Genomic DNA, 72,089 nt, shown 5'->3' with positions numbered 1-72,089 from the left:
TCCCTAACTCTGAGAAATGTATCACATACTCTTACACTAACTGATTTTGATGAGATTTCCTCTCAAGGAAGTGTATACAGTATTGCAGCACTTGGGGTAGATAAAAAAATCTGCAACTGGTTTTTGATTTATAAAGGGTTGACAGAAGGAGTCAAACATTTTTCTCCCCACAGTTTTTTGCACACATTGCACTGGCATTTTTACTGTACTTTATGGGCATTAAAAAGAATAAAAGAAGTCATCTAGAGGGGACTGCTAAATTAGGCCACTGAAAAAGAAAAAGAAATAAAGACAACAGCATGAGAGAGGAGAACTTACCTTTCTAGTTCATACAGACAACTGGCCACTGCACATTAATCTATGGGTGAATTCTTTGGATATGTACTTTGCCTGCTGCTGAAGTCCAGGTGAACAGCTCAGCACAAGATCTCTATCTCAAACACAGTTCCCAGCAGCCTTCACAAGCTCTAGCGTTTTCCTTATTTCTGTCTTTTGGCTGGTGGACTTTACTCCACCATCTTGTATCCACAAATAAGAATCTTAGAAGACCAAAGTTCATTTCATTGTAAGAAAGTTATCACTGCTGACATTTTGATGTTTAGCGGCTCTATGGAGGGGGAGGGGGGGCAGGATGGAACAGAATGGAAGGGGCGGGTGATGGAAGAGTAGCTCAGGCAGATGAGACTTTTTTAAACCAACCAGAGAGTCTCAGCTATTGAGCAGTATAAAAATGAAATGAACTAAATAAATAAAATGAGTCCTGCTTTAATTGAGTGACCAAAATGGCAAGTGGAATGAATTTGGGAGGGCAAGTTAGAAGCACTGCAGTCAGGGAGCAATCTACATTAGGCATTTTTACTGGCATTGAAACGCCTGACTCACTGATGTGCCAAATGATGGGCACTCCAGCCAGTCCCCCTCTTGCTATTTCTGCCCCAGATTTATTCAGACTAGTTCCATATCAAGACTCATTAGTATGTTACATTTTCCCCCAGCACATATGTCAGTACAGGCTGAATGGTGATGTTGTGGTTGGGCCAGGAGGAGTAATTTCACTGGGCTGGGATCCAGTGGAAGGAGGAAGTGTCCTATCAGGACTTCAGCAAAGCAAGATTGAGTAAACCAAGCTGGCTGTAGTGGCTCAGAGTGCTTTCTACCAGCATCAGCTGGTGAACCAACTATCTGGACAGGAATGCTCTAGTAATCTCTAAATTAGATTACTGCATTGGACTCTACATGGGGTTGCCCTTGAGAACTGTTCAGAAGCTGGACCTGGTGCAGAATGCAGCAGCCAATTAATAACTGGGACCTGGAGGTCCAAATCCATATGGCCAGTTCTGGCCCACTTGCACTGGCTGCCTGTATGCATCCATTCCCAATTCAAGGTGCTGGTTTTAACGAATAAAGCTTTACATGGCTTGGGACCACAGATCTGTTGGAGTGCCTCTCCCAGCCATGATCTACTGGGACAGTACATTCAACCTTTGGTACTTTCCCCGAGGAAAGTGCAACAAGGAGAGTTTTCTCTGTGGTGGCCCCTGTCTATGGAACAACCTCCCCACTGCAACCCAGCTGGTACCAAATTTGTCATCTTTTCCATGCCAGGTTAAGATAATCCTTTATACTTGCTTGAATAACTATGGGCTTGAGGAAATGACCCATCCCAGGTGTTTTGCAGAATCATCCTTTGCTATTGTTTAATTTTATTTTTTCTGATTTTATGTTATTTTTATTGTGTTTTATTGGCTGCTTTTGGATTGCTGTAAACTGCCGAGAGAGCTTCAGCTATGTGGAGGTATAAAAATAAATCTTAATGTTTCATCATCATCATCATCTTGGAGGAGATTCCTCAGGTACATTCCTGCCCCCCATGACTTCCAATATAATTGTTTCTCCTTCTTCCCATCCTTTGAAAAAAAAAGTTTGCTTCATCATTTCAAGCCTTCTCAGTTGTCACTTTTGACCTCTTGCCTCAAGAGAACAGCTAGCAGAAATGTGTGCCTATTCACACAAAAACCGCATTATTCTCATTGGCCTTATGCACAAATAAATCACATTGACATCGATGAAATGAACTTGTGGGAAAGTTAACATGGGAAATGGACTGCAGTTGCTTAACAAGAATTGCTTTTGGGTGGAGGGAACTGGGTTGTGGTTCTACTGGCTTCACACCATGTAGGTGGGAGGACCATGGCAAGTGGCACTTTGCACCCCTTGCCCTATCCAGGTTTGTTTGGTGAAAGGGCAGGAGGAGCTGCCAGTGTTTGCCTTTTTTAAAAAATCGCTGTTTCTTCTCATAGACGATTGACGTAAACAAGCACAAAACCAAATGCATCTTAAAGAGCCATTTCCCACTCTCTGACTTGCCTAGCAAAATGGAGAGCAGTGCTGTCCCCCTCCCTGGTCCCCTCCTCACCCACTGGGGAAAAAAAGCTTGCAATATCTTGTCAGGCCTCTCCAATTGGCTCCTTAGTCCTTGTACCTTAAGGCTCAATCACATGTCTACTCAGAAGTAAATCACATCAGCCTGATTGGCCTCACTCACCTGTAAATCACATTGATGTCAATGGACCTTCCTTGTTAGCAAGGGAGCAGGGGAGAAGGGTGGCACTTGCATTTGGGTGGAGGAATGGGGGTGCTAATCTGGCTGGCTTCACCCTTTGGAAGGACAGCAGCACGAGCATCACTACCTCTCTGTCATCTTGATCATATCTTGTTAATCTTGTGATTGACATTTTTTGTAAGTTCAGTTTATCCCATTTCTGTGCAAGCTTGCAACTTTGTGAGGAAGCACAAACATTTTCATGATGGGCAGTTTTGTGTGCATTTTGTAAACATGCATTTCTGGAGACATGCACCCCCTGAAAGAGTATGTTTGCTTCCATTTTGGAAATGTGTGCATATTTGTTTGCTCATTTTTCAAATGTATGCATGTTGCCAATTGTTCTTTGTTTTGCAGAATGCATTGTAAGTTCAGAAATGTGCAGGTTCCGTCTGCAAATTACACTGTGGTCTATTTCTGGGTCTCGGAGGTGAAACTGGCTAAATAGATGCCTTTTTAAAATGTGATGAATAGAATTTCTCACACATTTCTAACTTGAACAAAAATGTGTTTGTGAGTCATCACTTTGTTGGGTCCCTGGAGAACCACCTTAGAAAAGGACCATCACCATAATGTCCTGCTTTGTGGCCTTCCTAGAAAAGAGTGGTTCCTTTTGCATTGCCAGAAAGAGAAGAAATACCTAATAAAGACATATTTGCATAACATTTACAAGTATTAGTTTATATACAAATGCAAAGTTAGAAAATTATTGTTTTAATTTAAATGGTATTTCTATCTTACCATAGTATGTAAAACAATGACCAGCTGATCTATGTGCTGGTTAAGTCTCCTGTCCATGTGGGTATTTTCAAGGGCCTTTTTTATCTCTCTCTCTCTCTTTTAAACCAGACTTGGAACAGGACAGCTTTTCAAACCCAGGATGCCTTCTGATAAAGTACTGTTCTCTCATAGATTTTCAAACTGTCCTCTGTAAAGTAGGACATGTGGCCAGCCTACCCCACAGCCATCTGGAAAACCAAATGCTACACTAGTTAAGTTAGACACACTTATGGTTTGACCATGTATGGCTCTTCTTATGTTCTTCTTAGAGGGCTGAACATTGACAATTCATTGTGTAAAGTGATGAGTCCTTTTCCAAGCACCACCTTTTCAATGCCTAGCAGGAGCAGCTTCGTAGGTGGAACTAGTATTAGTTTAAAACAATGGAGGCAATTGTATGCCTCTACAACATGAACTTCTTCTTTATTGGTACTTCCTTTTTGGACATAGCTCCTAGTGATGTCTACAAATATCATAATCTTTCTCTATTTTATAACAAAAAATGAAATGTCACACAAAGAGTGAGTTTGGATGACATGCCACAGCACATTATGGGTTGTTTAGCCCGCAGCAAGCTGTGGTGCCCATGACCTCCAAGTTGCCAATGCAATCCTGCTCAGGGTTTGTCATGTTAAAGCAGGCCATGGATTAAGTAATCCTAATTTAACCCAAGCACAACACAACACAACACAACAAGGCTTGAGCAGGGTGTGCTTATTCAGAATGGAGGCGGCACACAGTTTGCATGTCCCACAGCCTTACCATGGGTGAAATAACCCACAGTTTGCTGGTGCATCATGTAAATGGCCCCACACTATATCTCCACTGTGTTCATAGCGAAGTGTGATTAGGATGTAGCACCTGTTCTCACTCTCAACTTTTCGTATAGAAATACATGCCCTATGCCCACTGCTTTAGATGTGAATGGAGCAGCCATAGAAGTAAACTCAAATGGCTTCTTCAACCTGTCTCAATTGGCCTTGAGATACACTGAGTAAAACAACATCACACAATTGTACATGAGCAGCTTTCCATAACCAGCCAGTAGTGCATCCCAAAGCAACCAACACCAGTTCCTTGCAAGACAACTTCCTGTGTGACTCCCTCTTTGTCAGTTTGCATTTATGTTTGCATGTATGTGAATCCTTCTTCTGACTTCACACTTCTTTTTTCACCCTGTCTCTGCTCTTTTCCTTCTAGCTGGAAAAACAGCAGTTAAGTAGGAGGTTTAAGAATCAAATAGAAGAGACAGCTGCAGCTTTTTCCTGAATTCCCAGAGCAGCAATCATTTCGCTATGCCAGAAACTCTTGTGGGGTTGCATATCTTTGATGCCTCATTCTTTTGTCTGATTAAAAACTCAGTAAGATCCTTCAAATCCATCTGGTGGTGGCATGTGGAAGTCCCAGAGGAGGCACTTAAGTGTACGTTTCATGCAATACCTGCTGAGTGGTCTCACATTCTACTGGAACAATCATGTAGTGGTTGTTGACTTTCTGAACTGGTCCTAATGACATCAGGGATCTGCTCTAGAAATTGCTGCCCTGAGCCTCATGAGCAGGTTTAATTCCCTATCAATAGAGATTATTCATCTTGTCTGTTGTGGAAACCACAAACTGTTCACTGGTCTAATATCTTTAACCATTACTATTCTACCTTTAACACCAACCAACAAGGAACCAACATTTGATTTTTAAAAATCTTTCCCACTCACTTTTCCTTTTCATTTTTCATCCTATTTCCTTTTAGGAGGACTGAAGCTTGGGCTACCCATTCAAGAGAATTTTGTAGATTCCTGAGGAAGCAGAGGGAGCTGCACCACTCCAAACTTCAGATGGAGGTTGAACTCTGGAAATGTTTCCCCATGATGAACAACTCAAAGCATGGAAAACATGAATGCATCAGGGAGCAAGACTCCAGGCCTGACCTATCTTTGCTAAGACAGATTTCTACTTGAAAGGATTAAAATTATGATCCCCAGCCATCCACCTTTACCTTATGTTACTGTTGCAGTAGACCAAACTCAAAGTAGAGCAAAAATGAAATGAAATAATCCAAGGGCATGAATTAACTGAGAAGCATGATGTTTCCCTTTGGAATATGCAAGGCATGCATAGAACTCTAGGGGTGGTCACAGGCACACCATTATCACAGACTTTTTCTGCTGAGCCTGACAGTTGCCAGGCTTGGTATGAACTATTTCAGTTGCAGAACCCACAATCTCCTGCTGCAAGGAGCTTGAGGAGCACACAAGAGAACATGGCATTTTACACTTCTGACTCTGTTCTCATATGAATAAAGGGAGCAAATCAGTTGTGATTTACAAGTATACCAGTTGCAACAAAAGCAAGAGAAATAATTTTCTGTTTCAGCACCGGATATACTACTATAGTATCCTATGTAAAATTCTCTAATTTTATAAATTTGACTATTCCTGCATAGTCTATACATAGTCCTGTCTTGAGATATAATAATTACAGATGAAATGTACAGATGAAAACTGAGGGAAATCATTAAATACACAACAGGGCACCAACAGCATGCATGCAGTTAAAGTAGGGTGGGGCAGTCGGAGAAAAATGTTGAACCCTTGCAGGCCATTCTAATCATTGTCCCCCACCAGGGAAGTGGCTGGGAAAGGGCAAAGTTTAGCTGGAAGGTGGGACATGTCTATGGTCCAGCTCATTAATGATTTATGGCACAGGTGTAGTAATTGACTGTCATATGAGCTCCAGAGGGTATGACATAGGTAGCTCATTGCAGAAAATAAATATTTGTCAGTCGTGACTCAGTAGGAGTGGTAATCTGTAGGCTGCCTATGAAACTATCCTTTCTAGCAGCAGTAAAGACAGAGTTCTTGGCTGTCTTTCATTTTTAATGAGAACAAACAAGGATGGGGAGCATAAAATTTATCCGTAAAAGAAAGATGAAGGACAGTGTCTTGGCTGTACTGGACCTCATACCTTTTCACTCCTGTTTTTAACACATTGCAAAACCACTCTGCACATGCCAATAGGAGGCTGTCTGACATCTATGAATGACCTGTTAAAATGCACTTAAGCTCCTTCTGGATGCATGTGTGTTTTAAATATAAGTATGCAATCTAAAATGGTTCACAATGCCCAACCTGCAACAGCTATCACAGGGCCCAGTTGGCTGTGGCATGCTGGGAGTTGTAAGCTTTTTTCCTATTTAAACATGCCCAGGGATTGCACCTTAAATGTTTTGGAAACACAAAGTACAGGGGAATATGAGTAACCAATACTGGATTAGAATTAATCCTTCAACTCACTGTTTGAAATGTCTCAACACAGCTTATTATAGACATCAAAAGATGAAATACAAATGACCAGTTTACATGCAAATAACACAGATAACCCAACCAACTACCCAAATTTAAATCCATGCATATAGTTAATGTGCACATGTTTTAACAGATGGAATCCTAGAATGGGTGCTAATTCCTCTCTACTATTGCAATGCCCATTCTAATAATATTCCTATTATTGAAATGCTAAGACATCATTGTAGATTTGGTACCAGTGCAGGAGAAGCAGAGGCTATCTATATATTATATGTAAATCCATGCAAAGAAGAAACAACCCTATTTTGAGGGCAACAAGAAATGGGAAACTGGTCCTAAACTCTTTTCATACTCTGTTTCCCACCCAAGCTTGCTTTCAGGTGTTCCCCTCACCCTTCCCAGTGCCACTACCTTCTGAGAATTCTGGGTGGATAATTGCAAACGTATATCTGAAACTAGGTGTCCTCCTCCTTAGTTGTGACTCAGCAATTACAGCCTGGAAGTAACTGCCTTCCCCCAGTATCTTTTCAGCCGCAGCTCAGTGGTACTGGTTGGGGAAGCAGAACCAGAAGATTAATCATACTTGAAGATGTAGGATGTTGTTGTGGCTGCTGCAATGTCATACTCCACTTCTGTATATTTATAAGAGAAAGTAGTAGGATTTTAATGAAAGAATGCTTTCAACTTTGCTTCCTAAAGGAAAATAGGGTCTTACCTCATGAAACTTCATTCTCCAGATGACACAAATGAAACTGTAGGAGAAACTCAGTGGTATCAGGTTATGTTGGTCCAAATGTTTATTTATCCAAGACATTTTTTAAATAACGTTTTCATCCTTTTCCTTTTTACTACCCTTTTTCTTTGTGCTCTGCTTTCTTTGCTATTGGTCCCATCCACCACTGAAATACAGTAGTTGAAAGCACCCCTAAAACAGGATTTTGCCCTTGAGTTAAAAGAGGTTCCTCATCTCTGACCTTTAAGATTAGGCAGTGTGTCTCTACATGAATTTTTCAGCTGCGCCAGGCTTATCTGGAGGCATCATTTAGATCCACTGTTGCTTCCACATGACTGGAGTATATGTAACTGCTCTAATTCCTGCAATAGTGGCAACTCTAAAAGTGCATATGCATCACCTCTGTAGGGACATCGGTTCAAATGGCACTTCTACTGCAGCAAGGCTAGCAATAAAGGTCTCTTTAAGACCTTTCCCTGTCAAACAAGCCTCAGAGCAGCCATTGTCCCAACAAAGCACCAGTGAAACCCTCTGGCCCATTTAGTTGATACAAAACTGGAATGCCGCTAGTTGTCTCTGCTCCTACAGGGTTATGGGTGCTTTGTGCCAAGCAGAAAGGAGACAAAGCATGTCACAGCTAGCCTGGTAAGTATATATCTGCTTGGAACTGCTACAAGGGAAGTGCCAGGACAAGATAATTGCTAAAAATACGCTGTTCTAAGAGCAGCTGTTTTATAGGTTGCATGGCTCCCTAACCCAGCCTGATAACATTTTGATAAACAAGCCTCCTACTGAATGGAAAGCAAAAAACCTCTGATGTTCTGGTAAGGAGGATTAGGGAGAGTAAAGAGTTTTATCTTGATCACCAGATTATGAGCAATACTTAATCTCAATCTATCCAATTCAATTAGTTGTCTCTCAAAGATCTCTCATTTTGACAAACTAACAAGTGAGACCTTCAATGAAATGTTGTCAAGTGGAATTTTCCTGTTTGAGGTATTTGAGTCTGCATTCTGTATCCATTAAACCTGTTCATTGCTCACTGGGCTGTTTTCTGGGCACCCAAGCATTTTTCTTATTTTTTTTCTTTTGGTACTTCAACAAAATTTTGACTTTTGGTACCACTTTCTAGTGCATGGACAATGCTATTTTAGCTACATACACTAAAATGAAATTTAGCACAGGAGGGCTGATAATTGCAAAGAGTGTATCCAATTCCATACCATCCCTGCATCCAGTCTTTCCCAAATCTTGAGAGTTGAGGTATAATTATTTTCTCAATTAAAAGTTAAGGCATAATTCCTTTGTACACTCAAATACAGTTCACATCAGAATGGTCTGTCCTTAGAGGAGTCCACCTCTGCAGTGTTTTTTTCTGCATGAGTCACTGCTCTGAACCTGAACACGAAGCACTGATTCATGCAATGACATGGCACAAAGCCTTCTCTAGAAGTGGATAATTCTGCTGCATCTTTGCATTTGTAGCAAATGAATGATCCAATCACACTTGATGCAGAGATGGCAGGATTAGTCAACACCAGTACGGGTTACTTTGAACATGGCAAAGCTGGAGCAGTGAATAATTCAGAAACTCAGTCTGCCATTTGAAGCTCACACGTTTGAATTTTTATTTCTTATGGCCCACTAGCCGCAAGAAATACTGTTTGGGAAATACTGCTCCAATGCTGTCAGTTTTAACTGAGCGCAAAGCCCAGTGTTCCCAGAGTGCCAATTCAGGTGGAAAATAATATACATCAAATAAATGAATGACTACAGTGAGATAGTTTGGGATCTCCTGCTCCCCTGAAGTGCTCCCACAAAATGCCCAAGCAAGGGCTTCCAGGGAGGATTCTTAAGTGCCCTTCATCAGAATGATATCCGCAATGGTAAAGTAGTGCAAAACAAACTGAATGGCACTGGCAGGTGTGCCCTGACAGCGATTCCTGCTGATGTTTGGGCTGCTCAGTTGGTCTTTGCATGATGACAGCAGCAGTAGAGGCTGGAGATACCGAAAACTGCAGGAACCACAGCAGTGGTCTCTAAAGATTGCTCCCAGCACTGGCTGCTTCTGACCAGAAGGCAGGCTGATCACATGAATTAGCCCACTTTGGCTGATTAAGCTTATTTGTTATATTTATATCCCATCTTTCCCTCTGAAAAGCTCCAAGTACTATACATGAAAGTCCTCTCCTCCATTTTGTCCTCACAGCAACTGTGTGAAGCCAAGAGCCATTGACTGGCCCAGAGTCACCAAGGGAGCTTCATGAACCCAAATCTCCCCAGTCCAACAACTATACCACAGTTGTTACCTTGCAAATGAATTTACATCCTCACTTTCTACCAAAGAATGGCACTTAAGGCAGCTAACATTAAAAAGGAAATTAAAACAAAATATTAAGTAATCCAAGCATATAAACAAATTTTAATAAGAAGGTAAGAATTACCTTTAATAAGAAGGTAAATTTTAATAAGGCAAGAATCGGATACGCAGCACCAGGCAATTAAAACAATAATGCTTTACCAGCAGACTTGCTTGTATGTTGAGTGCCTGTCTGAATAAAGATGTTTTGCCTGTCAGTGGAAGGACTAAAAGGAGTCAGTCCCCCTTGGCAGCAAGTTTCAAGACCTTTGCTCTATCTTCTTTTGTTTCTTGTAAATTTGATCCCATCTGCCGCTTCACCCTTCTGCCTTCCAACAACATTGTAGGGCAAATAATGCCATGGCACTAGAGTACTGTACAAATTGTAAGATTACGAAAGACATTTGACAAGGAGCCCCATAGCTTCTTGAACACTAATAAATGTATTCTGAGTCCACTTTATCAGATGCATACTCAGTAGGGAGGCATATGTAGATATGGGCACAGAATGTCTGGGGGAAACAACCCCAGAATAGCACTTATGCAAATATTTGCCAACCCCCACACGTCAGCTGAGTTGGGCCTTGGTAAGTTGAAGTGTACAGTGGGGCCAAAATTAATAGGAGCCATTTATTTATTCTATATATTTTGGATATTTCTAACCCGTTCAATCGCTATGCATCTCTGGATGACGCCATGTGAAACTCTCGCCGTAAGAGTTGAGCTAGCTGCTTTACTGTGAATTGATACTAAGAGTAAGTTCAAGAAAAGCTCATCAGGGAGTTTTTTTCAGTTATTCTTCCTTTTTCCTATAATGCACAGCATTATAGGAATGCATGCTGTGCATTATAAATACGATGTGATGTTCACTCACCAGAAACAGACATGCTGTATTCCAGTTCCAGAAGAACATAACATTAACCACCTATTAACCTGTGATGAATGCTGCAAATAAGGTGTTAACAGATAATTCTACTGATAGTATCCCCATGCCCTACTGAAACCAAGCATATGTGCTTGTTTATTCAATTATTTTATTCTTGCCTCTGCTTCTTATTCTGAGATTTCAGAATATAAGCTCTTTGGAACAGGGATCTGCCCCTTTGTGCTACGTAAAACACCAGGCACATTGGTGTACAATCAGTCGATCAACAATGAATAATTCTGAAGTGGATCCATCTTTCATATTCTTTTACTTTATAAACATACAATGGGCAAATGCTGGCTCGTGTAGAACCTGTCTAAGCCATATGCCACTCTTGGCAACACCAGCTCAGTGTTATTCATCAGAATTTCTGAAAACACTGAACTGACCTGCGCTAATAAAGCTTCATTTGAAAGCTGTGCAGCTCCAGTAAGGAGCTGAGAGCCAGTTTGCCATGTCATGTACTGCTGTAGGAGAGATTGCAAAGCATTTACACATTTCCCACACAGCTGCCTCCCAGGGTCAGGAGCAGCTGCAAGGGGGCTCTCACACCCATTTCCCTTCACCCACCCATAAAGTACAAACACAGACTCAGCCCACCATATTTGCCAGCACAGCCACTAAAGCACATAGAAATCAGCTTCAATGTTTCATTTTTGCAAATCAAATGCTGGTAATCGGGGAATGCTTCATCATTTGGCAGTAAGGGAAGTAAATTGAGACATGTAGAATCTATCTGAACTCAAAATAGTCACTAGCTCAGGGGTCTCAAACTCGCGGCCCGCGGGCCAATTGCCGGGACGGGCGGGGCACGGGGGAGGGGCCCTGCGGCCTGCAAAGTGCCGGCGGCACCCGGGCCGGCCTCCGGGAGCGACGCAGGATGAGCGGCCCACCACCACTGCGGTGGTGGAATACTTGATGCGGCCCAGCCTCACCCAGACTCTACTTCCAGCGCCCCCCAGGTAAGTTGAGTTTGACACCCCTGCACTAGCTAGTAACCATCCTCTATTGCTTTAATCACTTCCTGTGTTTGCATGCAACTTCTAGCCTTGATTATGCTGACCCTTCGTACTAAAAGGCAGTGAGTCTTGGTCATCCTTTTGTAATATTTGTACAAATCAGGGCTGCTTCTGTTATGTGCCAGGAATGAAACATTTTCCTTGCTGCTATGAATGTTTGCTTTTCAATCCATCTCTTATTAAGAACACTTCAGTTGATAGAGTTGTTCAATTAATTCCATAAAGCTAAGACTAATTGCATGGTCTCAGAAAATCCCTTAAAAATGTCCCAGACAGAATTAAGTCCTGGGTATAATTTAACAGTATGAAAAAATCTCATTATCCATTTTGGAATGAGTTGCTTTTCTGTAATTATCATCAGTTTAGGTTCCAGTTGCTGTAGACATGGAATCCCACTGAATCTTTCCATGATCAGACCATTAGATTAACTTAATATTTGGGAGGGAGTGTTGGGGTGATACTTTGAGGCTCAGGCTCAAGCCACTGTATGTGCTTAAGATATCAACACCTCTTCAAGCTTCGCATAGTATCAAGATCTGAATGGGATTCCAGGCAGTAATCTAGGTTGTGAAATAGACTGCTAATAGAATTAATTTTTGGGTCCTCCAATACCATTGAATGTAACAAGAATCAACAGAATCTCTCAGGTGCCATTGCAACATACTAGGAGGTTAGTCTGGGGAAAGTGATTATTTTTCTCAGGGAACTTGTTTTTTGTTCAATGTGTCACACATCCTTCAAATGTGATTAATGTGCTGAAAATATACATACTTGTTATATACCATTCAGCATCTGGCAATCATTAATTAGTGAGATATACTTAAGCAGATGTTTAGGTAAAGTAATACTGAGGTTATTCTGTCTGCTAAATCAAGTATGACCTAATCATTCAGTATGGAATTAGGCAATCACTAACTATTGGTAATCCCTGGAAGTATATTATCACAGTTCTCAAAGGAGTCAATATGGACTTACAAGTCTAATTCAATATGCTGCTTTTGATATAAAGCCTTAAACAGCTGTGATTGATATATAGAATTTCCACATCTGTTATTATGAACTTGAATTGTTTCTTCAAGCACATAAAATTGGCAAGTGTGTAAAATACGTAACAGTTCTGCTGCTGCTGCTTTAGAATACCTTGAACCCGAAGGTGGAGGTGAAAGACAGCTTTACACTAATCATCTCCTTACATCTTCTGATTACTTCTCCTCCCCCTCAGAGCAAGTTAATGGGCAAAGTATAACAGTTTACTATCTAAAAATATTCAACCTTATTATTTCTCCTTGGTTTGCCTAATGAGGGCCAGGCAGCAAAACCTCCCTTCATCTATTTGCTTTTAAAATTAAGTATGGAATAGTCATCAATTGTGGTTGAACAAGTGAAGTTTGAGGACACCAGCATTTGTGTCAGGCAGAACATGTATATATTTACCTTAGGCTTACAGTGACTGTGGTTCCTTACCTGTGTGCCCATAGATTTTTGCAAACATAGAATGTGAATAGCCATGCCTATTGATAAAAGTTGCACTGACATTATAGACTATAGCAGAGTAGAATGGATTATCTCTCTTCCAATGAAAGCTGGCATTCTTGACCTTCATGTTTCCTTCTTAATCTCTAGTCTAGAATATAAAAACATGGTAGAGCTTGCCTTTACCTGCCAACTGTCTTGGCTACTGTGTGGAGAAGACAAAATGGATAAATCCTTTAAGACTGCTGACAGTAGTGGTTAGAACTTTTATTTTTTAAAATATTTATGAATTGCATTAAATGAGTTCTGTATCAGTAATATTGCTATTAATTGGTATAGGGTTCAGGTTCTGATGGCTGAATATTCTGTTTATTCCTCTGATAATGTTATTAGAATATTTTTTCCAACTGAAAACACAAAAGTTGCTAACTAGTCTCTTGCTATTATTCTTACTCTAGTATGTCTCAACCACAGGACTCGCTATTAATCCTTTTATTTTAAGCTATAATAGTAAAAAATTATTAACAAAACATTTGCTAAGATAGTCTGGTGGCAGAGGATAGACAAGAGAACTTGTGGCCTTTTTAAGAAGCCAGAAATCAATATAAGAATCTGACAGTACTGCATCACTGTCATAGGATTTTCTTTAGAAAAAGTCCAACAGTAAGAAAGAAAAATCCAAGTGTTTCACAAAAAATATTTGGAGTATATTTTGGAATTGGTACAAACTGGCTAACAGCCTAAAATTATGCTGAAGCCTAAGGTCTGCCACTCAATAAATTCAAAGAACATGCAGACAACTCTCCTGTCAGTAATTCTCCATTATGTTTATTAAGAAAAACATTATGTATTTATAGTGTAGTAAAGGACATTCACCTAGTTCACATGTAATAACCAATTATGAAATAAAACAATTCATAATTGTGGCTGGGCCAGAGTGAAGGAATCATCTCTCACAAGCTTGTTGCTTTATATTCACTTCCTGAAAAACTCCGGAATGCTCTATTCTTATGATACTGCTGTGATGTACAAATGCAGCATTCCAGATTACTTTGAGTTAAACAGCCCAGAATTTAACCCAATGACAAGCCATGGGTTCAAATTCCCTGTTGTAGCAGGATCACACATCAAGACAAGAATACAGAAACAGGGAAGTGGATGTGAACCAGTATGCTTGCTTACAGACACAAATAATCATGGTTATTTGTGCAACCATGCAAACTGAGCCAATGTGTTATTGTTAAAGACCGCATTCTTTCTTGAAATGAAATACTTTACAGTGATATTAAAGAATCATCAACATATTTCACATAATTTAAATTCTTTAATAGCATTATCTACAAAGGAATTAACTCATCATCAGTACTGCCTTTACATAGATGGAACGGAAATATACCCATGTGTTTAAGGTACAAGGTATTTAAATGGATTAAAAAGTTACATCATACGCAATACACATATCATCTCCAATTTTACATTGGATTAAGATTACAGTAGCATTTTTTTTGTTCTTCTACAGAACATACAAATTATACCATACTACAGAACTGTGCAATTTGTGGTTCCAGGGGAAGATATAACTACCTCCTTTTTCCTGCACCACTTTTCCCTGTTTTACTGCTACCACCACTGGACTTGCTAGAAGATTTTGAAGAGAAGAGTCTTGTCATGAACTCAGACACATCAGGTAGTTCATGGTTAGAATTCAACATATTCATGGATTGCTCCATTTCCTAAACATATACAAACAAGAAGAATGTGTAAAGATCTCAATTTCCAAATCAAAAATAAAGGTAAATCTAGTAGCTTCACTGTTCTCTCAGAAGTTAAATTGCAGCTGCTTTCTACACCCTCACTACAGACTCCACAGCTTAGACTACAGCTTAAAAACAAAATTGTTACATTATAGAGAAATATAAAAAGAAAGTTCTAAAAAAAAAAAAAAAAAAAAAAAAAAAATTAAAAAAAAAAAAAAAAGCAAACAGCATGAATAACCATGTCTAAAGTAGCCTTACAGGGCAAAGGTTTACCATCTAGAAATTGAAACGCTCATTTAGTGTTAACAATTCTAGTTTCAATGCTAAAAGCCCATTCCAGTAAAACATTTCAAAAGCCATTCTTAAAACTCATTTGGAGTACAATGAATTCACATGCTAATGTATGTTTCCCAAGAGTAATTTTTTCTTGCAAAATCACTTGCTTCTAACAATGGCCTCTTATTTAAATAGTATCTGGCAAATGCCATAAAGAGTCTGGTATTTTTTTTAATACAGGAAAGCTTACCTGACTGGATATGCCACAAATTGGTAGATTCTTAGAATTTATTTTCTAGGGTTTCAAGACTGAATAGAAAATGTTACTTCCATGTCAACCTATCCAATACTGCCCACAAAGGATGTTCACTAAGACAGTTTCCCACCAGAGATAGGCCCTGTGGAGTCTGTGGACACCAATGCACTCCTGGATACATTTCTTAGCACCCTTCAAGGTGCCCTACCCCACCACATCAAGAAAAAAATGTTATCACATTCTTACTGGCAACTGGGATTTCTCCTGAACAGGGGATAGACATGCATGTTTAATGTGTTAAGACTCAGTCTTTGGGGTAGGTTGCTTGTCCTTTGCCATGCCTTCTATGGCAGCTGTTTTGTATTGGTGCCAGGGATGGTTTCTCAAACTATCAAATGTGATCACAGTCCAAAAGAGTACATACATTGCCTATCCATACATTAGATAACAGGAACAAGTGGATGCAGCCCCATGCAGTATACCTTAGGTTTCCTCTTTTTGGTTTCTGTTGAATATTTATAGTGCAATTTTATGAAAGCTTACTCAGAATTCTTACAATAGGGACTTTTCCCTGGTAAGTGTATAGAGAAGTATAAACCAAAGCATCAACTATTTCGGGGTACAGACTCATATAAAAAGTGTAACTTGAAAATAAGCTTAAAGCCTGTAAAGCACTACTGAAGACAGTGGTTAATGGAAAGAAAGGGAAATCAATACCAAAAGAACCCACAATAGCAGCAGCCAAAGACAGACAGTAAACACTGCTAAGCAGAGAAGATTTAGTAAACACCTTGAATCTCCATTTTGCTCTAGACTTCCGCTATTCGGCATAACGCATGGTGAAAGGACAATAAATTAGGATAATTTAATAAGTATCATAGTTTAAACTTTGTTACCATGAATGTGTTACAACAGAATGAGACTAGAATGTGAATTCTTGTTTTAATCAGAGTAGGGAAGAGAAGGAGAGGACAATATAAACTGGCAGAAAGTTTGGGAAGACATTTACAAACAGAGGAAGATACTGGCAACCTGCTTTTTTTAATAACCCAGGAGAGTTACAGTGTTTTCAGGGCAAACAAGTGAGTCACACATATACTGCCACCATGATCAACTGCATGTCCTAGGATCAGAGCAGGCCAAGAAAGCAAATGATGTCAGAGAAGGGCATATGGTGATCATTCAACACAATGGCAAACTAAATATTCCTCCTCAGTGGCTCTGCTACCATTCCTCAGCAAAGTTCTCATGCCCAACAGAGACAACATTAATTTCAAGCATCATCAGCAAGGAATCTTTAAGCAGTTGCTACTTTTGCAAACAGGAACAGACTGGATGCTGTCAGCTGATACCCACGGTATAGTAATTTCTGTTTCTCCTAATACCCACTGGAAAAGTGATCTGCCTTCCAAGCATAGTCCTCTGTCACTTCTCAGTCATGGCATGAGGGCACACCTGAGAATTCTCCCACACAGCTGCTCTCTCAATGGGCCTGTAAGGTTCACAGCAGATTATAGTATCTCTTGAATCAGGAGGTTGTTGAATGACTTGTTGAAATGAAAGAGATCATCCAACACATATAAGCTCTCAAGCAAAGTTTTCAGTCCTATCCCACTTAATCTGCACCTTCCTGATCTCACCATACTACTCTCTCCATAGCCTTCACATTTCTGTTCTTTCACCAGAGCATCTTCCACATTATCACTGATGGGATCTATAGTACTAAATAAATGAACAAAATATACTGCACACATAATTTATTCTGTTTAACATTTCTTAGAGTATGAATTTCCTCCAGTAAGTTTTCGACTATAAGGCATTACTGAAGGCTCACTTTCTGAATCATGTTGCATTTCTACCTTAACAGCAAGTGAAACAAAATCTATTTCCCAGGCAATTTCTGGGCTCTCTGTGTGCATGTTGTATTTCCTTTGATCAATTCAAATACAGTTATTTGCACTATTAACTCTTGCAAAGCTTACTCACCCGCCTCATGTCAGGATCACTGGTATTGACCACCTTAGGCAACAGTACAAATATCAGCAATGGAAGGATCATCATCATAACCTTAAACAGCAAAAATTCAAAAGATGGTGTTAATGTATTTTTCTGATTTTCATTGGAAGTGTCAAACAAAAAACCTAATGTGAAAGTTCGTTTCACAATGCTTCAATATTACTAGTTCTATGAACAGCCAAAAATGAAGTCCCTGGCAATAAATCCACATATTATAAATAATTTGCATATACATGAAACCCCAGTGATTAGCACATTATCTGATAACAACTAGAGCCATATACCCTTCTGTAACAACTAATGGTAACTAGGAGAGCTCAAGGTACAGCTATAGATCTGGAAGCATCCTGGTGTTATGAACTATGACAATGAGGGAAAGGCAAACAATCTAGGTTGCAAGCATAGCTTTCAACTAGTCAATGTATCTCCTATGTATCCACTGAAATTATGGGTCATATGAAAGTGAAATAGGCCAATCCCATTCTGTTCTGGGTACCAAATTTTAAGGAGGACATTGATAAACAGAAGCATGTCCAAAGGTCTGCAACCAGCATGGCAAGACCTAAGGGGAATGACTGCAAAAGTTGAATAGCCTACCTAAAGATTAAGGGGAGATAAATATGTGAAGGGCTGTCACACTGCTCCATAGGGTATGAACAGAACTAGTAGCAAGAAAGTGCATGGAAGCAGACATTGGATATCATGAAGGGAAACTTTTTAACGGTAATAATCAGCTGACAGTGAATTGACTGGTTCAGGAGATGGTGGTCTCTCCTTTTCAATAGGAATTTAAGCCTAGACTCCCAAACTTCTTTCCAACTCTACAATTCTATGTGCGACATCATGATTTCACCCAGTGACCCATCCTCAAGCTGCACAGAAATAGATCAAGAATGGGACTCACCTCCTTCCCTGCAGTGTTCTGTAATTATTCTACTATTATCATAGATAACATAACACTACTCAGAATCTGTCTTGTGAATGCATTTGAATTTCAGACCTTCTACATGCAATCTCCAAGCAGGGCTGGAAAACTGCTACTGGAATGTGTTGACAACTCTCGCTTCAATGGAACAATAGTATGACTTTGCATAGTGCAGCTCCTATACTCCTAATGTCTACTAGGTTCTATAACTCTAATTAGCATCAATGTCAAAGGTCTCCCAAACACCTCTTAGAATCAACAGGGTACACACACTGTAGGCCACAAACTCAATCTCAGTGGCACATCTGGGATAAAAGCAGGGCAAGAGCCAGTAAAGATGGTGGCTGCTATGTGTGCCTGACGTAGCACAGCAGCCCCAATACTCAAAAATCTCATCAAGGCTGGAAAGCATGGTAAGACAACTCTGTTTTCTCTCCCAATGCACATAGTTGAGGCAGGATACCTATTACAATAGATATTTACATATTTGTAATTTTACTAGGAAGCCATTATATTACTGTTACATTGCATTTATATTATACTGTTTCTTTTTTCTTCTGTGAGGAAATCCATGTGGTTTATGCATCTCCATTTCATAGTCATTTTATTATTACTGTTTTTGCACTATATTTATACCCCTTGTCTTCCTCTTGCAAGAAACTCAAAGTTGCTTCCAAAGTTCTCACCTTCTCTGTGAGATAAGTTAGGCTGAGAGTCTGTGCCTGGCCCAAAGTCATGAACTGAATACCATGGCTGAGTGAGGACTAGCACCCAGATGCCCAGTACAACATTCTAGCCACTACATTACACTGTATATATCAAAACTGCAATATCTCATAATTTTGCAAACAAACTTAACATACTTGGCAACAGTTCCCATTGAACTCAGTGAGACTTACTTCTGGGTAAGACTGTACTTAAAGCCTAGTTTACATTTCCTCAGAAATATCCTGGCTTTTCCCAGTTGACTGTACTGTAACAAATCTCTGTATGATGTAACCATACACTTCTCCAGAGATGCATCTTATAACATTCATAGATACAAACCTTGCTTAATCATGTCTACTTCATAAATTGTCTCCCTCTAGAAATGATATAATTGAGACACACATCATTTAATGTTTACTTTTAACTCACATAAGCAGGACCTTCAAAATTAAAATTAAATAGGTAATTTGCAGCAAACTAGTTGATCTGTGTATCTTCTAGACATACCATGGGATTCATTAAGAAGTCTGTCCATCCCCAAGATTCTCTCTTTATGAAGTAAGAAGGAGGTCCTGAAGATTTCATCTGAAGAGGGTATGGCAATCGGACTACTTCTGATGTTTTAATGTAATTCACAAATCTGGCTCTGAGGAAAGGAATTTAAAAGCATTTTCTATATCATTTCTCCATTAAACCCCTCCTTTATATTTTCTCTATTGGCACATGTATTTTTAAATTGAAACTGTGTGAATGGTCAAGAGAGAACAATCCTATGGTCCTAGGAAGTGGGGCCCAGGCACCACAGGAGTCTATAGCCCCTCCCCATGAGGCTATAGAAACCATGAAGTGTTCATTTAACAGCTATTCCTTACCTCAAAATGAGTTGATTATGTCAGGCTGTGCATAGAACTTTCATGCATATTTATATATTGAAAAAGCAATTGTAAGGGACATGTAGCAGTTAGAAAGATTTCTTCTAGTGAAAAACTAACAATAAAAGAGTTGCTGAAAAACCAGCCCTGTCCTCTTGCCACCGTTATCTTATATAGTATATTCATTTGGTTCAATACATGATTTAAGAAGCTCACCTCATTTTCCCTTTTGAAGTGATGTCCACTCGCACTGGTTCAAATTTATAAGCTGGAGATATAACTTCAACTACATATGACCCAGAAGGAATATCATGAACAACAAAGCTTCCATCTGTCCTGATAGAATAAAAACTACCATAGATTAACTCTACCACAGATAAGATACAAATATACCATGGAAGTTTTAATATCATAACACAGGGAAAAAACTTGCTGGATCAGAACAAAGGGTAAACTAGTTCAGTACCTTATAATAATTAGTATCTGTCATGCCAAAGAACAGAATTACAATGCCTATTAAGGTAATATTGTAACCTGGTTATATCAGGGCTGGGGATAGTCATCCTTGAGCATCCACACCAAATGCCCAAACATAGCTGCACAGAAAAAGGCACCTGAAGGAATTGCCCTTTACTTTCCATTCGCCACCCTGAATGAGACAATGACTGACAGGTGAAGCCAGTATGCAATTCAGCCAATGGACCCTAGGCCCAATTCTGTTTTCCATACTTGCATTTATATATGGTACACCCTGACTTGAATACTGTGTATGGTTAGGTAACTGTACCTCAAAAGAATATGTTGGAGCTGAGAAAGGTACACAAAAAAGCAACCGAAAATAATCAAGGGATCAAACTTTCCTGAGAAAAAGATTACAATGCTTGGGGCTTTTTAGCTTAGAAAAGGTAAGCAAAGGGGAATGTGACTGAGATATATAAAATTATGGGTGGTGTGGTTTATAAGAGGAAGAAAACCCTCTCATAAACCATGGAGTTGTTTAATGAAACTTCATAGTGAGAGATGCAGAACAAAAAAAAAAAAAAAAAAAAAGAACATATGCTGCCAAAAGATGTACTGTTGGTCACTAATTTGGTGACTTTAAAAGGAAGCTGCACAAATGGCTTGCAGGGTCAGCCATATACAGAAAGACTGAGGGAGCTGGATCTTTTCAGCCTTGAGAGGAGGGGACTCAGAGGGAACCAGCTAGTGACATACAGATACCTGAGGGGGTACCATGCAGAGGTAGGTCATGACCTTTTTTCCCCTGCAGTGGAGGGCAGGATGCATTCATGAGCAAAGCTGATCAAACCAAGATTTAGGCTGGATGCCAGGAAGTACCTCCTGGTGGTTGGGACCCCTAGGATATGGAATGGGTTTCCACCAGTGGTGGCTAAAGCCCCAAATGGTGAGGGTGTTTAAGGATAGGCTAGACATGCACATGGTAGGCATGTCATGAGTGGAGCTGGCTGAAGCTGGGGGTCAGACTATATCAACCAGGAGGTCCCTTCTGACTCACTCTGTTTCTTTAAGGGCAACATTAGAAGTTAGGGTTTTTATGTTCTTAACAATCACCCTTTATCATGATGGACTTAAACCAACATGTTCTATCACAACATACTTATGCACATAATTACACTCAAGCATCTTCTGAATTTGCCAGCAAGGAAAAATATCAGTTGAGCACACTAATGCCAAAGATAATGGGAATGCACATCAAAACACATACCCTATGGAAAGCTCTTAACAGAATCCACATTTGGTTACACAGAGCAATATGTACAAAATTTACACCTGCAGTTTCTAAAAGCAAGGATAGCTGAGCCACTCTATGGAGTATCTATAGAAACCTTGGAGAAAAACAAGAACTACAGAAACAGCTATATTCTGTGGATCTTCAATACTGCTGATTGGTGGGAGCAATATCATTAAAGAGAAACTCTCTAAGAAAAGGTGTTTGGATTCTCTCTCACAGACACAATGGGCAATGTTTGCTGAAATAAATGCTTTAACTGTACTAAGAAACATACTCTAAGATATATTCAGGTTAACCCTCCCCAGCCTCAAACTCTCCAGTTATAATGAACCACAACTTCTGTAATGCCCAGCTAATATGGATTGGTTGTGCTGGCTAGAGATGGTATTATTATTATTATTATTATAACATTTCTATGCCGCCCCTTGCCGAAACCTCGGGGCGGCTTACAACATGATAAAATACATTGAAATACAATAGTACATAATAAATTACCATTAATACAAAAATACAAAAAAATACATTGATTTACAAATATAAGATTAAAATTATCAGTATAAATTAAGTAAATAAAAATATAGGAGAAAGAGAAGGAAGAAGAAGTTGCCCTGGCCAGATCATATGTTTTAACAATTAAAATGATGTTTAAATAAAAAGGTCTTTACCTGGCGCCGAAAAACCAGTAACGACGGTGCCAGGCGGACCTCTTTGGGGAGTGAATTCCATAGGTTGGGCGCCACCGCAGAGAAAGCCCTCCTCCGGGTACTTACTCTCCTAATTTCTTTCATGGAGGGTTCCTGGAGAAGGAACTCTCCCGCAGATCTCAAGGGGCGGTCGGGCATATACGGACGTAAGCGCTCGTTCAGGTAGCCAGGACCCAAGCCGTTTAGGGCTTTATAGGTCATAATCAACACCTTGAATTGGGCCCGGGCTTCAATGGGCAGCCAGTGAAGCTGACGGAGGACTGGAGTCATGTGAGCATAACGCCCAGTCCCCGTCAGCAACCTGGCAGCTTTATTTTGCACCAATTGAAGTGTTCGGACTGTCTTCAGGGGAAGCCCCACGTAAAGCGCGTTACAGAAGTCTAGGCGGGAAGTCACCAGCGCGTGTAGCCCAACACAACTGGAGGACAACAGCTTGTGGAAAGCTGTCGTGCACAGTCTCACTTGGTTTTTCTCAAGTCAAAAAAGCAACTCTGGATGTAGATTTTAAAGCAGTTATCCTTTAGTTCTGAGTCTCTCTAATTTGTCCCGAAAAAATGTTAAATGCTATTCACTGTGCAAAAGCCACTGTGGTGCATTGATTACCAGCACCTTGACCTCTCTGAGCGAGGGGGCAAAAAAAGAAAAAAACTCCTTAAAAAAGTAACAAAGCTAAGTATGAGATCCTCCCCTCACTGAGACGTGGTTGGGAGTCCTGCTGCTGACTTACGACTCCCCCGACGTCAAGGAAAACCGGGAACACCAGGCACCCACCGACCGATACCACACGCTCTCCTGGACTCGGGGTTCAGAGAGCGGCGCAAGAAGGAAGGTGACGGGGCTTCGCAACTGGTACTCACTTGAGGAATCCGACATGCTCCTCTCCGTCCACAAGTACTCGGGCCCCCGCAATCCAGTCTTGAGGCTTCACTCCCGGCACCACCGCGCGACCCTCGATCTTGAACCGTTCGCCACTGCCGAGGGTTTCTGTGCCGCCGCTGGTCACCTCCGAAGCCAACGAGCTGGCGGAGGATGCCAGCAACAGAAGTATCGCCCCGGAGAGGCCGCCGGGCCAGGCCGCCATTACTGCAGCAGCGAGGCACCGGGAAACAGCTGTGGGGAAACAAGCAGCAGAAGACGAAAAGAGCCGCTCGTATCCAGTTGCGCATGCGCCAAGGAACAAGACGCTCACCGCGACACTCCGGCTGCGCCTGCGATCACGTGATAAACAAAGAGGAGAACGTTTCTGATTTTGCGTTCATTCTCTGGACCCCAACTTCCGGTTTCTTGTAACCGCCATTTTTAAAATATTTCGTTCAGAGGAAGTGTTTGGAGAAAGCAGTTGGGATTTTAGGAAAGCTGTGTGGCCAACCTTCAAAAACAAAACAAGACAAAACAAAGGTAGCATGAAAAATAAGTATTTCAGGGTTTTGAGCTACCTGTAAAGCACGAGTGTTTTGAATGTGGTAGGTTCTTGCAGTGCGTAATAGTACAGTGGTATTAGATTCATCTTGATGGTGTAATGGTATTAGATTCACCTTTCCTGCAACCCCGAGTTGTTTTATATTGGAGATGTTTTAATTGGAAAAATGTGGACCTATGTGTCCATTACAGCCAAGTTACTACAGCTGCTGAACTAATTTGATTATTAGCTTCCAAGCCTAACTGTATCCTTTCAATGTTTGTTACTTAGCTCTATTTTTTCTCAATAGCTGAAACTTTCTAAGAGGTGCATAAAACATAGGGAAAAACCATAAAATACAAAAACACAATATTGTTCAATAATTTTAAGGTTTCTTTAAAAAAATATGTAATAAAGCAAAGCAAAACAAATGGCAGAGGTCAACATGATGCAGAGATCTAAAAAGCATTTATTAATATAAGGACTTTAATAAGTTGAAGAATATCCTGCATTTCCAGTGCAGGTTAAACCAGCAATTAGATTGCTGATAAAAACAATAGTTAGATTTTTGTGCAAACATCTATACACTTGCTTTGTTCTTTTTCCTTTTACTCTATCTCTCATTCATTGTTTATTTGGGGAGGTTCTTTAAAAAAAAATTGTTCTTGAGAGAAACAGATGGAGCTGCTTCTCTCCAATTACATTGAGTGCATTCACATGAAACAGCAGTCCTTTCTGCTGTTGGTTGCTTGTCATATAAACAGCCTGTGGTGAGCCCCTGACAGCCTCATAAGTTGTAAGCTCCCTCTTCAACCTTGGTTTTCCTCCTAAGTAGCCCCAGAAATTTCATATGAGTGTTGACCAAATGGTCGATGTTCTGGTGTGTACATGGCCAAAATACACAACGGGGGAAGGTTTTCTTTTGAAGAATTTATTCTTGAGAATATCTGACTGCCAAGGAATTGTTCCAGGTGGGCCAACTGAGGACTGCTTGAGTGCATCTTTTATATATTGATCATTAAAAAGTTACATGTTTCACAGTCAATACTTTCAAATATGTTACAGAAGTAAAAAGTTACAATGGCATGACCTTTCACACTTGCATGCCAAAGAAGATGCTCCAAAGGAAGGGGAGGATGAGGTGCTGTTACATGGAGGAGGAGGGTGGGGTGGGGTGAATTGCCCTTTGTTTGAGCTGCTGTTATCTGTCAAGTGCCAACTAGCTTTTTTTGGACTGCTGCCTGGTTAGTATCAGCTATATTTCAAGGATACACTCTTGCTGATTTCTAGAAAAGAGGGTTTTTCTCAGGCCTGGTTATGTGTCAATGATTGCACATGGTAGGCGGGTCGTGAGTGGAGCTGGATAGAGTTGGGGGTCAAACTAGATGGCTCAAGAGGCACCTTCTAATTTGCTATGTTTCTATGTTGATTTGCACATCAGGAGAAACAAGTCATTCCTCCTCTCTTTGCTGTTGGTGCAAACTGTTTCGGGCTAGATGTGGCTTTCCCACCACTCCAGCCCTTTTTATTTTTCTGGAGATTATGAAAATCAGCTGTCAAGCCAACTCTTGCTGGATAGAACCACCCCTACAACAACCCATGAGTTGTTGGTGTGGTTTGTCACCATGCACGAGCCACCCTGAGGAAATCAGTCTGGGTTCTCATAATAGGAGAACCTACTGTGAGTAGCAACCCCTGATGGCTTATCATGTCATGCAAATCCAGTCATTAGCTTTTACCTGTCTTCCCTTTGCAATCTCTCTGTCTTGCATAGGCTCTGGTGGTGAGATGGGGTGCTTTTTGGAGATTAGTGATTACCTATGTGAGGACTGACTGGAAAAGGCCTTAGGAAATAGATCCTGATTGACACTCTGCCAGCTCTCACCCTAGCCAACTGTCTTCCCCTCTATACTTCAAATTGATTCCTGAGATCTTCCAAGAAGGTCTTAATGGTTGTCCCACACTTTACAGTTTGTTGCCTGGCAATGGCACATACAAGCCTTCTCAGCAATGACAGCACCCCATTTGACTTGTGGTTCAAGAGACAGAAACTGGTCAGCTTTAAATGCCTCCTGAAATCATATCTGTTCTCTCCAGTTTTCCCTGCCCAAAACTGCACTGTTGTGTTCTACTGTTTGTGCAGCAGTCTGAAAGTATTTTATATTTGCTTTTACATTATTTTTATATTCTGTTATACTTTTTGATGTAAACTATTTAAAGACATTAGGATTTGAGGCAGTATAGAAGTAGTTTAAATAAAGTGGATAGAGAGAGGGAAATTACATGATTATTTCTCATACAAGTAAAGGCTGTTTGAGTCACATAATGACTATGCTAATGACAGGGTAATTACTATCCTTGTAAACATGGCACATGTGGAATTCCAAGAGTATGTGTGCTTAAGGCTTTTAAATTTTGTACTTGATATGCTACAATATTTTTGTCACTGTAGCACACTTTTTGTCATATTAGCTAGGTCATGCATACAAAGCAAGCTCCTTAAGTATTTTTAAACACAAGTTGGCCTTGCACAATATCTAGTTACATCTGCTATTATTGGGATGCAGAATCTCAGGCCTAGGCACCAAATCTTGCCCACTTGGGGTTCCAGTCTGGCCCTTGAAAGTTCCCCCAAATTATTTTAGGTGGCTTTGTTGCTTTTGTACATTTCCCCTTATTTAAAAGCTTAGTTACTGGCAGTAAATGTTTTAATCTAAACATAGTAGTATTTTCACCTAATTCCTTTTGCCCACCCCTGGAATGTGGCTCCCAAGAATTTCTCTGAAACTGAATTCAGCCCTTGCAAGGTTCTGCAGTCCTGCACTACAGAATATTAAAGCCTAATTTACTATAGAGGCGCAGCTGCCAAATTAGAGAATTGTCCTGTCTGTTCCTCCCATATGATGTTTTGTCAGTTTTTCATAGGTTTTTTCCACTGTCTCAAGTGTTCTCACAGAAGAACAAAAGATTGTGTTGGAACATCTAGTACTGTTACTGCTGTAGCTAGGGAATCCCTTTCTTGTGTCTCCCACATCCATGCTAGAAATAGTTCTAAAAATGATTATAGTTCTGGAGGCTTAAGGAAATTCAGCTTTAATCAAGGATCTGTAGGGTTACAAGTAAGCCCAAAGAAGTGAAGGCAAAGCATGTACATGTCACAGTTACATTCTAAGAATGGCGCTGATATGGAGATTTGGGCCTGATCAGACATGTAATGGCAATGGCCACTCAAATTATTATTTACATTGGTAGAGTAGGTTGATGAATATACTCATTTCAGAAATGCACACCCTCTACCTGAGAGGCCTTTAGGTTTTATATTGCGTTTTTGCACATTATAAAAATTAGACTGATCAGCCAGAGCATTAGGCAGAATACTTGCGAGACAAATACACACTGTGTTTTAGTGACAAACTCTGATTTCCAGAGCTTTAGCATATAATTCGGCATGCTCCAGGCACAGTAATGAAAATCCTGCATCTGATTGTTCACTTTTATTTCTTACCCAGTAATTTGAAATTATGATTATGAAATTATAACAGGTAAGAGAAATTGGTCTTGTTCAGTTCAAAATAAACAGTGGAGCCAATGGCAGTATCCAGTGTCCTTTGACAGATACTGGACTGTTATCATTAAAAGTACACCAAGATTGCTTGGGGTATGAAATAGTTTCAGCCCCAAAACAGCATTTTTGGGTACTTAGGAAAATGTAAGGACTAGAAGCAGGGGTGCAAGTGAAATTATTGTTTTGATTCTCTGGCTCTACAAGGAATATTGTCTTCTGATGATTCTATTTCAGGCATTTCGTTTGGTCGCTAAGATAAATCTAGCTACGTTGCTGTTCCTGTTGAATTGACATGCAAGAATACAAAATATATCATTTAGGCTGCAGTGCGGGACCTGATAGCATGGGAGGTTTTAACCAATTTTGTGCATCTATTCTATCACCTGCAACAGAAGAAACTACTTAGCATTTTTATTGTATGTATCACATTATAGTTCCCTGGCGTAATGTTCTAAGCAGTTGTATTAGAATTAATTGTATTTGGCTCAAGAATTAAGAAGTCTATTCCATTTTGGCTTTCCTTTTAATCTGTCTGCCCATACATTTCTAGAATGAAAGTCCTAATAAAACCCAGACATGTATGTTCTTTTAACAGCACTGTTCTTATAAATCAAGCGCCTATCAGTCTGTGCAATTCAGAATAAGGAATTGCTCTGGTCTACTTAAATAAAGCCAACTACCAGCATGAATTGTAGCTTTTTGCCATTTAAGCGTGCCATTGGAGCTTCTGGGCTCTATTCTGTGGAATTCTCCCCACAAAGACTTCTGTCCATTCTTCTCAGGAAAGAAGGCCACATTTCAGTTGCAGAGAATTCTACACTGTCCACCACAGTGAATAAGAATGCCTATTTGCATCAAAACTCCATGTGCACCAAGATATTTTGCTGCCTGTGAAGGACAAGATGACACCCTCTTGCTCATGTAAGACACCAGACTGGCAGTTGAATCTTATTTCAACACTGCTGATGAGACAGCATCTTCCGTCGCATGCAAAGGCAGCAGGTTAGCCTAGAGAGTGCAGGGAAGGCCATATGGCATGCATTGCTCTATTTTTCAACATCTCTGATGGTCCCTCTTCCTCAGCATCCACCACTCTAGGCAGCCACCTCACTCTGCCTAATGGTAGAGCTGGCCCCAACATACATACATTGAGGTTGTGAGATGGGGCAACCTTATTAGTAAAACTGCTATTATTTTATTTTATTTTATTTTATTTTATTTTATTTTATTTATTAAAACATTTCTATGCCGCCCCTTGCCGAGGCTTACAACATCAAATAAAATACAAAATACATTATGAAAATAACTCTTTGTGTATAGCCTGAAGTGCCTGGCAAATCTTGGAAGGTAAGCAGGGCTGGGCCTGGTTGAAATCTGGATGGGTGACTAATGTCATGAACTGCCCAGAGGGCTTCAGCAACTGGTGGATTAGAAATGTACTGTAGTAGTAGTAGTAGTAGAACTTTTACCTTATTATTTCAAATTTACCTCCACCTGGTAAGTACAACAGCACATCATGGCTGCCTACGCTAATATGATTGGCTTCAGTTAGTATAATTTTAATCCAACAGTTGTCTGAGCAGAGGGTCATTAAACAGTTCATTATGTCTTAGCGCATAAAAGATAGTGACTGGATGTTCTAGGGTAGAAGTAGTCAGTCCAGCAGGATAAATTCCTCACACTAATAAGATTTAGAATAGCCTTCCCCACCCTGGTGCCTTCCAGATGTGTTCAGTATTACTCAGCATCTACCAGCTAACCTCTGCTGGGAATTGTTGGCCATCAGATCTGGGGGACACATGGATGGGGGAAGCTGGTTTTGGATATTGCATCTTCATTTAGCATGGGCAGTACTTGTGTCTGTGTAACCCTGGTATTTTAAGTGTGCATTGTATGTACTCAGTAACACAGCTTTCCGCCTTGTGAAGATTACACTGACCTTCCATGTGCCATTTCTGTTAACTCATCCTTTTAGGAGCTGAGCTAACTGTGCACATCTAAAAATTACAATTACTCTGCTACATATAATTAGTTAAGTTCAAAATTGAGTCCACGCATATCTGTCATACTAGTAAGTTCTACATGTGAGATATACATGAAATGACTATACATAATGGCTATAAATATTATTGCACATGTAAATACAGTACAGGTCTCAAGCATTATGTAGTATGGCATCCCTGATGGACCCATCTCAGGATAATGTGACCCTTAAAGCTTCACTTTGCAAAGTAGGGGTGCCAATTTTAAAGAAATAACTCTTTTAAGTTGGGAGAATGTGGGCTTGCTGGTTTGGACATTGGAATAAGCCCCCAAATATATACATCAGAAAGGTAGCTTAATATTTAGTTTTTTATACAGTGCTTTTCCCAAAGGGCTTGAAGAAGTTCATACATCATGGCCGAGTAATCTTGCCAATAGCCACTATACATTAATGCATTGTTATTATTACTAATAACATATTGGAGGTAGGTCTGAAATGAAGAGACAAATTGCTTGCTTAAAGTTATCCTGTAAGTTTATAGATGAACTGCATTTTTCCTGAAACAAGATTTTTTTAAAAATACGGACAAAGGGAGCCAAAGGGGAATCCTTTTTGCTTGTGCCTGCCTATTTCATTGGTGGGCAGATTGCATTAGATATGTCCCATTGTGTGAAGGAATCCTTTATCCATTGTCATGCTTTCCCTTTAAAGCAAGCCATTAAAGTTGTCCTTAGAAATGAACATGCTTCTTTCAGATGAAAAAAGTAAAGTTTGAGAGGTATCTGTAAACGTTTCTTAAGGCTTTGGCCGGTGATGTAATTTCCACATAAAAGCTGAATGAAGTGCTAATTGGCATTTTATAATTTTCTTGGGGAAAAGCAAAACACTACCTCTTACATAAGCCAATTTAGTACCACCTAGGAATATTGTTTTACAATGACATTTTAAAATGTCAGCAACTAAATTTGCAGGAGACCCACACAGAGGATGCTATGGAAGATGGTGGAGTAAGGCAACAAGACTCCCTTTCCTCAAAATGGAGTGACAGTAAGCACCATTGTTAAATATACACTTCCTTCTGTAAGTTTCAGTAATGTGTCTAGTATGGCAACACTCACATTTTCTAAATGCTGTTCTAGGGTCCTTCTATGTATTGTAACTGGGATACCTCTCCTGCTGCTAATGATTTTATTTTGGTCTTTTTCGTCAGTTTGCAGCATACTGCTTAGTAGAAGTCATTGTATTCTTTTAATTCTTATTCCCTTTAAGGTAAAATTAGATCTGTAATGAACTCATATATTATACTCAAGGGAGCAAATTTACCCATACTTCACTGCAAAGACTATTCTTCAAAGCAAAATCAGATTAAACCTTATCTTGCCCAGTGGTTCAATTTGCATGCTTTTCTCAGCTATTATTTTTATAGAGTGCTGGCAGTATGCAAAAAAGAGCTAGAGAAAAGGAAGTTTGAAATACATAAAATGAACAAAATATTTGAGATTAGCAAAAATGGGTTTGCTAGAACCTGGATTAATCATTAAAAACTCACTGTGGATTCTAAAATCAACTATTATGTCTCCAGACTTTGGAAAAAGCACTACAACAGGTTTGGAATACACAGCACAGTACTTACCCTTTGGGTGTGTGCTCACACAAATGTCAACCCAAAGTGGTCTATCAAGCTGATCCAGAAATACTTGATATGCAGAACTTTTAATATCCAAATTAATAACATGCAAATCCTTAGGATGTAGTATTATGAGCGGCTGCATGTATGCAACAACTACCTGGCTCCAATCCTGTCTGCATCTATTTAGGATTAAGGTCCATGGAATACAGTGGCCATGTTCACATGTCACAACAAGCAATCCTGCAGAGTTTCCACCATGTCTGAAAGAATGACACGTGTGCTAACTGTCCTTTCACCTGCCATTTTCTTCCTCAGTCCTCCAGGCCGTATCTCAGGAGGCACTGCAGGGAGGAGTAAGGCTCCTCACTAGCAGTTGCACTCACAAGCTAAGTTCAGCTTGCTGTAACTATCATGCAGTCTGCTGCACAAACAGGGCTCATTCCCTAAAGTGGTGATTTCTGAAGTCAACAGTACTGTCCCCTTGGTGGTGGTGGTGATTGGAAATTTTAAATTTGCAGTAGAGCAAGAGACCTAATTCAAAGAAAGAGGCATGGGGGCACTAGGGTTGTTGCCCAAGAGGAAAAAGGAAGGTAGCCCAAAAATGCCGGGGACCACTGACCTAAAGCATGGCAGACAGGACAAGGAGATCGTCGGGCTTCCTCCCTCCTGCTCCAAATGATGCTATTTGAGCTAGAGGTGGTTGTTTGATCCAAGCTCAGCCAAAAGGAAGACAGATATCAGCTGGGTAGTGCTGCAAAGGAGCTGTACCCTCCATGAGCATCTGAGCAAAGCCCCTCTTGTGCAAGAGCAGGGTGAGAAGCAACTGGGTGGTAGCAGTGAATTACCTAGTTGGGGGCTGTGTACTGCAACACATCCCCTTGGCTGATCACTCACCTCACTGCCATTCCATCCCCTACCTACTCACCTCCTGGGTGAATTGCCCGCCTCACATGTCACCTGGCCAGATCACCGAGATACCCGTCTTAGCTGCCTGCTTTGGCTGTTCTGCCATGTCCCTGCCTTTTGTGAGGTTGTATTACATGAGATCATGCTGTCCTCCAGCATGCAAGAGGGGACAGTGCAACCTTGCAAAAGGCGGGTCTGCCCAGCAATCTGTCCAGGCAGCACATGAGGTGGGTGACTTAACCAGGAGGTGGGTAGATAGGCAAATGGCCAAGTGGCAAGCTGGCAAGGAGGGAAATCCAGCCAGGCATTGGAGAGCATGTGCTGGGAGAGAAGACAGGAAACAACACCTGCCTAATGAGTAGATGGTTGCTCTATGGAGCAGGGGCGGAGAGCAATGGCTGAATGAGCACACACCCAGGGGAGTGTGCAGTCCAACAGGGGAGAGGTAGGTAGCACAGGAAGGAGCACTGTGCACTGGGATTGGTTCTTAACCATGCGGGTTGATGGTATACATGCCACCATTTCGTAGGAAGATGGAGGCATACTTGTGTGTGAACGCAGGACAAAGGTAAGAAAGGCAACTTCAAGGTATATCGTAGCATTAGGCATAAACAGTTAAATTACACAAAAAAGTCAACACTTTTCAATATCAGCTTGGTCCATTTATACAATGACTACAATCTTAAATTCTGCCAAAGGATTTGTTTTTTCTTTATAAACCACATTAATTATAAGCTGCATTTAACAGTAACTTCAAAGCCATTGTGGTTTTAGTTTAAGCAGCTGTGAACATATTTATAATACCCTATTCTGTTTTCTTAATTAGGCATTCCAGCTAATGTGACCTAATTGTACAACTATATCAGTGCTGTGGGAATCTATCTTTAAACAGGTCGCAGTGTCACTATAAAGTGGCATTATCATTTCAACTACATATAGTTTTCAAGGGGAAAATATTTTTTAAATCCTATGCACAGATACAGAAAGTTGCTAATGCAACTTATTCTAGAAAAACAGGATCTCTTCTATTACATTACATTGCATGCATAAATAAATAAATCACTTTGTCACACACAGAATCTATAGAATTGATTGCCAAAGTTTGCCGTGAACAGGATAGATTAATTCAGAGATAGCTGAATAGACATTGATTGACCTTTAACTAAAAAGGAAATTTATATTCATTTTTAATGTATGTATTCTGGTTCTGTTGCCATTTACCATCAAATAGTCTCTAACTTATGAATGAATGCCCTCCAAAATGTCCTATTGATGACATCTCTGCTTAGCTGTTCTAAATTCAAGGCTGTGGCTTCCTTTATGGAGTCAATCCATCCCTTACTTGGTCTTTTCTTCCTTTCTGGCTTTGACTTTCCATAGTATGATTGTCTTCTCCAGTGAGTTTTGCCTTGTCATGATGTGATATTCAAGTACCAGATATCAAGTACTAAACTAACAGGTGGTAGCGACTTCTGTCTTGCCCTACTTGTAAGCTTTCCTGGATCCCTCTCAGACAAACTAGGCCAGGCAGACAGGGTGTTTTGCATTCCATTGAAATGGATGGCATTTACTACATGCCTTACACTGAAGTTAAATTGGGTTTAGCTGTAAGACATGAATAAGAATTAGAGGCACCATGTGTAACATGACAAAAACCAAATTAGACTTAATCTTGCACTGTGTAACTTGCAAAATATTACTTGGCAACCACTTCTCTAAGTACTTAAAAGCAGTATATAATCTAGCCCTTGTTTGTGCAGGCATTTATTTTCCTTACAGTCTTCTGTCCATCACTAGAATGGGACAGAAAATGTGTAATAGATACTGTGCATGCATTCATCTTTTGCTATTGTCTGTTGTGTTCCTGGCAGGCTGAACTTAGCTGAGTCAGATTGCTGCAGTATTACTGAGTAACACAGGATTTTTTTTACAATGTGTTTGCTTATTCCAGAGCACTGCCAACTGTCAGATACTATACCTTGTTTTAAAGCCATTGTGAGAGCTTTTTTTCTGCTGAAGAGTGCGGTCATTTGACAAAATTAAACAGCATCAAGTCCCAGGAGAAATCTACATCAATTGGTGTAGAGCAATGGGACAGATTAGGGATTCTGTTGGTGAACCACTACCCTGCTTCTCACACTGCCTGTCTGACAGAAGTGGCCTCTATTGGTCCTGCAGAACGTTAGCATCCATGCCAAAAGCAGCTTACCGGGGGGTGGATCAAGATTTGATGGACTCCATGCTGACCCTGGGACTGGGTGTGGGATGGTGGTCTGAAGGTGTGGGACCTTGACCGTTTGCCGAAGTCAGATCGCTGCCTGTTGAGATTTAGACTAATACTGACTTTTCACAGGTGGTTGTCACTGATCACTCCTGAATGGCTTCTCTGTAGTAAAGTTCATTTGGCTCTATGGTACAGTGGTACCTCGGCACATGAACGCCTTGGTTCACCAACAAATCAGGTCGCAAACAAAAATTTCATTAAAATTTTGACATGGGTCGTGAACTCCGCATTGGGTGACAACCAAGATCGCAGCCATTCCCCACCCCCGAGTGGAGAGATGGCCACAATCATAGTTGCTTTCGTGCAGGGAAGGCATGCATGATCAGAGGTGCGCTCCTGCAGGAAAAATGGGCACAATCTCGGCCATTCCTCCCCTCCCCAACCAGCACGATCACGGCCATCGCCCCACCGTGCCAGGATGACGGGCGCGATCTCAGTCATGCTGGGTGGGGCGGGAAGATGGCCGCGCTTGTGCTCGGGGGGGGGGGGGAGGGGAGATGGCCACGATCTTTGTTATCACTTTGCTTCACATTTTTCTGATTTAAAAAATGGTTACAGAACGGATTAACCTTACTTACACTGAACCGTATGGGGAAATTTAACTTGGCTCATGACCAGTTTGGGTCACGACCAGAGTCCTGGAACAGATTAAGTTCGTGAGCCAAGGTACCACTGTATATTCCTAGAGCTGAAAGTGATGAAGCAACACTGGTTTGGGAACAGATAATAAAAAACTAGTGGTGGCCCAGTTTATGTCTCTATGTGGGTAGGAATAGCCTGGCTTCAGTAATCTGTGCTCTAGTAATCTCTAAGGTAATCCCCATTTCTGGTGTCTTTGTATTAATTGCCTATATGCTTTCAAGCCTAACTCAAGGTGCTGGTTTTAACTTATAAAGGCCTAGGCAGGTGAGAACAATAAACCTAGACACTATGTTCATTGTCTGCGGCTTTCCACTGAATGTCACCTCCATGGGAGGCTCAGCTGGTAGTGAAAAGGATGAAGGCCTTCCCTGTGCTAGCCCCCAAATTATGGAATGATCTTTCCAATGAGGCCTGCCTGGCACCAGCTTTTCTATCTTTTTAGTGCCGGGTTAAGACACCTCTATTTGCCAAGGTATTTAACAACTCCAAGTAGCCCATGGGAGTGGCAGATATTGCCAGCTACTTTACAGCAGGAATAATGGTATGGACTGGTTTTAGTTGTTAACATGTTTAACTCAACATGTTAAGCTTAGATTTATTGTTTATTTTAGATTGTACTTTACTGTATTTATTAACTGTTGTTCACTACCCAGAGAGCTTCAGCTATTAGGCAATGTAGAAATGAAATAACTCTATGATCTTCTCACAGCTACAGTATTTTGTAAATGAAAACAAAAACTAGGTCTTACTTTTGGTTGACTTTCTTGAGTTAGAGAAATTGGAAAAATGCTTTCAAAATAAGACTGTTTAGAGATACTTTTTTGCTTTTGAATAGGGTTGTAATAAGAACATTTTAAAAAGGGAAACACACATTTAAAAAATCCTGTTTGAGCTGCAGAACTATAACCCAAAGCCATAGTTAAGTATCAAAATTACACTTAATTATCAAGCTTGTTGATATGCTGCAAAAAAAAAAAAATCATTTCAGTTTTTTGTGCACAGCTGGCACTTCATAGAATTTTATTTGGACAAACATATTTACTACTTACACAAAACACAGGTGCCATCCCACAAACCCATCAAGCTCTGTTTTATTTTTAGTATAGCTGATAAGTCACAGCAGGTTGAACGAAAATGTCACAAATTAATAAAACAAAGTACAGCTGTAAACTTTTGCACTGGATGTACTGCTTTCATGATCCAGTGAAGTTTAAATGTTAAGTTAGGAATATGGCAACTACATTGCAAGAGCTGCAGCAACATTTGTTAGAGGAGGTAGCAGATGCATTGTTAATTCTGAAAAGCGCTGGCCTGCCCTGCCTGTAAACACTTCTAAGGAGCAGACGTTATAAATATTTGAAGTACAGCAGAAGTTGTTCTGAATGGGGTGAAATATCCAAGTACTCATCTGAACTTAATTAAAACAGCAGTAACATTTAGTATATTTACTCAAATGCATGTAACTTAATACATATTAGAAAATTTAATTATTAAAAATGCTAGGTGTACAGATTCACTACTCTGCTGCTATTCTGTCAACTTTCCTCCATGCCTAAATTTTAATACTCTTACAATTAAGTCATACAGTTATTTAAGTAGTCAGTTGGTGGGAACCTCCACTTAAACATATTTAAGTGTGCAAAATGTTTCAAAATGAGTTGTACACAATTAGTGTAACACCCTGATTTTTAAATAAAGAGTTTCCACCCCCCTATATGGTATCTTAATATATTGGCTATATGATAATATATTGGCTATTTGCAATACTAGAATAGTTAAGGCCTCTTGCTATATACAATTTCTCAGTAGTGCAACAAAAATAGTCTTTAATATCTTGATTAATGTAGCAGACACACAGTTCAGAATTTCAGTACAGCAAAACTCCAAAATTAACATATCTTGAAATATACACATTATTACAGTTCATATGGATAGTAAAGTTTTAAAAAATATTCATGGCGATTGGTCTTGTGGTTCCTAGTAACTAGTTCTACAGTTCTGTTTTCACAATTAGGTTTTGCTGCTTTATACAATTCTGTAGTAGAAAGACTTTCACAAGTACACCTGGAAACTGAACAAATCCCCAAATGCAGCAAAGGCATACATACAGTTTTCATAGTGCTCTTTCACCTCACTGAAGTAAAAGTTGCTCCTATTAGATTTTTTCCACTTCAATGTGAAGCAGATGGATTTTAGTGGTTGCACTGAATAGTCCTCTTCTGTTAAAGACAGTTCTTGGAAGAGAAGTCCTTTTGGAATTACAGTTCAGCTTTACTTGAAAGGTTTTCTTAGCTAATGCATAATAGCATGTGTGCACACACGTTGTCCTCCAGGAAGATCATTGCAGCTGTAATAAGTAAGCATCAACATCCTAAAACAGTAAAAAAGGAACAAGATATTAATTCAAAGAGCAGTATACAGCAGGACTTCAAATTCTGGGGGATGCTACTGCTTGGTTGCTAGCTTATTTATTTATTGAATTGATGCACTCATTCTGTGGCCATCGAAGGGCATTTTCCAGTAGCATTTGCTTCCAGGCAAGAGGACCATTTTTCAAAATTGTTCATCCACATGGACATTTCTAGATTGATTTAGTCAATTCCTTCCTACATAAATTTCTCATAAATATTTCTTCCTAGCAATCCAAATGGTTAAGACAGTCCCCACCCCATTTTCAGTACCTACCAAATAATTACACTGAAGCATTTGCAATGTTTAACATCAGAGTTATTGCTTAATATTGAAATACTGGACCTCTGGGAGGTTTGCTCTTATGTGTTCTTCCAGCAACAAATACCGTGCTAAGAATGCATGCTCAGCAATTTCCCCTTTTTCTGCACAGTTCATTAGCCTTTCCAGAACAGCACCAAGTCAGTGCTATTCAGGGATAGGTGACAATATCTTTTGTTCTTGCATTCCTAACCCTATTCCCCGTAACTATTTCAGGAAGAAACAAGAAGGGAATGAGAGAAACAGGAGAAGATCCAGCCTTGTCTGGACAAAGGAAAGAGTCTCCCCTCCAAAACCATGCATGCCTCTCATAAGAGCAGGGGTAGCATAGGTTTTAAGATGCTGAGGTAGGGTCAGGTTGTCCCTGGTTTGAATATCACTTCTGTCATGAACTCCCTGCATTGCTTAGGTAAGCCACTCATTCTCTTTACCACACACACAGTCTCTCAGCTTCCTGTCTACGACACAGGGATAATGCTGCTAATCTCTCTTACAGGGTTATTCCAAGATTTGCAATAAGATGTGAAGTTCTCTGAATATTAAGTTGCTCTATAAATGTTAAATATTAGGATTATGCTTTCTTATCTACCACCTAAGTTGAAAAGTCAATTTATACTACACCCAGCCCTCTATTTCAAATTTTCATCTGTCCAGTTGCTGGGTTTTTTTGTTTTTACATTAAAGAAGGCACAGTAAGGAATGCAAGGGTCAGGCTGATGATCAGGCAATAGAACCAAGAGATGAGAAATGGATATGAAGAAGAATCCAAAAAACAGATACACAACAGAGCAATAAGTCAGACTTATTAAACCCAATTGTGTTTATTCATCTTCATAGTGAAAAAAGGGATCAGTGGAAAAGTTGATGGATTAGTTAGGCTAATGGAGCATCTGTAGGCAGAATAACTAGCTGATGTATGGAGAGTGAATTCAGATTTCTAAGAAATACACCACCAAGGAATAAAGCAATTCACTATAAATCAGGTTAAATAAATTACCACAAAAAAAGATTTATAAGTTTGATTATTTTACCTAATGAACATCACTGTAAACATGTTACCTTTGCTATATTACCCGTATATCCTGGAACCAATGTAAGATGATTTTCTTGTTTCCACAATCCATACAATTGTTCCTTTAAAATCTGAATATTACTATGAAACAAAGGCATGAGTACAAAATTATATAGAAGTCAGAAGTATACAGTGTTAGCTATCTCGGCAAGATTTTTAGACATAAGAGATAGGAAAGTGGTTTTTTTTAAAAGCTGTTAGCTAATTTAGAAGATTTTGTTTTGTTTCTGCTTCTATGAAAAACAGTTAAAAACAAACTCTAGTTTGAGGAAGCCACAGCATACATAAATGATGAATGGGTCAGAACCAGAGTATGTCTCAACTTTATTGCCATTTTGGAGCACTACTTGGTCCAGGAAACTTCACAGGTTTTGGCTTAAACCTGTAGGCTTCAATTCTAGCTTTCTAAGACATCTAAGAGCACAAATTTCTTATCTTCTCAAGAGAAAACATGTTATTTTGCATATATATGAAGATAAGTAGATCTTTACCAAGTAACTGGCAATGTAAATGTCTTTCCATGATCGATTTAGCCTATTACAAAGTATTATGCTACTGAAAAAGTGTATAGTTAACAACTCAAAATATTTTAAGGTTTAGGGGAAAAATCATATCTGAGTAATGGCAAACCCACAAAGGAGAAAAGTGTCCTCATATTTAATATAAGACAACAAATTATTTTTCTAACAGTGGTTATTTACTACATTTGTAATCTGCCCAATAACTGTTTTTAGGTTGATTACAATATTTTAAACAGTAGTGAAAATGATCCAAGACAGAATGGCCTTTCTAGAAGTTATACTGCTCAGTTTGATTTTAGAGCTCCTTTGAGCAGTTTGCCCAGAAAATCTTACCTGGAGTCAGAGGGGCATCTTGCATTTCAATAATGAGAAAACATGCAAAAAGCATTTCAGGCTTTACATCTTAAAAGTCAAAAGCCCACATTACTGGAAGCTAAAATATGTAACTTACCCATCCTCTATCTTTTCTGTATGTGCAGAAAGCTCTGACCACCATCTCTTAATCACAGCCTGCAGCCAATTTAAACCAACTATCACGTATCTGAAACAATTATGTGTGTGTTACCAAAGATACTGAAGAAAAAAAATTCAATCTCAAGAAGAAATCTGCTCAGACAATTGATTGGCAAAATGTTGCTTCTAAGGAACAGGAGAAAACTGGCATTGAGTCACCTTGTACCAAATTCAAGGGAAATGGTGTCAGAGAAATGTTCTCCAGTAGGAATAGTGGAAGGATTTTGCTTCAGACACAGGATCTAGTATCACATTTGTGATGGAAATAAAAATTTCTTCTACTTGGGCTTAGCAACTCCAAAGTTTTAGTTTTCTTTGTATTTTTATGTGAACTTGATTAAACAAGTGAGGTGCAATCTTATAAGCTCCTGATATGGTCAGGGGAGAAAGCACAGGATTATGTGGAGTCCCAGCTCTGAGGTCCTCCAAACATGGAGCTGGTTTGCTGAATGTGGAGCCTCTGCCCCATGCTTCTTTGCAGCAGCTATGGAAAGAACCATGCTATCTCCAAGGTTCGAAATCAACCTTGGACAAGGCTAAACCTGCATGTGGAACGGTGGAGGCCAGGACCAATGTCTTATGTCGTAGCCATTCTCCTCCTCTCCCTTTGCAGTAATCTTCTAAGGAGCAATACAGGGCACGAGTGTGGCCATGCCTCACACCCTGCACTGGATGCACATATGCTTCCATATACATCTCTTTCATTGAGATATACATGTATTGAGGTTGGATAAAAAAGGATTGTACCATGAACCTATTTAGATTGCTTGGCTAAACTATTTGAAATGGGTTGTGAACATCCCACATGACTATTTTTTGCATGTTATAAGCAGAAAGTGTACAGTCAAGATGATAAGATTGAGAAAGAGGCAGTGTGTGTCAGTACAAAGGGGCAGATTACATGATGAACAGTCCTGTCTAGTCCCTATAATTCCATGAATGCAACAGGGTTAATAAACTGCAACCACCAGTAGAAAAAGATAGACCTTTATCATTATCTCAATATTCACAAAAGAACAGCATTTTAGAACTTACTCTTCAAACTTGCTTTTGAGCATTGATTTTACTAATGGGAGAAGGTCTACACAGCAGCCAACAGAAATATATGTTTTTTCTTCCTGTAAGCTGAAACAAGGTAGTGTCAATATACAGAAACACAGACCTTTTGAATCCACACACTTCCTCTCTTAGATTTTTTTCGTACCTGCTGGTTAGCACAGGAAGGCAGTCCACTGCTACACCTAGATCTTGTATCCTATAAAGCAATGAAAAATACACCATTAGACACAGCTTCATGTAATTTCCTACACTGGAGACATCTAAGTTCAGTATTTCAGGACTAATTATTAGCATTTATGTACACTAGGAAATGCTTTAAGAGAGTCATGCAAACATCAAAGAAACTTTAGGGCACTGTTCAAACCACCACACAAACAGCTATGTGGAAGATTATTACATGCTATGGAATTCTACTCTCTGTGATCATGAACATGAATGGAGGTCTGTACATGCCTCTCACATCTACCCAACCCCTCTGTGGGGAGAGGGAAAATTTCACAGATAAATGTTGTGGCCATGGTAGACTAGGTTGCACCAATAACCCTTTTCATTTTTACCTCACTAAATAGGCTACGAGCTCACTTATACTTCTTCTTCTCCAGAAGGTTAAAGCTACATTCAGTCGGAGATTTCTACTGAAGAGAACTTGTGCCATTGTATCATGATCTTCGGAAACCTAGTGAAATGGGAAAGATCAAGCCATTAAGAGTTAACACCTGTCATTCTGTACTTTTTCTGTCAGGTCTCAATATATATCTCTTTATAGTTACTTGGTAACAGAAATATCATTACAAAAAGTATTATGGCTGGTAGCAAATGTTTCTATAAAGTGAACCTTGGAGATCTATTTGGGCTTGCATGTACATTATTTTTATGTTTGGTTTTAAGTTCTTGAGTTAGATGTTTTATTTTTGTTATTTTATTCTATTGTTCCTTAAGACATACCAATAACGTTATGCGGTGACATTTGTAATTATTTGCATTATATTACTATTGATGTTAATTTAATATGTTTTAAACTGTTCTGAGCATACTCATAGAAAAAAGGTATACAAATAAATTGAAGAATGAAATTAGTGTGGTGATAGTCCTTTCTAGAAAAGTTCATAAGAAGCCAATACAATAGAAAGTATATGAAAAATACAGAGTATTTTCAATTCTTTTTCATACAACTGAAATTGAATGTTTAATCACCAGTAGCTAAAGTTGGTTTCAGGGCTAGTTTTCATGTCCTTATTTCTTGCCATATAAGAAATATTCTATTATGTTTGAAGTTATGGGGAGTCAGCTTTCTCATTATTTAATAAGCTGTCTTTGAACAAAGTATTAAAAAATTAACTTACCTCTGAAAAAAAACCACTGAATTTTGATGAAGGACTCTCTGTTTGAGAGCAAGAAGAGTCGCTGGAGTTCAGTAAGAATGTACGACCATCAGCAGGCAGTTTTGCTGGCAGATTACCTGCACATGCTAGTTCATTTTCCTTATTTGCCATGTCACGGCCCTTGACTTTAGGGAACTGTTTCTTTCTGAAACAAGGCTTTGGAGAATAATAGTGAACTTTTCTTCTGCAAGATACTACTTTGAATACAGGATGGGGGCAGGCCACAGTTTGTCCAACTGTTGTTCTGCAGTAACAAGACAGTTCCGTTACCATCTTACCATATAGCATGTATAGTGTGCACACACAATGTTGTACTTTTCTGCAGTATGACTTTCTCTTCTGGAACATCGTCTGGAATCTACTTTCAAATACTTTTATGTACTGAATATTGTTCCCACATAACACAGGTCTGCCCTTAGATAACATGAGGAACACAATCAACCTGTTTGTTTAGACCCATTTGAGGCACTGTTCTCTGAGCTACTGGACATCTTTAAATCTATGTCTCCAAGCTCTCCTGGTGCATACAGATTTGAGGGAGCAAAGGAAACTGATGCATAATAATCATGACTACAGTATTCTGATATCACAACTACTCTCACTGAATGAACATCTGCAAGGCATATTGCATAAACATAGGTATACACAACTTGTGACTTATTAAACTGGATGTAGCTCACTTGTCACAAAGTGGCCAGTGAGGTGTATGTCTACTTAAAGCACCCCGCCTTCAACATCTGACAGGTCACAAGGGTCCAGTGGGCTGTATTCAGCATGGTAGGTCCAAAGTTTACCAGAAAACATTGAAACACTGAGCAAACTACCTTTAATATATCATTATTCTCAATGGAGATGGGCAGCTGGGGATGGGGTGGAGAACTCTGCATCAGCTCTTTTGCTAAGCACTTCAATGATGCTTTCAAAACTTAGTTCTAAGAAACAAGACCAAAAGTGCTCAAGGTGCCTCCAGATGAACAAAAGTAGCTCTTACCTGCTTATGCAAGAAGCCAAATGTTTTGCAGATTTCTTGCCCTACAAATAAAAAGCATAAATGTTACTGAAAATGGAAAACAAAACCCTGACTTGAAACTCCTTAAATGAATTGGGTCTTAAAAATGTATTTTCATCTTGTTTCAATTGCTGCATGCACCTGGTACCTGGCAAAAATCAATCTATTTTTGCTCTGGAGGCTCAACCACCAAGGGTAGCTTTGACCATCTAGCTGAAGGTCAAGATATTGTGACATCCATGGCAAGAGGCGGTATTATGACATCAGAGAGATGAGGAAACTTTGTACTTAAACCTGTACTCTAATGTAATTCTTAACTAATGAAAGGGGGAAAATAAACGATTCTCCCAACACAGACATCCCTTGTGTCTTGGATAAATGTATGTCAACTGCTTAGAGAGTGACAGAGACATGTGATCGATCAGTTCACATTAGTTACTGTATACTATAATATTAGATAGCTCCACACTTCAATCTGATAACATGTGATATCCTAATTTACCATTTGGAGCCTTCATATAAAAACCAAGTCACTGCTAACTTATCTACTACCCAAGGGTCCAGGAGTATCTCTATCTCTGGGCTTCAGGGTCCTGTGTATTTCATTTATTTAGGTATTCCTTTGTGCTTTTCATATTTAAACTACAGATATGAAACATGTTTGTTTCACTTTCAATATGAGAAATGAAGCATCTCATATTGTATAATTTACTAGGTAGATTCAGATTAGTGAGAACATTGCTTCTCCCATGCTGGGATAGGTAGTAAGTAGATTAAAGGTTTGGCAAATGGTACACAATGTAAACACTGAATGATGGTTTAAACTTCCCTTCTTCTGGGATACAACAAATTCCAAATATCCTATTAACAGGAAGGAGTAGTATCCAGCAAAATGCCCAAACATAACTCAACAGCCTTTTTCTGTATACTGGACTATGGAAGCTGCTTTAAACTAAGCCCAGATCATTGATCCACTGAGCCTGAAGAGTTTTTCCTGCCATACCTTGAAATGTCAGCAATTGAACCTGGGATCTTCTGCATGCAAAGCATGTGTTCTACCACCTATCTAGATGGCCAATGTATAATAAAGTATTTATTATAATCCTGTTGTCTCAATTCAGAAACTTCAGCTGTTGGATCACAAGAATGACAACAGTCTTTATGAAACATGAATTACAAAGGTTACTAGCCATTCCCCCTTAATTTTATATCAACAGAAGAAACTATTTTACAGTACATGTATCATTTTCTCAGAATCTTTAAGATGATCTTGCAACATTAAGAATAGAAATATAAACTAATAGCAACCCCTAGGAAATTTGGCTAATTCCTCCACTGTCCTCGATCAATTTGCTTCAGTTTTGGAGGTTTGAATCCTAATCTTCTATGAGCAGAACTCTACTAATGGGATACAGCTAATGGTGGAAGAGGAATAAATGAGTTTTGCTGATTTTCATGAACCCTCCAATATTTTGCTCTGCCTACTTAGGGAAACTCCTGTTTAACATGGAGTGGTGCTGCTAGAAAGAGGAAATTGGTGAAAGTCATATCCCTTCCCCCTTCCAGTAGCAACTGTTTTTGCTGGATCAGAGTAAACTTCCTTTCATGAAAAGGCAACTATGGGGCCAAGTTAGAAAGTACAAGGGTGCTTTCCAGCCATCTCTGAATACTCCAGCTTTGATTAGTTGGGCATGGAGTAAATCACTTTTTATAAATGTTTGCAAAGAGTTTGATATAAAAGGAGTATAGCTAAGATGTAAACAATAAAATAATGTCCTGTGTAAGCTAATGGTAGGATGTATTAAACGCTAACATTGCTAGCTGCTGTTTCACACAATAATGTCAGAAGGGCTCTAAACCACAACGCATGCCTTTCTACTCAATCTCAGAAGACTTCTTGCCTTTTAAAAAAAAAATTGCAATTATGCTCACTTTTTTTTTAATATCAAGTTATTTCATAACAGCCAAAGATAAATGAAAAGGTGGCAATAGAACCTAAAGTTCATGTTCATTGTAATACTGGGAACAGTAGACCCTTTACATCTCTAAATAGCAGATCAATCACAACATAAGCTGATTAAATAGGTGAGATATGCATTTTTTTCTGAACCAAAAACACTGATGTTCCAATGCAAGATAAACATCTAAACCCAATTCAAAAAGCTTACCTCCTTCATGTTCTCATTAATGGAACAAGAGCTCCTTTTTCTAGTGAGATCAAGAGTACGACCCTCAACATACAACAGGTTCCGTTTTCTAACATTTTGAGCTTCAGATGCCATAATCACCGAAATCCCTGTGTTTTCAAGACAAGGGAAAGCTTAATTTATATTCTTAATAATATTAGCCAACCATAAATAATTTTAATGAAGTTATTTATCAAAAAACATTAGCATACAAGATACAATCTGAAAGATACACAACATGCAAATGTCTGTAACACTCTGTCAGTTTAATTTATAATTCTATACCCTGAGAATATTATACCTGTTAAAAATGTTTCTCTGTCTGTGATTCAGTCCAATAAGGTCTGAAGTGGAGCCCAATAACTTCAGTCTGAAGTTCCCATTTTGTTTAGAATCACATCTGTTTAAAAATCTTATCCTATCCTTCTATCCAACATTCAGGGGATGAATTGAACAATACTTCTCCCTGATCAGGCCCACAGGTATGGCACTGAGGGAAAGAAGCAAGGGCACGGCTCTTTGCCTTTGAAATCCCACCGTATCATCAAAGACTGAATGTGGTATGTTCAAATTTAACCTATGAACATATTAAGTCCAGTGTAAGAATTGCACAATTAATTACAGGGATTTTACTAAGGAAACTGACCCCACTACTTTAGAAAATGCACTTTGGCATGTGTGCACATAGCTATGTTGAAAAGTTATGGCCATATGTGGATGTAGAGATGGGGCTGGTGCCCTCCAAGCAGACAGGTAAATCAAGGGGCCATACTCTTTGCTGTAGCCCTGAAAAACTTGCAAATTACTGTTTTATTTAAAACATTATACCCACATCTTTATAAAATAAACACAATACATGAATACACATATTAGAATATTTGAAACATTTGAATGAACTCTTTCAATTTCCTAATCAATAAACATCTATACATTTTAGCTGATCAGTGATTGATGGTTCAAGGTCAATTTTCTAAGGTGACACATAAATTATGAACTAGAATGGTGTACTGTACAATATAAAAATGGCACCTTTCCAGACTGAATGTTTGTTGTTGCTAGTCGCGAAGTCGTGTCCAACCCATCGTGACCCCATGGACAACATTCCTCCAGGCCTTCCTGTCCTCCACCATCCCCACATATAAAGTATTCATTACAAGTAAACTAAATCCTAAATCTGGTATTTCATAGGGTTTCTAACCCTACCCAGCTTACTGCTATACCAACTTTTTACTGACATTTTTTAAATGTTGGAGAACTTTAAAAAATGTAAACCCTTCCCCCAGTTGTGATTTGTAGTATACAGTCTGTTCTACAACCTCATTCTGCTGCATGTGTTGACCAGATCCAAATCCCACTCAAATTAATGGAACAAATTATTAATGGCTAACACAGACTATATCAATTTTTTAAAACAAAAAAATATTGTTTTCTTAAAAGAATACAGAAAAGAGAAAAAAATGTAAAAGATGAAAAAGATTGCCAATTCTATATAAATTTAAATAGGAAATATATGTTACAACTGGATGATGCATCCTAATCCTATGAATACAATGAACCTTACTCTCAAGTAGGCATACAGTCATTACTAACAATAGCCAAATTATAACTGAAGTGTCTGTACCATCACCAATACTATAGGAAAGTATAAAAAGTATTAAGTGACATTCCAAGCATAATAATGTAACTGAACTGAGTTTGACTGCAGATGGGAGAAAGCATGTACTTACAATTTTCTTCTTTCACTTCAATGTTTAACCTGTGTTGTTTTATAATACTATCAATAATCATGATTACATTTTCCAGAAGCCACTCGGCTGATTAATGGCCAACCTTCCCTATTCCTCAAGATTATGAAATCCATAAGGGTTCTCAAGTATCTACAGTATTCCAAATATGTTATCAAAACACTTTCCTGCTTACTATTCAAATTCTATCAGGCTTTATCTTGAGGAAAAAGACAATTTTCATAGATTATGCATGAAAAGGATCAGTGAGTTCACACTCCCACAGCAAACCCAAACCTTTAATCTCATATACCATTTATCTTGGATCTCTGTATCATAAAAGCAGGCTGCTTACCTGTAACTGTTCTTCAAGTGGCCATCTGTGCAGTCATATGGCCATCTTTGTGGCCATAGGCACTGTGCAGGTGCAGCACCCATATGTGTGATGCACAGAGGCCAAGACGAAGAACTGTTAAAAACTCCTGGTTAAATATTCACATTTACTGCTAGTCCATGGTAGTATAATTAACAGATGACAATATAACTACATTAATTTCTTAAGTACTCTCTACAGAAATATGAATGCCTCCTATTTCAGCATGATCTTGGGCATGAAATAGACACTCTTATGCTACTGTAAGCTTTCTTCTTGTTAACAGTGTTGACCACATGTATTTTCAACAGAATTTTTTAACAGAAATATTAAACTCCCTATCTGGAGTATGACAGCCTCGCAACAGTGACTCATGCACTGGTGACTTCCCGTCTTGACTTCTGTAACGCGCTCTACGTGGGGCTACCCTTGAAGACGGTCCGGATACTTCAATTGGTTCAAAATAGAGCTGCCAGGCTGCTGATGGGAACTGGACGTTATGCTCACATGACTCCAGTTCTCCGGCAGCTTCATTGGCTTCCCATTGAAGTCCGGGCCCAATTCAAGGTGTTGGTGATGACCTATAAAGCCCTAAACGGCTTGGGTCCTGGTTACCTGAAGGAGTGCTTACGTCCATATATGCCCAGCCGCCCCTTGAGATCAGCGGGAGAGGCCCTCCTCCGGGAGCCCTCAGTGAAGGAAATTAGGAGGGTGGCTACTCGGAGGAGGGCTTTCTCAGCGGTGGCGCCTAAGTTATGGAATGCGCTCCCCAGAGAGGTCCGCCTGGCACCGTCTTTATTTGTTTTTCGGCGCCAGGCAAAGACCTTTTTATTTAAGCAGCATTTTAAATGTTAATATTATTGAATTTTATTCGGCCAGGGCGGCTTATTTTATTTTACTGTATATATTTTAATTGTTATTGTTTTAATGTATTTTGTATTTTATTTGATGTTGTAAGCCGCCCCGAGGCCTCGGCAAGGGGCGGCATAGAAATGTTTTAATAAATAAGTAAAATAAAAATAAAGGTCCTGTGTCAAACAGTAGGGCAGTAAAACAGGAACACTTACAGACAAGTCAGAGGTTTAAAGCAAATTTGAGGGTGGGGGGAGTGTTTTAGCCCTGGAGTCAAGGACCCTCATTTTCAGAATTGGACACTTACGAAGAAACAAAACTGAATATGATGTTGGAATATGGATGCAAAAGAAAAGCTAGCAGAAATCCCTTTTTGTCACAGCACTTCCTGAGGTGGCAAATGTTACTTCTGGGATGCTTGTTATCTGAACACCTTATGTGTTCCTAGTTCCATGTGGCAAGCCAAAAAGCTACATCCCTTGCGAGAGATTTTACACAGTTCTTTCCCTGTTTTAGAAGCTGTTCTAAAGTATACAAAGTCAGTGTACTGTGCACACAGTCATCTAAGTGAGGTGGTGTACACTGGTGTCCTGCAACAGGAGGGGGGTGGCCCTGAAGGCCTTCATGGCCCCTTCCAACTCTACTATTCTATGATTATATGACAAGCTATGTCCTCTTCCTGGGAGATGAGAGGAGGGAGGGAGGAAGACCAGCTAACCCAAATTCACTTCAGCAAAAGGGTTTATAAATATCCTTATCTCAAAAGATGAGACTACGAATTCACATCATTTCCTAGTTGTGATCTCATACCTTCACTGAGGCCCTACAGGTTTCTCATAGCAGTTAAACCTAACAAGTATTTGAGGCTACACTTAAAGCCTGTGCTGGACACTGAGAAACAGTTCACCCTTAACTCCTCATCACAATGTTCTATGGTTATCTCAGGCAGAAAAGGGGTTTGTGTGCACACAAATACAAATGCCTCTGTGGCCTGCACCCTGGCAGTGCTGAGGACTGCAAATGCATGAAGCCCTGTAGGAAATTGCTGTCACAAGCCTTTAGCATTCCTGATGAATGTAAGGAGTTGGTTATGGCAAGACTGGCACTTTCAACAAGTTTGTTTTCCCTATACTGTACTACACTAGACATTGGGTGGTACATGGCTGGCCCAGAAACCTCTTTGATTAACAACCCACATAGCTCATGGACTGAAAGCCCATTGTGGTCTGGAAGCTTATTGTTATTGTGCTAATTCTGGGCTGCAGCTGATTTGTAAAAATTCCCCTCTCTCACTGCAGCCCCTATAACAGGCCATGCTATTCAGGAAGACTCTCTGACCCAATACAAGGACACAGAGAAGGGGAAAATCAGTTGCACAAGCAGATTTACTTTTTCACATCTCTGGAATCCAATCCAATGTATTCCACTAAATTGTCTAGTCTTGTACAGCAAATGCAGAAAATGAATTCTAATTAAAGCTTTGAACTAGTATTTGAGCCTCAAGTGCACTTTAATGACAATTTTTCATTTACAGATACCTCAATTCAAGTGGTATTGGCTATTAGAGCACATTTGACAGATTTATATAGCACTCAAAATTAAAAATGATGTACTTCTTCAGTTTGCTTACTAAATGTTAAGTCAAACATGCTAATCTGATCCCAATCAACTAGCACCCTAAGGATCTACCATGCAATATGCTTTTCTTTTTCCAATAAGTATATACAAAGTGTGATAGTTATAGTGCATATTCTAATATAAGCAAAATTATACAGTTAGGAGCTTTGGCTTATAAGATTATCACATCACAAACTATTTACATTATTTTTATGCTAAAAGAATCAAATAACTAAGAATGCTTAAGTCTGATTATAAGTTTCATTATATCTTGCTATTTACCCCATCATTTTTAGAAGTATTTTGCTATACCACTGTAAATGCATAAAAGGACAAGTTTTATCATCAATAGTGATTCTCAGGATAAGACTGAGGTCCAGCTATTCAAATTTTATGTTAAATGTATCATAATTCCAAAATATTGCTTCCTAATAATTCTATTAACATTGACAGTAGAATGCGAACCTGGCCTATATTTTGAAGATTTTGTCATTGTGCACATGGAGTAGTTTTGGTTTTTTTAACAGTGCAAACTTATCCATATCTACAAAGAAGTAAATTCTACTGAGCTCAATGAGCCTTGCTCACAGGTAAGTGTGTAAAGGATTGCAACCAAAGGTAGATTCAAAACTTCTAATCTCCCAGCATGTGTCATGTCCACAACAGAAATCCTAGTCATCTTAATTAGCAAATTAAAAGCTGTCTAGTCAAGCTACTTAGATCAGCTGATCAGTCATTACATGGGTAATCTATTGCAGTACCAATCAGCCTTGTAACATCTCAACTCAAATTAGTTCTCTGGAATGGAATTCTGAAACCAATTACTTGTGAAGTCACATGCAAGTGGCATCAGATTTAGAAGAAAAATCCCAATTTATCACCTACACTGAAAAACATAGCTAGTGAAATACAATTTTTCCAGGATGGCTTTGTAAACATATTGCTTAAGGCCACTGGGACACTTTCTTGAAGATGGGGACATTAGCTCTTCTCCAGTCATCTGGCATCCATTTCTCAAAGATAATAGAGAGTGGTTCTGAGAATTCTTCTACCAGCTACTTCTGATTCTAGCATGGAGTTCATTGGGGCTGGGAGATACGAGTTCTTTCAACCCAATTAAATTATCCTTGACCATCTTGAACTGTCATCCTAGAAATAGAAATGGCACAGAAATGTTTTAATAAATAAATAAATCCTGCTCCTTCAGCTTGTATTTCATCAGGAAGGTAATACATCTTCTTTTCAGAGAAGACTGAGCTAAAGTAGGAATTGAGCACTTCTCCCTTTGTCATCTGTTATCATTTCGCCATTCACATGGAGTAGTTGAACCCCCATTTCTTTCCTCTTTCTTTTACTATGGAAATATATGAAGGCTTTTTTTGTTGCTTTTAGCATCCCTCACTAACCTCAGTTCATTCCTAACTGTAGCCTTCATGACGACATCCCTACAATTCCATGCTACCTGTCCATTATCTTCCTTTGTAGCCTGGCCTTCCTTCCACTTCCAATGCATGTCCTTTTTGTTTTCAGATCATCTTTAAGCCTTTGTGAAGTCACATGGGCTTCCTCTTTTGTCTTCTACCCTTCTTCCTTGTTGGAATTGTTCGTAATTATGCCTTTAGAATTTTCCTTTTTAAACATTCCCATCAGTTTTGGACTCCTTTTCTCATTAGAGTCTTCTGCAATGGGACTTTACTTACCATTGTTCTATTAAAATTGGCTTTCTTGAAATCCAGGGCACATTTGGCTACATTTGGCTTTTGCTTCCTATAGAACCAAGAATTCAAGTACGGCATGGTCACTTTCCCCCAGAGTTCCTATAGCTGCAACTTTGTCCACTAAGTCTTCCCTGATTAGTATCAAGTCATGGATAGCTACTCTGCTAATTCCTTCCTTCACTTTTTGTTGAAGGAAGTTATTGGCAACACATGTTAGGATCTCTTGGGGGGTGGGGGCTGTGTTTGGCAGAATTTATCGCCCAACAGATATCAGGGAAATTGAAGTCCCCAATAATGATGACATCATGCCTCCTTGAAACACTGGCCATTTTGCTTTTCAAAAGTTTCATCCTCATCTTCTCCTTGACTGGGTGGCTGGCAACAGACTTTAACCACCGTATTTCTTTTACTCCTTGTTCTATTTATATTAATCAAGATGCTCCCAATGAGACTACTAAGCTCATTCTCCTGTATTTCCGTGCAGGAGACATTTCTGTGTATCTTTAACATACTGTGTGACTCTGTCTCCTTTTCTGTTCATTCTGTTCTTCTTGGACAGGTTATGACCTTCAATTGTTGAATTCCAGTCATGGGAGTCATTCCACCAAGTTTTGATTATACCTATCAGGTCATATTTGCCCTCTTGTATTAAGAGTTCAAGTTCATGGTGTTTGTTTTCCATGCTCTGGACATGAGTATATAAATATCAAAGACCACGTACTTTACACTCTATTCTTCTTCCTACATTTTTTGGAAGACTATTACTGGGCTCCATTAGATTTGCGCTCTCTGTTGAGGTGCATAAGCCTTTGTCTCTTGCTATGCCCACGTGTACTTCTTTCTACCCTGCAGGATTCAGTTTCAGTTTAAAGCCCTCCTGATAAACTTCATACTGTGGCCAAACACATTCTTTCCAGTCCTTGTAAGCTGCAGTCCATCCCTTGCCAGCAGTGCATTTTCCAGCAAGTGTAGCCCATGGACCCAGAATCCAAACTTTGCATGACAGCACCACCTTCGTAGGCTGGCATTCACTTGGGGTATTTTTCTTCCTGTCTGTTCCTCTTCCAAGAAATGGGAAGATTGAAGAGAAAACTATCTGGGCCGCAAAGTTCTTGACTTTCCTTCCTAGAGCTTCAAACTCTGATGTGATTTCTTCAAAGCCCCATTTGGCAGTATCATTTGTTCCCCCAGTTAAGAATATAACTTGATAAAATCATACCTCTGAGAAGTTTTTTTATATAAGCCAGAGAGACCAGTGCCATTGGGGCATACATTATATCCAAGGCAAGAAAAAAGCCACTGCTACTAACACACTAAAAGCTTTGCTCCAAGTAATCACAAAGCAAACATCAGGAACATGTGGCTCTACCAAAAGGGCTTCTATGACTCTACTAACTGGGCAGGTATATAAGGAGTCCAATATATAAAGATTCCAATGGTTCCATATATACACTTTCATAAATATTTATAAAGTGCTTAAAAGCAATTCTTTCACCTCTTATCAGAAGCAATATAGTCAAACAAGATCAGTTTCTCTGAGTAAACTGTAAGCGGCCCCCAAGAGCAACTATCTGTCGACAATGATGAGTCAACTGTCTGTAAACTTTAAAAAGAAAAAAAGAACAGGAAGTATCCAGATCATACATATAATGGTTAATCTACTATGGTTCTGGTACTGCAATTGTGATAAAAATAATGTAGACTAAAGCTAATCTTAACAGTCTTAGCTGCTGTTACAGAGAATTGGAAAGGCCCAGTGAACACAGCTGGAGTTAGGTGACATGAAACAGGTTCAAGTTCTCCTCTCCTCACATTGAGAGCCAGAGTGGTATAGTGGTTAAGAGTAATGGGTTGGGACTCAGGAGATCTGAATTTTAGTCCTTACTCAGCGATGGAGCTTATTGGGTAACTCTGGGCCAGTTACAGGATCTCAGCCCAACCTACCTCACGGGATTCTTGCTGTGAGTATAAGAATTAGAAGAGGAGGAGAATTATTTAAGTGCCTTGAGTTCCCTGGAAAGAAAAAAAGGTAGGATATAAATAAAATATAATAATAATAGAAAGGGGTTTTAAGGAGTGCCCTGGGCTATTTATTTGCTTTCCCACCTTCTAAGAAGCTGTGGTGGAATACAAGGCATAATCCTATGCTTGCTCAGACAGAAAAAATCTTATAACTTCCAGCATATCCCAGCCAGCATGGCTTTTTAAAACAGGCACAGGACTGTGCCTTTATGTACTTTTTATTAATCAGCCTTGCAAATAAAGGGCAGTATTGTATTGTGCTTGGGGACCAACGGGAGTTATGGCTAGCCAGATGATGGAGATGCAGTGGTTCCAACAGTAATGTGAAATGAGCAGAAATTTCTTTTTCTGAAATGGGATGAAACAGCAGAATGCACTGAACACAACACTGGATACTACCAAAAAAACTCAGGACAATAATTTATTACTAAGGAAAACAACAGACTGTATTTTAGCTCCCATCAGGACTCAAAATGTGGTTAACAATAAAGCAAAATATAAAAATAAGTCAGCAAAAGCACATGCCAACTAAGTTATCACACAATTATAAACCCATTACTTCTGATGAAATAGAAGTGTCTTGGCTGTCCACCTAAAAGCCATAGTAGAAATTCTACGATTGGCATTCTGCCACAGAGAAGGCCCTATTTCATGTTACCACTTTCCTTAAAAAGAGAACACAGAGTCTGAGCCAGTTATGACAACTAAAACTGACTTGTAGGTTCATGCAGGTCTTAAAGATATTAGGGTCTCAAGCATAATATGTTCTGCTTGCCTGACTTCCATTTTTCCCATGCTTCACTTGCATTTCCAACTTTTCATTACCAGCCTGGTATGCCTTTCCCTTTTGTGCTACATCTGCTCACTCCCAAAAATCTTAGATGAAGCCACAAGCACCACTCATAAATAGTACTGAATGGCAAGTTGCAACACTAATGGTTGCTATTCTTTACCTTGTGCACTGGTTCAATCATACTAACCTTATTTTTAAGACTTCTTTTTAAAACTAAATTGTATAGTGTTTTTTTTAAATAGCTTCCAGTTACCCTCTCTTTTCTCTGCCTAAACTCATCTTGCTACAAAAATATTTCAAACCCAAAGTGTCCTTCCACTGGATGTAGAAAACTCTTCAAAATAAGGCACCCTCGTCTATCTTACTTGACACACTGACTTTCATATTTCCTTTATTAAAAACACACACACAGGCTTTGGGAAGCATATTACTCTTGCATGATATAGAACTATCCAAGGATTTCACACTATGTGAAAAGAAGGCTTATTAATGCAGTCGGAAGCATATTTATGCAGAAGTAAATCCCATCCAGTTCAAATAGGACTTATTCTCTGCTTTGTATGTATAGGATTACAACCTTAAATATTTTACACTCAAAAGTTCAGTTGCTTTTGTAGATGGACAAGAGCAATTAGCATGAAAGCATAAGCTCCCGTGTCCTTCTACTGAGCTGGGAAGTCAAAATCATGGCGAAAGTTGTCTGAAATAAATAAGGCGTGCCTCCATTTTAAGGTATATTTTAAGATAATGCCCAGTTGGGGGTGGGGTGTATCTCCTCTCGCGACACAGGTGTAAGCACTAGATAATGGGTGGTTCACAGGCAGGTAGAAACTAGCCAACTTCATCCCCGCCCATGAACATTCCGCGCAACAGGAGTAGCAACTGAGGGGCCTCCCCACCCAGGCACTTCTACCCGCCGCAAAAGAAATCCAAGATAGGGCAAACAGTGGGACTGGCGGGGACACTTTCTCTGTGGCCACAGCTGATTACCGCGCTGTCCAGAGCCTGCCCAGGCCTGTCCACGAACCGAAAGGAAGAGCGAGCGATTGGCCGCCGCCAGTTAAGAAAGTCCCAGGGGGGCGGCGGTCTCTCACCTGCTGCTGCTCATGGTCCAGCGCCGCTGGTACTCCTGCTGCTGGCCAGGCCTCAAACGGAAGCCGCCGGATAGGGCGGCGGTGGAGGTGCAGCGCGACGGCCCACTCAGCGGAGGCAGCGCCATTCAAACTAGGCCGCGCTGCATGCTGGGACCGGAGAATCTGGACAGGCGGGCCTGTGCGGGAGGCTCAGGCGCCTGTTTCTTCCTCTCGCCCTCTCCTCCGCCCCCTCGTGCGCTGCAGCGGCAGGCGCGTACGCGCAGCAGCTCCGCTCTGGGTCGTGGAGGCGCGGCTGGCGCCGCAGAGCTGCACCGGTCTCTCCGCTGAGGAGCCTCTCAAGGTCCTCAGCATGCCTCAGGGCAGCGACGTCTCTGTTTGCGGAAGGCGAGTGTCACCTGCGAGCCCTCGTCGCTTTCTGATCAACAGGTGCTTCGCTTTGTCGAGCTATGGGAGCTTGGAGCGAGCGGCTTGGCTGTGAAAAGAATTAAAATAGGCGCCTCCATCTCGAGGTCAATAGTTAAAAGAGCCCATCAGTCAATCCCCTCACATTATCAAAATAGCTTGTTTCTCCTCCACCTCACCTTCATTCTCATAACACGGAGGGCTTAAAATGTTCCCAGCCTCCTTTGCACTGTGCGTCACAGGCAACTTACATTTGCCACGCATAGTGGTTTCTTCCCCACAGCCCAAGCAGGGCTTCAAACTTCATAGATGCATTAAATTTTATAAAGCAGAACCCCCCCTAAGTTTTCATGGCGGTTATTTGTTAAGCTTTTCATCCTGATTTCATTGCCAGATATTTTCATTAGTTACTACTGAACAGTATGAATCCTTCCGTAAACCCCCTCATTTTTTCTTTATTGTCTTGGTTTTCATGAAATGTGTTATAGGCCCAAAGCAATCACATTTCTTTATATTTTAATGCATGTTTATGTATTTAATATATATTCTCCCTTTTTTCTGCCAAGGATCTAAAGCAGCTTACATAATCAGAACAAGCTCACAGGGTTAGGGTTAGGATTTCACAGGATGAGAGTCTGTGATTGACCCAAAGTCACCGAGTGAGCTTTTTGGCCAAGTGTGAGTCCAGTAAGACTGCAGCTTTAGTACTTTATGAATTTTACAGACCTTTTTGAGGGTGCTTCTAAGCTTCATGGTAATTTATAGATGTCAGATACTATGTCCTAAGTATGTGTCAGTCAGGCTTGTTGTGTTGCTCTTTACATGTGGTATTTAATAAGAACACACACACACATGTTGTGACTAGGCACTGTCATGAGGTGATTATGAAGTACCTGTGATCAGAGGTAATTTAGTGACTAGGCATTCAAAAATCTAGGCTTGTTTATAGTCAGAATGAAGAATACAGCATCCAATATTCAAAACTACTACAGAGCCTAGTAGAATATTTTCCTTGATGAGGCCCAACTGTGCATTACAGATTTTTAGATTTCATGTACATGCTAAATATTCTAAGGGCTATGCTGTAGGCCCTCAAAGTATAAATGCCATGGGATCTCCAAAAAAACTGCCCACACCAGCTTCCCGAAATAGCCAAGCAAAAACAAAACAAAACAAAAAGCTGGTGTGGCATTACAAGTGGCATTCCAAGATCTGAGAAACAACCAGAATGTTTCACTCAAAATGCTGAACTAGGCAAGTCTTTGGACTGATTCAACATGGCTCTTCTTACATTCTTTTCTTTGAAAAGTTGAGTTTAGTTCTAAAAGAGTTAGATGGATGACAGGAAACAATTCAGAAGAGAAGTACACAATTCTTGAACTCCTAGAGCTAACATATATTAGAAAAAGTGAAATGAATATATTAAAGGATTTGAATTTGTGTTCTGTATTTTCTCCAATGAGTTCAAGATGGTGCATATGTTTCTCCTCCCTGGCCCATTTTATTGTCACAAAAGTGAGGTTAGGAAAATAGAATACTGTCTTGTACTAAAACTGGCCATTGGCTCATTCAGCTCAGTATTGTCTACATGGTTAGAGGCTCTGCAGAACCTCTACCTGGAGATACCTGTGGTTGAAGCTATTTAAGTTGTTTTATAAGACACCTTGAGGCAGGGTATAAAATAAATAACTTAGGACAGTATGCATGCGAAGCATATGGAGGCTCTACTACATCCGTTGAGCACTGTGGCTAAATGAGGGATTTGGCATCTCCTCCATCCTAGTTTGATATGCTAACTACTACATCATACTAGCTTGCATACCGTTGGTAGTTTTCAAATGTGTCGGGCTGTCAGAAAGATGAGGGGCACAGGCATCCATCAAATTCACTGAGATTTGGGTAGGAAGCTTCAGCCAGGATCCAAAAAGTTTATTTAAATGTTCCCTGGAACTTCAACATTCCTTGTGAATGTTGACTAATATTCCTTTATACAGCAGATTCTCATGCCAAATTACAAATTGAGTCTCTGAGTCCATTTCAAAAGTAATTTGTTGTGCAGCGTAAACTCAAGCACAAAGCATCCTTGGGTACACTACATAATTTATTCTTTGTATCCAGCCAATGGATTTAAGCTATTTGATGTAAGATCTAGGTTCAACACCAGGACAAGCTTTTTTTCTAGGTACAGTTCAGTAATGGGACAAGTTATGTGGGAAAGCTATAGAACGTCCTTCCTTTGAGATATTCAGCCATTTTATGCAACTGCTCATAATACACTCTCCAAATTCCAACAACACAAAAGGGATAGGTATTCTTATGGTAAATAGAGATAACTGCTTATTTTGTATTTCTTTAATCCTACCTGATTACTCTCAAGGTATTCTTGCTCATCCCCTTTCATTTCTTCTCCCCTCTTCTTTCACACTTAACATGTGCCCCATCACCAGTTGTCAGTTTGTTTCATCCCTCCCATCTGTTTCTTTTACATGCAGTTCTTTTATAACAGCTTCCCTATTTTTTCCCTTTCCTCTTTATTCCCAGTATTGTTTAAATTATAGTAACAAAAAGACTTGCTTTTTAATCAATTTCCTTTGCTATACCTGATTATCTAGTTGTACAGTGTCACATAGAGCAGTCAAGCAAAAAAGCTTGGGCAGTCTGCAGCACTGAAACCCAGCTAAAAGGGGGCTGAGACCCACCAGTGGGTCGCTTCCCACAGACAGATACACACAGTGCCAAGCAGAGAGGGCCCTAACATTTCAACACATCATTATATGCTGTCTTTTATCACAAGTTGTTGCCAGATGCAAAATTAACTGATTGACCAGCAAAATGAAACATTGTGCTCAGTTATTTAAAATGCAGTAAAACACTTTGTGACAAAATCACACATCTTAGCTATAAGCAAAAAACAACCCTGCTTCTCTATTATATTTGTATAGTTTAAAATTTTGAAAAATTTACAAAAATTAAAACTTTTCAATTTTGTTTACTGTTTTTATATACAATGATTCTTCAGGTTTAACAATAACAGGTATGTAGATAACAATATTAGACATGCAGATATATCAGAGATTCACAAGTGTTTATTTTAGCAGAAAGGTTTACATGACCTTGCATTTAATTCTCAAGGTAGCAGAGTAGAACTGGCTTGTTTAGTCATGACTACTAGCATAATTAACACAATTTTCTCATAATAAGCTTTGGTAATCAGATGCTAAATGTACAGGAAAGCATTTTGCAGCTACATGTATGTGTTGATAGGATGAGAATGTTGTGTGTTTTTGCTTTCAAGACCCTGAACCCTTGCTTTTAGAAGATTCTGACTTTCAGCTTCAGAAGAAGAGGCTCCTGAATTAATGGTTCAGGGAGAGGACCTGGTTACCAAAAAGCATCACGAGACTTCCACCCCATAGGACCCAGTTCTCCAGGAAGATCCCAAGAACTTGCTCTCTGGCATCCAAAGGAGGCCACATTGCTGTTTTTGGCCTCTGAGCACTCCAGCCATGAAAAGCAGCACAGCATAGCCACCACAACACCATTGTTGCCTTAGGCTGCCAAAACAGTCTTGGCCCTTTAAATGAAAATTCCATAGTCATTGTGGAGGAAGACCTAAACTGCCTAAAATAAAACAAACCTCTTAATGCTCAGTCACAGTCTGTTTGGCACAGCATGCAAACATTATTGGCATTTAGCCCACATACCACTCAAAACTTTCTTTGGTGCTGTCCTATTCCCATTTCTGCCTTCCTGGGAAGCTTAAGTTGCCCAAGACCTTGGTGAAAATCCAGTGCATAGTGGAATCAAGAAACTCAGGCATCATGTGGCCAACAGTGCTAAACCTTCCCCTGAACAGAGGCATTACAGAACAGTTACATGTCCCTTTCCTTGAACTGACCAAATATTTACTGTGCTCCCTTGGACTAAAATACATCACTGTATTTTAACGTGTCTTCTTCTGTATACATTTTGCTACAAATAAAAACCTGATGTATTCATTTTGATGATTTTTATCTTTAGTATATTTGACAATTGAGCCATTTGGTGCTGCTGAGATACTTATTTTCTGCAATTAGCTGGAAGAGGAATTGCAGTGATTTCAAATAGCACTTAATAACCCATGTGTGCCCCTCCAAATGTTATTAGATGGCAACTGGCATCATCCATCATCTTTGGTGATGCTATGTAGGGCTGATGGGAATTGCAGGCCACTTGTTTCCCCACCCTGATTTAATATAATGCTGTATTATCTGGCAATGCCTTTCCCTATGGCCAGGTTCTTGCTATCATATTTACTGAAAAGTCAGTCCTGTTCAGCAAAGCTGTGAATTAAGCCAACATTGTTTCTTGTTGAGTGTGGATTAGTGATGAACTCTTAATCCCTCTTGAATAACCACTGACAAGTATGGTCAGCTAATCACTTTCAGTAATGATCTTTTTTGTTCTTATTCTGTATGTGCGGTATTGTGTGCTTATCTATTGTTTTTGTCACATTTTTATTTTTTTCAATTTCATTATGATGAATTATTATTATTATTATTATTATTAGATTTACATTTATATCCCACTTTGTCCCTCTTGCAAAGAACTGAAGGTAGCTTGCACAATCCTCCTCCTCTTATTTTACTCTTTCAACAAACCTGTGAGGTAGCTTGGTCTGAAAGTCAATGGTTGGCTTAAACTCACCCAGTGAGTTTCATAGCCAAGTTGAGTACTAGAGCTTGACTTGCTTGTATCTTGGGCTAGTGATCTAACCACTGTGCCACACTGGTTCTCAAATAATGTAGTTTTGCTGCATAAAAATGAAAAGAAAAATAATGGAAAGAAATCAGTACTCATATACCTCTGTCCCTTCAGAGGTATATGGGAAAAGAAACTGACAGAAGAGTCCATTAGAAAAGGGCTATTTATTACAATGAATTTATTGTAATTCATTGTATGCTTAAAAGGAAGCACTAACTTGCAAGTAGGAACTTTAAATTAAAAGTGCAGGAGCCTTTGCCAGTCTACATTACACAAGCTGCAGCAGCAACTGTGTTTTCCTGCCAAATAGATTCTTTTTAAAAAAGCCACCACTCAGCTATGAAAATCATGGTATGCAGTGATGTGTCAACAATGTCATCTGGATTTTCTTTAAAACTTGAGTGAACCGTGGATACTAGAGAAAGGAGTTTATCTAGAAGCATCTTGTGCATGCACAGGAGTGTAGTCCCTGCTCTAGTAGTTGAAACCCCTTCTGGGTTTGCTTTGATGACTATAAAGCTTACTATCAGTATATTTGGGTCTCCTTATTAGGCACAAAATGCATACCAAAATATTAAGCATTTTAAAGCCTCTTTTCCCTGTCACATTTATTGTTTATTTATATAATGTATTTCATATAAACATGTGATGCTATAATGGTCCAAGAGCAAGAACTCCTCTAGAAGACAATTAAAATCAGACCTAAATGCGCAGTGAATAAAAATAGTCACTAAGCAGCTATTTAGTGCTTTATAAGCACTAAGCAGCCCTAGACATTCTGTGAGTGGCCAATGGATACTGGGGTTCACCCCACACTAAGGTCAGAAACAGCACTCTAACTTTGGAAGGGGGCGTCAGAGGTTCAAACCTCCTCCCCTGTACCCTTGCAGCCAGTGGAAAAAGAATCATGCCAGCCAGACTTCAGTGCCCTGAATATCCTGAGCCTCCTTCCCTTCCCTTTTGAAATCCCTTGCAAAATCCTCAGTGATTGAAAGAAGAAGTGCTATCATCCACAGCACTGCTGCTCAGACAGCTTCAGACCACCAGAGCATTAGATACTTGGAAGTCTTCATGAACAGAGGCTTCTCACTTATGATTCAACACATAGGATTGCAAATTTAGGACAGTGTTTTAGGGGTACTAATGAAATAGTGTCTCAGCAAGATCACTTAGATATGACTCATAGATTATGCATTGTCATTTACAGAGGGCCGGAGTAATGAGTAGTAGATCCATTATAAGCTAAGAATCAAGTGAACCTATTAGAATTTGCCTGCCTGGTGACCAACTATTGAGGCTTTGCTTGGATGAGGAGGTGACCCCAAAAGGCCTCCAGCTGAGCGTGGCACACAAGGTCACCACTTGAATAGGAGGGGAAGAGGATAGGCCCGTACTCATGGAAAGGGCCCACAAGTGAGCTCAGTGGTGGTGCTTGAAGCCAAAATGGTTCCTGCCTAAAAAATACTGAAGATCACTGGCTTATACCATCACACTGAAAATAAAATGGAAGTTTTAAATTCAACAAGCAGCCTGAACCAATGACCAATTTATTATACCTAAATAAACAATAACCAAATTACATCTTGGAGATGAGTTCTCCAGTTCATAGAGTTTGTTGATCAGAGTGGATGTAAAGCAAAATGGAACAATATATTTTGACAAAAGCAAGAGAAGTTATAGGTCTCCTATGATACCATAATTATTCATGGTTGCATAAAAGTTGAAAAATAAAAAGCCTGATATGTTCTCAGCTTGTCAATCCCTATCCCATATTAACTGTATTCTAATGCTAGGACTAACTTGTGGTTAGGTGTGAACCCAGAATCACAGCACACAGCAGGGCAGCACAGGGAACATTTTTGTAGTGCAGTTCCAGTGCAACAGTGCTGCTCTAGTCAGAAGGTAAAAACAACATAAATAGCAAACAAAACAAAACAGGGAAATGTGACTGGCTGGGGCCATGGCCAGGAGAGTGTGTGGGCCAATCAGGGAGAAGCAGGTGATGCGGGCACCCTGAGATTGATTTCCAGCCATAGGGGAGGGAGGATGGAAAAGCATGGAAACCATGCCTGGATAGAAACCACACGAATGTGTGAACCCAGGACACAAGGTGAGATATCATACCGTGTGGTAACTGTGCAGCATGGTTTAGCATTAGCAGCCATCATCTCACATACACTTCCTATTACAACTTGTCCAGCTATTGGACTAAGTAGGCATTTCCCCCCTGTTGCAACCTTGGTTCACTATAAATTGCAGGAAATTCATTCTGGATAGGATTCCATAGCCCTATTAATGAATATGTGTCAAGATTCCTCAAGTCATAACATTTCAGTATTTACTTTGGAAACTTTCTCATAATTGCATGGAACCTCCAATAATTAACTGCAAAGAGCAAGATTACTACTGTACTGAGCTGCTCTTTGAAGACACAGGCTGCTAGAGAGAAGTGCTGAATGCTTCCTTAAGTATTCCAAACTTACTTTATAATATGCATGCTGGTGTTATTCTGCTGTAACCCTGTGATCATGGTAGGAACTGTAAACTAGATAAGCACAATGGCAGAATCTGTCCTGGGTCATTGGGATGCATGGAATTTAACAAATTACACCCAATTATGTATTCTCATTACTCACAAAACTGTCTAGTTGTGGTGCTACATATCCAAACCACTGGCTAGAGGTGGATTGTGACATACAGTTTTGTTCTAATATGCATTGGTAACTCTTTATACTTACTATAATTTATCTTCTGTATAATAGCTTCACCCTGTGATATTCATCACTCACTAATGCTATTTATTTGTACCATCTATGTACCTCTAAATGTTTTTTTTAATCCTTAAATCTGGATCCTGGTTGCCATTCCAGTTTCTTGCCTTGCTTCTATTTCAGCCAGTAGCTGTTCATGAGCTCAGTTTCTTAATTTCGTTTGTTTGCCCAACCTTCTGCCTGAAAGATCCCATTTTTTAATTGCAAATTCTACATGTTGCCATCAGATGTTGCATTTCACATGACACACAAGTTTAATCTCCAAGCTTGTGTTTCTCCCTCTGTTTGGTTTCTGGTCTTCACACTAGTTATCCACCTCCCTTTCCTACTCTTTTATTATATAATATGGACTTTAATACAACAACCTGCTTTTGCTTACTTGCCTAAGAACCAAGTAATAACTCCTTCCATGTGACAACATACCAGACAAATCACTCAATTTGCTCAGTGATACAGCATCAGGAAGTCAGGTGGGTGATCAGCATGTTTATGTGTGTGTATAACACTCATTAGGAAAACATATTAAGAAGAAAGTTAAATGTACTGTGATAATATGAAACGATGAAAACATTATATCCCTTACTTTGCTATCAGATTATATATATAAAAATCCATTATTTCAATCTTTTATTATGATCATAATAAGGTCATGTCACGTCGCTTCCTTGAGAGAGGGTTTTTCACACAGAGGGTCCGAGAGGCGACAAGGGGGGGAACATCCTTGACTTGGTCTTGACCAATAGAGAGGAGCTGATAGATGAAGTACAGATTAGGGGAGCTCTGGATGCGAGCGATCACTCCATCCTTTGCTTTGAGATCAGGGGACTGCAGACGGGCAGCACGTCGAGCACTAGAAGCTGGGACTTCAAGAGGGCCAACTTTGGCCAACTGAAGGCCAGTCTGAAAGTCTCCTGGGATAGGTTACTGGAAGGTAAGCGAGTTGAGGAGGGGTGGATGGCACTCAAAAGGGAGGTTTTGGAGGTGCAAGCCTTGACAATACCTCTAGTTAGTAAGGTGGGGAGGCGGAGGAGAGCGCCACCATGGATGCGAAAGGAGGTGGTTAGAGGGATTAGATGAAAGAGGAACCTCTGCAGGAAATGGGTACTGGGACAAATAGACAAAAGGGTATACCAGGAGGAGGAGGCCCATTGCAGAAGGATTCTTTGCAAGGCTAAGGCTGATTACGAGCTGAGACTTGCCAAGAATATCAAGAGCAACAAAAAGTGCTTCTTTCAGCATGTAAATAGGAAGAGGAAGGGGAGACAAGTGGTGGGACCACTAAATAAGGAGGAAGGAGATCCAGTGACTGATATGAGGGAACAGGCACAGATGCTAATTGACTATTTTGCCTCTGTGTTCCCCCAAAGCTGGACGGGGGAGATCTTAGGGGCACAGATTAGAGTCACCCCCCTAGAAGTCGAGGGGCTCCTCAGGGCATTGGACATTACAAAGGTGCCAGGCCCTGACGGGTTACACCCGAGAGTACTTAGAGAGTTGGCAGGGGTTCTTTCACACCCACTGGCCTCCATTTTTGAGGCCTCGTGGAGAACAGGTGAAGTTTCAGAGGACTGGAGGGTGGCATCAGTGGTCCCAATTTTCAAAAAGGGTAGTAGAAGGGACATGGGGAATTACAGACCTGTTAGCCTTACGTACATTGTAGGCAAAACAATGGAAAGGCTCATAATAGAGATCTAGCAATGCTAGACAAGGAAGGGAGGCTGGCAGCCATACAACACGGCTTCCGCAAAAATGGGTCCTGCCAGACAAACCTTGTGGAATTCTATGACAAGGTTTCGAGATGGCTAGATGGAGGGGATGCAGTGGATGTGGTTTACCTGGATTTCAGCAAGGCCTTTGACAAAGTGCCACATAATATCCTGGTGGAGAAACTGAGGAGTTTTGGGATACACCAAAGCACTGTCCAGTGGATTAGGGCATGATTGACTGACCGAAAGCAGAGGGTAACCATTAGTGAGGAATCGTCAGGATGGTGGCCAGTGACAAGCGGGGTCCCCCAGGGCTCTGTCCTGGGAATGATCCTGTTTAATATTTTCATAAATGACATGGAAGAAGGGGTGAACAGTCTGCTGATCAAATTCGCAGAGCAGTGGCCACAACTGAGGAGCAGGTACTCCATATCCAAAAGGATCTGGACAGACTATGGAAGTGGGCAGGAGACAAGAGGATGGTGTTCAATGTGGATAAGTGCAAGGTCTTGCACTTGGGGCATAGGAATAGGTGTCATAAGTACAGGTTAGGTGACAAGTGGCTGGAGAGCATCACTTGTGAAAGGGACTTCGGGGTACTGGTTGACTGCAGGCTAAACATGAGTCAGCAGTGTGATGCAGTGGTCAAGAGGGCGAACACCACCCTTGGTTGCATAGCCAGAAGTGTGGCTTCTAGATCGAGAGAGGTATTACTACCACTCTATATGACTCTGGTGCAGCCACAACTGGAGTATTGTGCTCAGTTTTGGGCCCCTCATTACAGAAAGGATATAGCCAGGTTAGAGTCAGTGCAGCGCAGGGCCACAAGGTTGGTGGCCAGTTTGCAGGGGATGCCATATGAGGCGAGACTGAGGGAACTGGGTCTCTTCAGCTTGGAGAAGAGGAGACTCAGAGGGGATATGTTGGCGACATACAGGTATGTGAGGCGATGTCACACGGAGATGGGTAGAGACCTGTTCTCCCCTGCAGAGGAAGGCAGGACGCGCTTCAACGGAGCAAAGCTCAGGGAACCAAGGTTCCATTTAGATGCCAGGAAGCACTTCTTGACAGTTAGGACCCCGAGGGTGTGGAATGGGCTTCCACAAGAGGTTGTTGAGGCCCCATTGGTGAGGGTGTTCAAAGATAGGCTGGACATGCACATGGTGGGCATGTCGTGAGCGGAGCTGGCTGGAGCCAGGGGTCAGACTAGATGGCTCGGGAGGCCCTTTCTGACTCGCTCTGATACTATGTTTCTGTAAACTACATTTTCCTCATCTTTTTGTCTTTCCAGATTGCTTCCCCCTCCCCCACAAAAAGCTAACCTGTTTGCATTTTGCATTTCCCCTTTTATTTTGTCCTTTGCCAATTCCTTCATTAATTATCTGCACAAGGCACTACTAAACCAACCGGTTGTCTTAGTTTTCCAGGATAACTTCCTTTTTCATTATTTTGAGATAAAGGATCCAGTAAATGAAATGTCTTGGCAACTATGCAAATCAGTTCCTGTTCAGATTCAAACTGTATTTTGAAATGTGGCACAAATTCATTTCCCAAGAGGATGGTAACTGCCACCATGCTTATCTGATAATCTTGAGCTTGCCAGTTGGAGACAAGATGGCTCGAGAGACTGCTAATAGGATAGAGTCATTCACCTCTAAATTGCCAATTGAACTCTAGCCCAGATTAACGGAAACAGAATGTTAACCTTCTGTTACATGTAGAATGTGGAACGATCTTTGTGGAATAAATTGTCCTGCTCCAGTTCCCAAAGGACAAGTGTCTATTGCAGTTTACAGATGGAACAAGTACAGAGTTTTAATTGATAAGACTATTTTTGATGGTCATTGTCATATAAAATCATTCCAGTTACATTTTTGTGTTCTGTTATGAAATGGCATCTGTTTAGAAAATAAGTTATCCCTCATCATGTCTATTGTTTTAATATCTCTGGTTGTGCAGGTAGTTATCTGCCTTCATATAGAATTTCATATAGAGGTTACAGGAAAAGCTGTTGTACATACTTACTTAAATGGGCACATTTTAGCAAATTAATAATATAATTTTAAAATAAAGATCTGAGGAAGATTTTGCACTCTAATATTTAGAGTTATTAAAGAATGTGACATTTCCAGGAAAATACCATTAGGATCAGCTATGATAGTTTTCTCAACAAACACTTTAATAGATGATTAATTTGGATCCTACGAGTATTTGCTTTATTATAGTAGAAAAAACCAAGTACTCTTATGCACATGGTCCTTCAAAGGATGCTATCTGCCATCATTCAATAAGTACTGACATCACAGATGTATCCAGATCTATGGGATCTCCTATCACTGCCAATCACTATGTATGGGTGTCAGAGGTAGACAGTGAAGAAAGTTGACTGGAAGAAAACTAATACTTTTCACACATGGTGCTGGAGGAAAGCTTTGAAATTAACCTGGACAGACAGATGAACAAGTGGGTCTTAGATCAAATCAAGGCAGAACTTTCTGTAGAAGTAAAAATGATGAAACTCAAGCTGTCATACATTGGGGTACATCATGAAGGCAGGACTCACTGGAGAAGACATACATGCTAGGGAAGGTCAAAGACAGAAGAAAAGGAAGGCCAAATATGAGATGGTTTGACTCCGTAAAGGAAGCCACAGCCTTGAATTTACAAGAGCTAAGCAGGTCTGATAGGAGTTTTGGAGGGCATTCATTCACAGGGCAACCATAAGTTGGAGACGACTTGATGGCATGTAACAACAACAAGCACTACCAAGAGGTATTGTGCAGCTATGGGTTTTCTGTAGTAAGAAAAAAGATGGAAGTGACAAGAAAAGATGAGAAGGTTATGGAAGGCAATGATGGAAACAACAATATATTGTTTATATTGTTAATTTATATTATTCTATTTTGAAGTTTATTTATGGTTGTGAGCCGCCCCAAGGCTTCGGCGAATGGGGCGGCATAGAAGTCTCCTAAATGAATGAATGAATGAATAAATGAATGAATGAATGAATAAATAAATAAATAAATAAATAAGACAATGGTGTGTGGAGACACAAATACCACCATAAAGGTCCACGAATGAGTCAAGACAATTGCATGAAAAAGGCTTTGATGGAACAGCAACTTGGACCGGGGAACCAGAGTTTCCAAGAAAAGCACAATTCACCAGGGTGTTTTAGTTTATTTTTTGTTTTTGTTTTTTGGTTAGAATTTTTGTTATTTCTATTTGCAGCAGTTAATTCAGCACAATATACAAATGAATGGTGGATAACTGATGTTATTTGCATATTGTTACTAGTATAATAGCTAATAACTGTAGCTGAAAATAGCTGGAAAAGATATGAAAATTCTGGAAAAGGTTGAAAAAAGAAAGGTGTGCTTTGGTCCTATGAAATGTTGAGAGCTTTCATTCAGAACTTCTGGCTACTCTTACTTTATGCTATATTTTGTATAGCAGGTAGAGACCAATAGATCACTATTGGAGGTGGTGCTGAGAAGTGTAGACATGGGGGATGGGAATCTGAGAGAACTGTCGTCTTGTTCCCTTTCTCCAAACCAGCAAAGCTCCATGAGCACATATTTGAATCCAATTCATAATCAGTGTGAGCTTTGTACCACAATTTATAACAACTTTGTAGACTTGCTCAAGTGTCATGGCTCCAACAAGAACAACAATGATCATACACACTTTAAAAAACCAAGTTGTTACATAAGGTACAGCATTTTATGTAACAGTAAGAGGTGTCAAGGGATCTCTAATAAAGAATTTTCAGGCACTACAATTTATGTGAACGAAGCCATGACAATAAAAATGGCTTTCAAATTGATGTGGAGTGCACTTGTTCTTTTAAAAGTTTTTAACAGATTTAACCACCCACAGGGTATTGCTAATGCATCTGTGGATAGAGCAAACATACTTTTCTCCAGGTAGCTGTTGAGCTGGGGCTCTTCTAGATGAGGCTTTTATTGTACAATCACTCTGCTGCCTTATTGATGAGATTTTATCGGGCTGGTGGTGTCCAGATGTCATAATCCCTTCCATTTTCTTACCACGCAAAAGGAATTAAGGAGGGAGAGACAAGATATCTGCACAGTGTCTTCCACCTGGTCTGACTGGCCGCAGTGTTTTCATATCTGGGCAGCTTAAGCCAATACATGTTTACTAAGAGACAAGACCTCTCCCTTCACTGGGGCTTACTTTTCATAGAATTGCAGTCTGAATGTTTATTTGGCTTCCTATCTGGTTGCATATAAATTATTCTTATTGCACAAGGGATGCAGTGATAAATACAAAGAGAGAGAAAGTGGTGTAGTGGCTAGGAGCATGGAACTGGGACTCAGCTGATCTGGATTTATTTATTTATTTGTTAAAACATTTTTATCCCACCCCATTCGCCGAAGCCTCAGGGCGGCTTACAACAATAAATTAAAATAACATTTTAAAATATATACATTAAAATACAAATATATAACATAAAACATACAATATAAAACAAGCCGCCCTGGCCAAATAAAATTCAATAATATTAACATTTAAAATACTGCTTAAATAAAAAGGTCTTCACCTGGCGCCGAAAAACAAATAACGACGGCGCCAGGCGGACCTCTCTGGGGAGCGCATTCCATAACTTAGGCGCCACCGCTGAGAAAGCCCTCCTCCGAGTAACCACCCTCCTAACTTCTTCCACGGAGGGCTCCCGGAGAAGGGCCTCCCCCACCGATCTCAGGGGGCGGCTGGCCATATAAGGATGTAAGCGCTCCTTCAGGTAACCAGGACCCAAGCCATTTAGGGCTTTATAGGTCATCACTAACACCTTGAATTGGGCCCGGACTTCAATGGGAAGCCAGTGAAGCTGACGGAGAACTGGAGTCATGTGAACATAACATCCAGTCCCCGTCAGCAGCCTGGCAGCTCTATTTTGGACCAATTGAAGTATCCGGACCGTCTTCAAGGGTAGCCTCACGTAGAGCGTGTTACAGAAGTCCAGACGGGAAGTCACCAACGCATGTGTCACTGTCGCAAGGCAGTCGTTCTCCAGATAGGGGCGCAGCTGATGAATCAGCCGAAGCTGGAGGAAAGCGCTCCTCGCCACTGCTGTTACCTGAGCTTCCAGTGAAAGCTCCGCGTCGAGGAGCACTCCCAAGCTGCGGACCTTGTCCCTAAGAGGGAGTGCAACCCCGTTCAGGACAAGGTTCAATTCACCCTCTCCGAAGCCCGATCCGCCAACCAACAGGACCTCCGTCTTGTCTGGATTGAGCTTCAGTTTATTGGCCCTCATCCAGCCCATTACCTCGGCCAGGCACCGGTTCAGCACAGCCACTGCCTCACCTGGATTGGTGGAAAACGAGAGGTAGAGCTGGGTATCATCAGCGTACTGATGGTTCCGCAGCTCACACCTCCTGATGACCTCTCCCAGCAGTTTCATGTATATGTTGAACAGCAAAGGGGACAAAATGGGCCCCTGTGGTACTCCATGGTATAGCTGCCATGGCACAGAGCCATAGTCCCCCAGCACCACCTTCTGGAACTGGCCATTGAGATAGGAGCGGAACCACTGCAAAGCAGTGCCTCCGACCCCCAATCCCACAAGCCTATCCAGAAGGATACCATGGTCGATGGTATCGAAAGCCGCTGAGAGGTCCAGAAGAACCAACAGGGACACACTCCCCCTGTCCTTCTCCCTGCACAGGTCATCGTACAGGGCGACCAAGGCAGATTCAGTACCGTACCCGGGTCTGAAGCCAGACTGCAATGGGTCCAGATAATCAGTTTCATCCAAGAGTGCTTGGAGTTGTCCCGCCACCACCCGCTCTAACACCTTGCCCAGAAACGGGATGTTGGCCACTGGTCTATAATTAGTGGCCATCTCTGGATCCAGAGACGCCTTCTTCAGGACCGGTCGGACTACCGCCTCCTTTAAAGGGGCAGGCACCCGACCCTCCCTCAGAGAAGCATTAACCACTTCCAAGATCCAGGTTCCAATCCCGTGCTTGGAATCATTTATTAACCAAGACGGGCAAGGGTCCAAAAGGCAAGTGGTTGGACGTACTCGCCCAAGCACCTTGTCCACGTCATCGGGCCGCAGTAACTGAAATTCATCCAATAAATCTGGACCAGACGGCAGCGTTGGCGTCTCCTTTGAAACCTCTGAATCAATAGTGGTGTCCAGCTCGTGACGAATCTGAGCGATTTTCTCCCTGAAATGCCTGGCAAAGTCATCACAGCGGGCCTTTGAGGGTGGAATCAGGTCTTCCTTTGGACCTGGATGAACCAGGCCTTGCACCACTCGAAAGAGCTCCGCCGGACAGCATTGTGAGGAGGCAATGGAAGCGGAAAAGAATCTCTTTTTTGCCGCCCTCACCGCCACAGCATAGGCCCGATAGTGGGCTCTTAAGTGTGTTCAGTCAGATTCATCTCGTGATTTCCTCCACCTACGCTCTAGTCGTCTCCCAACCTGCTTCATCGCCCTCAATTCAGGAGTATTGGGGGCGAGCGGGGAAGAGCGGGCTCTGCCCGGTGGGAGAGGACGCTTAGGAGCGATCGTGTCTATAGCCCTGGTCATCTCCCCATTCCACAGTTCGACCAGAGCCTCGACAGGAGCACCCGTCTTGTCAGCCGGAAACTCCCCCAGGGCCTTCAGGAATCCTTCCGGATCCATCTGGCTCCGGGGGCGGATCCACATAATCGGGTCCGCACCCTTACAGAGGTAGAAGTCACTCTCGAGCACAAACCTCACCAGGAAGTGATCTGACCATGACAGGGGAGTCAAGCATAAATTACTCACCCTCAGACCACCCTCTTCCTGCCCCGTCGAGAAAACCAGGTCCAGAGTGTGTCCACGTTCATGGGTCGGGCCAGTGACATGTTGAGACAGCCCCATGGCCGTCATGGAGACCATGAAGTCCTGAGCCGCCCCGGTCAGACTAGCCTCG

At 40.4% G+C, this 72,089-nt stretch overlaps 2 protein-coding genes across 6 annotated transcripts; both read right to left on the bottom strand.

Moving 5' to 3' along the window:
* Window positions 1-14,497: 14,497 nt before the first annotated feature.
* Window positions 14,498-23,637, bottom strand: EMC7 (ER membrane protein complex subunit 7). Its single transcript, XM_044436631.1, has 5 exons — window positions 23,318-23,637; window positions 20,220-20,339; window positions 19,639-19,777; window positions 17,469-17,549; window positions 14,498-14,926 (listed from the first exon to the last, which is right to left on the bottom strand). Exons 1-5 carry the CDS (start codon window positions 23,539-23,541, stop codon window positions 14,774-14,776), a joined length of 717 nt encoding a protein of 238 aa, XP_044292566.1. The 5' UTR covers window positions 23,542-23,637; the 3' UTR covers window positions 14,498-14,773.
* Window positions 23,638-35,852: 12,215 nt separating this feature from the next.
* On the bottom strand, window positions 35,853-55,727 carry KATNBL1 (katanin regulatory subunit B1 like 1). 5 transcript variants are annotated; one of them, XM_044436495.1, is made up of 10 exons: window positions 55,536-55,727; window positions 45,325-45,452; window positions 43,139-43,179; window positions 42,109-42,391; window positions 41,323-41,441; window positions 40,911-40,961; window positions 40,742-40,831; window positions 39,645-39,734; window positions 38,660-38,753; window positions 35,853-37,241 (listed from the first exon to the last, which is right to left on the bottom strand). In XM_044436495.1, exons 2-10 carry the CDS (start codon window positions 45,436-45,438, stop codon window positions 37,209-37,211), a joined length of 915 nt encoding a protein of 304 aa, XP_044292430.1. In that variant the 5' UTR covers window positions 45,439-45,452; window positions 55,536-55,727; the 3' UTR covers window positions 35,853-37,208. The 5 variants fall into 5 exon arrangements, with proteins under 5 accessions (XP_044292430.1, XP_044292432.1, XP_044292429.1 ...); XM_044436497.1 differs by lacking the exon at window positions 55,536-55,727 and adding an exon at window positions 53,571-53,636; XM_044436494.1 differs by lacking the exon at window positions 55,536-55,727 and having other exon boundaries at window positions 42,109-43,179; window positions 45,325-45,410.
* Between the last annotated feature and the right edge of the window lie 16,362 nt (window positions 55,728-72,089).

The sequence above is a fragment of the Varanus komodoensis genome, unplaced genomic scaffold, assembly GCF_004798865.1.
Source record: "Varanus komodoensis strain SLA01 unplaced genomic scaffold, ASM479886v1 scaffold3, whole genome shotgun sequence".
NCBI lineage: Eukaryota > Metazoa > Chordata > Lepidosauria > Squamata > Varanidae > Varanus > Varanus komodoensis.
Note: the sequence above shows the minus strand (reverse complement) of the source record. Positions and strands in the feature narration are given on the sequence as shown.

Bases quoted from the DNA above. Each gene is read 5' to 3' on its own strand.
- EMC7 (XM_044436631.1), bottom strand. From the start codon at position 23,541: ATGGCGGCCTGGCCCGGCGGCCTCTCCGGGGCGATACTTCTGTTGCTG. The intron at 17,550-19,638 runs GTATGTCTAGAA...TTGCTGTTTAAG, and splicing joins ACTTCTTAATGAATCCCATG to GTTATGATGATGATCCTTCC. The intron at 14,927-17,468 runs GTGAGTAAGCTT...GTATATGTTTAG, and splicing joins GTGATCCTGACATGAGGCGG to GAAATGGAGCAATCCATGAA.
- KATNBL1 (XM_044436494.1), bottom strand. From the start codon at position 42,573: ATGTTATCTAAGGGCAGACCTGTGTTATGTGGGAACAATATTCAGTAC. The intron at 40,962-41,322 runs GTAAAAATGAAA...ATTGCTTTATAG, and splicing joins CTCGTAGCCTATTTAGTGAG to GATACAAGATCTAGGTGTAG. The intron at 40,832-40,910 runs GTACGAAAAAAA...ACCTTGTTTCAG, and splicing joins CTTCCTGTGCTAACCAGCAG to CTTACAGGAAGAAAAAACAT.